Genomic DNA, 72,089 nt, shown 5'->3' on the forward strand with positions numbered 1-72,089 from the left:
CCGGGTGAGTTGGCCGTACGGTTAGAGGCACGCAGCTGTGAGCTTGCATCCTGGAGACAGTGGGTTCGAATCCCATTGTTGGCAGCTCTGAAAATGGTTTTCAGTGGTTTCCCATTTTCACACCAGTCAAATGCTGGGGCTATACCTTAATTCAGGCCACGGTAACTTCCTTCCAACTCCTAGGCTTTTTGTATCCCATCGTCGCCGTAAGACCTTTCTGTGTCGGTTTGACGTATAGCCACCAGCAAAAAAAAATCTTTTGTAATATGCCATTCATACCTGAAATTAGGGTTATAAGCCCAGAGTCTGGATGGATCTTCAAGTAGAAGCATAGGGCTCGTACAGACAATATAATACTTTCATTTAGGTAGATAACTCAGGCATATGAGCCTATGCATTGTCTAGGTATAGCCTCCTAAAATGAAGTTAAATACATTAGAAAAAAACATGTACAGAAATTAAGAGAGATTTAGAACGCTACAATTCTTGCACGTAAGAAATGTATACTTGTATATACAAATATATAAATATATGTATATATCGCTAATTGACAGATGAAGTATACTATAACATTTAAGGATATTCTGGGGCGTTATTCATCTCACCTTTAGGCAGTGTACCTTAGACAATACCCATAGTAATTAAAGCCGTAGTGTTAGTTAAGCACTGGAAATACATAAGTTGTGTGTGAATTTGTATATGATGATGCTAGATTTAGAATGTCAATAATAATAATAATAATAATAATAATAATGCTACTTGCTTTACGTCCCACTAACTACTTTTACGGTTTTCGGAGACGCCGAGGTGCCGTAATTTCGTCCCGCAGGAGTTCTTTTTACGTGCCAGTAAATCTACCGACACGAGGCTGACATATTTGAGCACCTTCAAATATCACCGGACTGAGCCAGGATCGAACCTGTCAAGTTGGGGTCAGAAGGCCAGAGTCTCAATCGTCTGAGCCACTCAGCCCGGCCTTTAGAATGTCAAACCAATAGTATTGCTTGTAAGATTTTCTTTCCATGGAATTGCTTTTTGTACTCTTTGTCGTTGTTCTCGTTGTCCAATTATGTTTCGATATATTTGTTAATAATAATACATACACACGAAAGTGTTATTAAATGACCATTAACATAGAATTCAGGTTAAGTGTTCAATTCAAATACGTTCACTCAATGTAGATAGATTTAAAGGTACCGTACGTACAAGAAATTATATGAGAGAAAATTCTGGAAACATGGCGTATCTAGAAACCATAACAAATATAGTTAGTGACGCGTAAAACCAATAACAATCACCTCCTGGTCAGTGAACAGAGCCTGGAAGAGAATGGGCTCTGTTGTCTATTTACCTCCTTTTCTCCAAGGGAACAACTCGACCTTGGTGAGGGATCTTCTGAGAACTTGAACACGTGCTTCATTCATATTCCATGTTATGAATTTCCGACCAACAATGGAGAGTGATGACCTGTAGACACTCGCTCTCAGTTCAATATGGGATATTTTCGGTATCATTAAAGCCAATAGAAAATCACCAATCAATGCAGATAGGGAGGATTTCTTTGTTATAAGTCACGAGCCAAACTAGTAATTTTATATTGGGTCAATCAATTACCGTGAAATAAGGTAGGGTGGAATTTCACAGTTGGTTTGGGGTACGCCAACAAGGCCTGGGTTCGCATTGTTCGGCGTGAAGCATACGGCCACGATGAAAGGGGCTGAATGAAATGAACGATGATAACAATTCTATTGAACACGAGAGAGCTTTGGCCCGTGGCCACTGGCTGGCCCCCTTTCTTTCCAGCGAACACTGCAAGGGAGGAAACAAATGATGTCGGATTTAGGAGCATTCCTGCTTGATGACTTACTGCGTTTGGCTGGGAACACTCAAAGTTCAATTTCTATTTTCTCTTCTGTTATATGAAACCGTAATCCTTACGAATTCGCAAAGCATATGAGTTAATATGACGAATCAGAATGAAAACAAGGAAGGGAACAGGGAAGTCATTCAGTGAATTATTTACTGTACATCAGGGCATGAAATACGATGTCAGAAACAGTACCCAAACCAAATACTGTGGTCGCCGCCAAGTATATTCCTCAAAAACTCCCAAACGTAATTTAAGTTTTAAAATATTTTCCGGCATTTTTTCAGTTTCTTCTATACGGAAAAATTTTTGTAAAATGTGTTGAAAATAAGTTATGGAAAGTTTATAGGCATAATAAATCCAATAATACAAGAGAGGATCCATCGCCCATTTTTTCCCGAACTGTTTAGTTGATCGTCAGGGGTAACTGGTTCGTATCTCTTATGTCCTGAGAGGTAGGGCACTGAATTCGCAACAGAACATCGGCAGTGAACAGTGTTAATATTAGCATTCAAAGTTCTCAAGGAAAATGCATGGTGTCCGTAGTAGTGATCAGAATCTGTATTAGGGAACGGAGTACAGACATGAGCGCATGACTGAGGACCACACGGTATCGGCGGTTTGCGTGTGCTGTGCAGCTGGCAAGCAATACAGTAGTGTGCAATGCGTGGCTCAACACATGTAGAGAAGGGGAGTGGACAAGCGGGGCACTGGGAAAGATAAATTTAAAGCATGATTTCCTGTTCGGTTTCACGTTTGCGTCCTGATTCGGTACAACACTCTACAACAATTAAATACAAATATAAACGCTCACAGGCGATACATAAAAAAAAAGAAATCGGTTAACATTAAACATACCTTCTCAATGGCCTAAGGACTCTAAAGTCGAGCTGTAAGGCCCAACGTGTTACGTCAAGAAATCTTGAAGATGTTTGGCATTAACAATGGTGTAAATTCCTGATCAACAACTGTCAAAACACAATAACTTGGACAGTTTTATCAGCCTATATACTAAGATCCTCTGTTTGAAACTTAGCACTCTCCTATGGGTGTGGGCGGTAGAATAACACACGTGGTATCCCCTGCCTGTCGTAAAAGGCTACTAACTACGGAACGTGGTTTGAAAACCACGAGGCCCTTAGCTGAGCCTTGACATTGCTTCCACTTACTTCTATCGAGCTTACCACTTTCATCAATTCTATGTCCGACTCGTTGGCTGAACGGTCAGCGTACTGGCCTTCGGTTCAGAGGGTCCCGGGTTCGATTCCCGGCCGGGTTGGGGATTTTAACCTTAATTGGTTAATTCCAATGGCACGCGGGCTGGGTGTATGTGTTGTCTTCATCATCATTTCATCCTCATCACGACGCGCAGGTCGCCTACGGGAATCAAATAGAATGATCTGCATCTGGTGAGCCGAACCCGTCCTGGGATATCCCGGCACTAAAAGCCATACGACATTTCATCAGTTCTATCTGACATTTCTTGGTCTCCTCGTGTTCTTAGGCTACGCCGACTGTATTAGGCTACGAGGCCTAGGGAGTCTTTCATTTTCACACCCTTCTTGGCCCTTGTCTATGTATGGCCGATACCTTCATTTTTCGAAGTGTTGGATCCCTTCCATTTTCCCCTCTGATTAGTGTTAATAGAGGATGGTTGCCTAGATGTACTTCCTCTTGAAACAATAACCACCACCACCAACACCAATCTAAACTTAGCCTATGTCAATATCACAGGACGAGCATGCAATGTTTACTTCAATTACATAACTTATGTTACGAGGGTATGTCATTTCAGTAATTATTTTGTAGTGAGGTAAAGTCCGGCTCCACGGCTAAATGGTTAGAATGCTAGCCTTTGGTCACAGGGGACCCGGGTTCTATTTCCGCCAGGGTCGGGAATTTTAACCATCATTGGTTAATTTCGCTGCCACCGGGGATGGGTGTATGTGTCGTCTTCATCATCATTTCATCGTCATCACGGCGCGCAGGTCGCCTACGGAAGTCAAATCAAAAGACCTGCACCTGGCGAGCCGAACATGTCTTTGTACAATCCCGGCACTGCAAACCATACGCCATTTCATTTCATTTCATTTCATTTCAAACCTTGACATGCACGAAATATACTGTACTCTGTTTACGGTCATGCTTCATAAAACAAATGCATTGTGCTTAGTCAAAACAGGATTTCAGTTTTGTGCGCCAATCAGTTCAGGATACCGTAGCATATGATAATCATAATAAAGACGCTATTTTATCCGGGTATGATGATCAGATGGTGCTCTGCGATATGCCACCATAACTAGCAAGGTTGCATGTGAGTGAGCGACACGTCAGTATACTATGGTAGCACGCCGCCCAAGGTTATCAAGCAAGAGAGCTTGGCCGATTACACGCTGCATACGCTAACAAAGAAGTTGCTCACGATTGAACTTACATCTCTTTGTCGATTTACTGGTGAACTTTTATTACAGAGAGTTACACTTCCACCTTTTTGATACTTTTTATTTGCTTTTTAGCAAATTTTTATTTTTAAACTGTACATGTTTCGTTCTCACTTGGGAACATCTTCAGCTGTTGTTAAGCTTAGGTGAATAGCTAAGTTTCTGAACACGTTATTTGCAAGTACATTGATTCTCTTAAAGACTACTAGAATACAAATTAAATTAAAATGATGTTAAAACAATGTGGGGGTTAATGGGTTAATGAAATGGGACTGGATCATTACATAGTTGGTCAGCTTAAAAACTATATCTATTCATTGGAATAGTTGTTAACCGGAAGACAAACAGGCACTTTTAATGTAACAAAGTGAAATTTTTAACAACGATTCCAATGAATAGATATAGTTTTTAAGCTGACCAACTATGTAATCATCCAGTCTCATTTCATTAACCCATTAACCCCCACATTGTTTTAACATCATTTTAATTTAGTTTGTATTCTAGTAGTCTTTAAGAGAATCAATGTACTTGCAAATAACGTGTTCAGAAACTTAGCGATTCACCTAAGCTTAACAACAGCTGAAGATATTCCCAAGTGAGAACGAAACATGTGCTGTTTACAAATACAAATTTGCTAAAAAGCAAATAAAAAGTATCAAAAAGGTGGAAGATTTTCAATTATTGTAACTCTCTGTGATTAGATTTTGATACGGAAAATGAAGATGATTACTTGCAAGCGAACTTTTATTATGAGGAAATAAAATACGCTAGAGCTTAATTTTTATTTCAGAATAATAGGTACGTACCGCACTCTAGGGGTGTATATTTGCATGACGTATTGACACACTCCTACAGGGGCTATACTGTATGTACGGTTCCTGTATACGTAAGCATACGAAAACGAAAAGAACGAGAAAAATTCCGATGGACTGTACATTCATATGGAGCTGGGAGGCGTGACAAGTACTAAGGGAAATAATGCAAGCGTATTGTTTTTGAGTTACAATATAAAAGGTGGTCGGAAACAACGCGAGACGAGTTTACTCGTGTTTGGCTGGCGGAGTGTTGCATACGGGAGGAGTGTTAACTCGTCTTCACGAGACTCGCTTCTTCGGTGACACCTGCTGAAACGTTTGAAATTAGCTGCTGGTCAAGATTACTAGAATCCAGCTGTTGAAACTTTTGTTCATTCCATGCCAGCTCTTCTTTTTTTATGATTCATTTGCTAAGATATCCAGCCTCATGTTTACATCGTTGCAGGAGCCACGTGTTGTGTAAGATGGCGCTTCCCAGACTGCACACGAGCTTAGACGCAGACGAAATTTGTAATGAATTATATGTGGATAAGTATTCGGATTTCTCTCTGTCTATGGAGTTTAAATTATGACACACATGAGAAGAGATATTACTTTGAAATATTTCAGTATATTTCGCCCGAAGCGTTAGTGCGTATTACTTGTTATAAAATTAACCACTCGGAATTTTATTTACAAACATGAGATAAATCGCATCAATTTTATTAATTAGAGATGAGGAATGAGCATTCAAAGTGGAAAGTTAAAAACGTTACGTACGTTAACTCCATCAAATCAGTAAGAGTACAGATGCAGACAACTGGACTCTGATTAGAAATTTCAAATGGCTTATGCGGTTTGCTCACAGAGTGAGACTACTGCAAGTATGTCAAACAGTGCTCGCATTATGACATCGCACGGCCCAGAAATGGCCTTGCACGCGTGCGGGCAGAAATTCTCTCCAGACGGAAGGGAGTTGAACTGAGAGTACGTTCGCTCATCCGAAAGTAAAATTTTACAGGAGAGAGAAAAAAATGCTCAGAGTAAAAATTTAATTTAAAATAGTTACTTTACATATAAGTTAAGTTAAGAACGATGGTGGAATCGTATTGGCGGAGAGAAGTTTTATTTTCGAGGAAATGAAGTTCCTTCCGGGTGCGCGATTTAAATTAAGGAACTCACGGTATTGTCTATGACAGAGCACACGCTGCTGTTGTGCTTCGGGCAAGTGAAGGGAGGGAGGGGAATAGAGGTGCATGATGGAGACAGAGATAATGCTCCTCGTATACGCACATGTTTCTTCGTTTGACTCGCACATGGCTGTCTTTGCCTCTCACAGGCAATATCCACAGTTCCGTTATTAAACCGCCGTAACTGTACACACAGTACAATAACACACCGTAATTAAAACACACGTATCAGACACTGGACTCTGATTAGAAATTTATGCGGTTTGCTCACAGAGTGAGACTACTGATCGCTTTTCCTCTCGTTTGTAGGTCGCAGTAACGTTATTTATTATTTGACATACTCGAAGATGCAACGCTGCCAACCCACGATTGTGTATTCCATTAGTCACAATATTGGAAATGAAATGAAATACTGAACGAAGAAAGCAATACGCATTTTTCTTGCAACTTGCGCTACGTCGCACCGACACAGACAGGTCTTATGGCGGCGATAGGACAGAAAGGAGCTAGGAATGGCAAGGAAGCGGCCGTGGCCTTAATTAGGTGCAGCTCCAGCATTTGCCTGGTGTAAAATGGGAAAACACGGAGAACCATCTTCAGGGCTATCGACAGCGGGGTTCGAAACCACTATCTCCCGAATACTGGATACTGGCCGCAATTAAGCGACTGCAACTATTGAGCTCAGTTGGAAGCAATACTCTCAATCGTTTAATCGCATTAGATGTTCAATATGCACCCCACTTACTTCGATGCACAGTTTACAGTGGTGCAGTAGTGACCTTTGGACTCTGTTCAGGATGTATGGTGTGTCGAGCATTACCTCTGACGCCCAATTCCCTAGCCTTCCCTTCCGTCCTCTGGCGCACAGCAACAGGCACTAGCTGGCTCTCTGACATAGCAAATACGGCAAGTTTGTCAATTTGAGTCACGCGCCCGGCAGTAGACTAAACTCATTATCTCGAAAAGAAAACCTTGCTCCGCCAATCCGATGGCACCATCGTTCTGAATATGACAGGAAGAGCATCTCCTATTTCTTTGTCGGTATATTTATGATACACCCTGTATTAAATCAAAACACTGAACACACCAATAAGAATTACACAAAGTGTTCTCTTTCTCGCTGGTCCCGTGCCTCACTGGTTGAAAGGATACGTAATCCTTTGGCCAATTTCTCCCGTGGGATTTGGTACCTTTTAGTATCAAACGTGATTTTGAACGCCTTATTTAACATGGGTCACTTTGACGATTTAATTTTTTTTCATATTATGGAGCTTCCTACCAACTTATGTTTTCCAACATCATCGTCATCTCAATTTTGATTTTGTTTGATTTGGTAACGTTTGTAAAAAAAAAAAAAAGTTTTAAAATGAAATGTTACCGTGGTCAAATATCACACATATACTTACTTGCTTCATCGTATTTATTCTTTGTACTTTCTGAATAGGATTTTGATCTTTCAACATTATTGGAACTAAAATGTAGGGAATTCTTTTAGCTGTCACGAAGAAACTTTCAGGTATTTGGTAGAAAGAAGATCAAGAGATGTGAATGGTTCAAAAAAATCTGAAATAAATCTCGGACGTCAGCAGAATAATAAGAATAAGAATACGTATTTAACTTTACTTCATTTGCTAAATATTTTGGCGCTCCGTTTGCCGAGTGGACAGGATCAGTTTATTTTACTTAAAATTACGAGACAATCTTGGCGAAGGTTTCAATTAATACAGACATAGACAGGAGACATTACGAATGAAATTGTCTACAAGAAACGATTGGTTACAATAAATAAAAAAGGAGAAAGCGAAACAAAATACGAACCTGTAGTTTGTTACTGAACAGCCGAAAGTTAAATTACAGCTTACTGCAATGTTTGGATTCATAGGACTTTCACTCACCTGTGGACAAAAGAGAATATACATTAGTCATTTTTTAGCCATGCATATATGTACTAGAGTCATTATGTTCGAGGACTGGCCGTCCAGTGTCGCTGTGGTGCACCGCAAAGGAGAGTTTGCACCACAGTACGTTGCCCTGACAGTTCTTCACCAGTCCTAGCAAGGCGCAGTGTTATGCGTACAGTATAAGCAGAACTACGGTGTCCACTGTGAAGGGTAGTTGAGTGTCAGCGGCAAAACTTGAGAATGTCGTAGTTTGAGCAACGAGCAATTCTCAAATTCTGCCAAAATGTATGAAAATCCGCTAGCTAAACGTTTGAGATAATCAAGTCGAAATCAGCTGGATCATTACGACAGAGAAAAGACGCCAAAAGAGGTCAAAAGACTATGTGATCCTTGAACTGTTAGCGCCAGTCCACGAATATATTGACTGTACTATGTACGTAGCTGTACACTGTGTTGCCTATACTGCAGGCGCCAGTGCACGAGCTTATTGACTGTAGTAGTATTTATATGGTTAATAACAATGTCGTTGACACCATGTTAATTCCACTCTTCACTTTCGGCGTGCGAGAAAGTAAGGGATACGTCACATTCACGGACGGAACATTCTCGTTGCATCTCCCAGAAACTCACAGGTAAACCAGTCGTCAAGAAAACCACACGGAAATGCCGACCGCATCTCAGAGGCCTTCTGGCAGATCTCCGATCACTATCCCTTCCCAGGAAACACCAAAAGGGGCTACCGCAAGGCTGGCACCTAAAAATATCTTAAAATAACGCATTTTGATGTCCAGAGCATGTTGACTGAACCGATAAATTACCACTTTTACTTTAATTTACACAAGAATTTTACCATTTGTGAACCCACCATGCAGATATAAGTAGATACAACTCTTATCCCCGATGAGTGCAACGCCCACCTATAGACGCGTCCGGTCCACCGGTGCTACGCCCGTCTATAGACGGTGCGCGAGAATTTTAATTCTTTTTTAGTTTCCCGGTTCACTTTCGAGTCCGAATTTTATCTGTGACATGTTCTGCCATCTATTGGGCATTATGCAGAACTAACTGATCAGAGATTATAGCTTCCGGAAGTAACTTACAGAGCCTTTTGTAGACGTCTGTGGAGTTCATCTGTGATGTAAACAAACATGGCGGAACAACAATTTATTTGCTCTTGCAGCGATGTTATTTCGGATCACAGAATTTTTCAGTTATTAACCACAGCGGAAAGTGATGATGGAGATAATCATTTTAAGGAATTGTTAAGCGATTTTGAAAGTGAGAGTGATAGAGAGAGTGCCGAAAATATTGTATGTGAGAGAGAAACAGAGCCTCCTTCCAAACGAAAGAAGAAAAACACGGTGAGTACAAAAGATATTTTATCGCCAATTTCGTGTCAGATGGATTACTTTTCTTCAGCAGAGTTTCAAGTAACTATGAAAGGCTCTCAGGGCCAAGTAATGTTTGATGACAAACGGAAAATCATTGATTTTTTAGAAACTTTTGTGCCAGTGGAGTTGGTGCAGATAGTTGAACAAATCGGCATCACAAACAACCAGTAGAAAACTTTAACTGTACCCACATTCCAGTTTTGGAAAGTATTTTAAAATATCAACTTATATAATTCTAAGAAGTTACATGTATTAGTTGCCTACAGATTTTAGGGAATAATATTATTTTGGGCTCCTTACTTTGTATAAAGACAATGTACGCATGAGCACATAAGTGTAATTTTGTTTTCTCACAAAATAATATTGAACATAAGTGTAGAATTTTCCATTTACATTTAGATTTATTAACAACCAACATTTATAATCATTTTAAGCTAATCACCCCACTGATAAGTTAAAAATTGAGGCTTCTACAATTTTTTTTTACATATGAATGACAAAACTCAGCGCTGAGGTACCAAACAGTCAACTGGTAACTCAGCACTTCAAAGGTTTTAAACTTACCTACTGAAAGTTCACTTTAGCACCCTCTTACATTGGAACATTTTATATTTTCAATGGAGTGTGGCGTTCGGGGAGGCCTGGTGCAGTTCTTGCGATTTGACATCTTTTTTTTTTTGCTAGGGGCTTTACGTCGCACCGACACAGATAGGTCTTATGGCGACGATGGGATAGGAAAAGCCTAGGAGTTGGAAGGAAGCGGCCGTGGCCTTAATTAAGGTACAGCCCCAGCATTTGCCTGGTGTGGATTTGACATCTGATTTTCAACCTACGTTTCTGTGAAAACGGGGCCCTTCCTCTGATAAATTCTAATTCTGAAGACGGCACAGACACCCAGCCCCCGATTCATAAGAATTAACCTATGAGGTTTAAATTCTCCGACCCGGCCGTGAATCAAACCGGGAACCCCTCGTACCAAAGGCCATCACAATAATCATTTATCCATGGAACCGGACATTTTAGCAAGTCATCATTGTAGTTTGAACGGATGTACTATATTTATTCAGCATAAAAGGTCAAGAACTAAACTGTAATCTTCAATATGACCTGGAGGTGCAAGCTAAAATCTTCGTATTGTCAGTCTGTGCTACTTTCCTTCTTCAGATGAAACTACCAAATTTTGTGATTATGTACTAGTTGCAGCAAATGATACTATGACTATGTGGGTCACGGACCCACTGACCCATAGCTGACTTCACCAAGGTTGATTTCTCCTCCAGTTCTGTCACGGAGTAAGATTAATGTCACGAGTTTCTGTGTCACACTACTTCTCAGTTCTCCCTAATATGCTGAGCAAACTCATCTTTGAAACCTCTTCTCGGGAAACAAATCAGAGAATGTCAAGAACTAAGAACAGGATCCCCTGGACAAGTGCCTCAGAACCTTCCCGTTAGCCCAATGTAATGTTCTTGACGGGAGTGCTTGATGTCACCGTTGATTCATGAAAGGTGCTGAGATTTTGTCGTCAATCTGTGTAGAGGGAGAATTTTAATTATTTGTTGTTATAATTAAGGAAAGAGCATGAACGTTTCTTGCAAAGTACCGCCCCGACATTTCTCTGGAGCTGAGGAGAGAAACTACTGAAAGAACACTTCTAGCTTGACTGAAAGTGAGATTCTGACTAATTCTTCAATTCAGTTGCCTTACTGTTGGTGAAGCGCCGACTTAAATTCTTAACAGAGCGACGACTCAAATTCCGGCCAATTATGCGGAACACAAGACCACGAAGACAAAGATAGTTTTGAAGTAGACATCAAATACCATTCTCCACCAGCGTATTTCGTTGAAGATCTCGTTATAGCTCCTAAATTAAGTAACACGAAGCAATCCGCTGGGCTGCTTGACTTAGATGGTAGAGTGGTGATTTTCTAAGTTGGGGAGTTCGATGAGGCCGGTGTTATTTGAAGGTACTCTAGCAGTCAACCTCATCACAGTAGATTAACCGGAACGTAAAATAATTCGCGGGGGACTGCTGCACAACATTCCACACTTTGACGTCTCCATAAACCGAAGAAATATTTCGTTGGTCGTACAAGTAAATAGCATTTATATTAGAAAGTAATTCTGGCTGTGATTATTATTTTAACGAGGTAAGGTAACAGAAGTAACAGTGCCTGTTAACATTGATCAGGTAACAAAACGAAGATATTTCCTGAATGTAAGATGAAGCGTTCGACTAAACCAAAGGGAAGAGTCATGACACTTGTGAATGCATCTAGGTTCCTCAAGAATGCCTAACAAGTAAACAGTCCCTGTTGAAACCTACTTATCCAAAACCAAAATTCTTTGGTGCCTGAAGAGAACGAGATTTGAATGAGGATGAAGAAAGATGCTGGCAGACCAATAAGGAAAGCTTCAATGAGATCACATCACAAGTTATCTGAAATTCTTCTGATATATTCTATGTACCATGAAGTACCATGAAATGGTCATCCAATACAATTTAGCTGCAAGTTTTAACAAGAAAACCCCAATATAATGAGTACAAAGTACATCAGTCAGTTTGGGCAGATGGTGTGTAGGATATCATGCGCACACAATGGACAAGCTGCATGGAACACTGTACCCATCAGCTCTTTGTCCTCTCATCCCTTAGGAAACAACGGAGAGCGATTAGCTGATCTCCGCGGACCCCTAACAATCCCTTCTGCCGCTCTGTCTTGTGCCGTTTTCATGTGTGACATATGCTACAGCGCGAACAAAACCAACTAGCACGAGGTCCTGAAACATGGCGCCGGAGCAGATTAGGCGAGGACTGGTTTATAAATGTCGAATACGCAATGAAGTGATTGTGAAGAAAAGACTTTACTTTCATCTCTAAGCGGAGAAAACGTGTATATATGTGTAAATATTGTTAGAATTAAGTCAAATGTAAAATGTAGAATGTATGAAAACAAGACGAAACCAAAGATTGAACACATAGGGTAATGTTACGGAGTATAAAATGTCGATATTTGTTAATAAGAACGGTAGCGACATCTAGATGTCAGTAGATGTAAGTAAACACCTAAGATAGAGTTCCACATCTAGTATCTACTTTTGTTATTCTATGACTTGTGTAACACGTTAAAGTATCCTTGTTCATTGTTAATGTCAATGTGATGGTGGTATGGAAATGATACGTAAAAATTAGAAGTTGTATGCAAAAAGAAGTTATTAGGAAATATGTATATGCAGTTGAGCGAATGCACATGGTCTAAAATAACGGTGATATGCTTATGTTGTATAAAGGCCAAGCCATTTTAGAAGGAGCAGCACGATAATATAATAGAGATTGTCCGCATCGTAAATAACTTCATATAACTAGTAGTGTATGCGTAATTGATTTACTAGTGGCTCTCTGTGTTGTCAAAGAACTAATATTAACCTTTTTCAGGTGTAATCTGCATGAGTCTAAAATGATGACGTCAGAAATGTATTTGGGAAGTACTAATTCACAGGAGAATATGGAGTGCTAAATCATGTACGAGCAGGTCCAGCTGAGATGATGGAGTGGTTACCGGAATGGATAACTTAAGCCAGTGATTCATATAACCCTGGCCATCCAAGTCAGTAACTGCTTTTCATTATAATGATGTCTTTTTATTGTGTGCACTTTATTTGATGCAACACACATCCGTATTTTATTTTAGTTACTAGTTTCTTTAATGTAGGTAGTAATGTATATGTAGTACATGTCCTGAAGTAGTTCGCCAAAACGTAATAGTAATTACACATCGTGCGGCGTGACATTATGTTATTTGGTATATAGGAATTCTCATATGCGTTTGGCGACTCGGCATTCGAAATGCTACGGTAACATGCGAGTGAATGAATAATTATGTTAGTGGATGACTTCGACATCGCTTATATTATGTTGTAGTGCCGTAATTACTGGGAAACACGAGCCTATGTATACATATGTAACAACATTAACATAGAATCAGCATATTTATCGCGAAGCTAACCTTGGCAATGCAGGTAAGTGATACAAATGTAGTAATGTTGTGAGTAATGACACTAGTGTGAATCAATGTGAGATAATAATAATAATGATAATGATGATGGTGTGAGTGTCAAATATATTAAATACCTGCGATGATGGTGGTCATTGTGTTGATGAATAATTCAAGTGTATCAAGTGCTTGTGATGGTAATAGTTATTATGATGATGAATAATAAAACATGGGGATGATATCGTGATATGCCACTGATGTGTGGGTTAGCTTACATAAAATTTAGTGGTTGAAATAATGAAAAGTGCTGTGCTGTGTGGATTATTTAATAAGATGGGAGGTGACAATGAAGATTTTGATGTCGCTACACAGAACGTATTATTTAATTGCGTTGTGCCAGTGTGAGGTTAGATAAAGCAAAAGGAGGTGTAACACTCGTATATAAGCAAATGCTGAAATTGTGATGCCCTAGTATAAGATGATGTTAAGGTTCTAATGCTCTTGCATGATTGAATGCTGAGATCGTAATGTTGATATGTAAGTGTAGGCTAAGATGGTAAGGCAGATAATTAGTAATTGCGATGAGATGTCGGTCACAATTGTCCTATCGATTATCGTTACGTTTCGGATGTCATATTCAAAATTTATGTCAATCATTATGGTTTTTAGTCGGTATGACGGCGACGTGTTTGAGGCGTGCATAAGGCTTACCACGCGTACAGCCTCGAGGATATATGACGTGATATTAATAAGTTAGATGTTTACTTCATGGACATGGTAGTTTAGTGGATCTAGTAGAGATGTCGTATGTGGTTTTATTAACATTTGAGTGTATATATTCTTGTCCTTATGTATATTATCTTTGATTATTTATTTTATGCATTAGCATTAAAGTAACATGATCCTCGAAGGTATGCGCGAAGATGGACGTGTAATTATTGTCGCGTTGAGGCGAACCTCATCAGGATGTATGAGTTAGTTAAGGTGGTGATGACTATTTATTTCAATTAGGTTAGCCATCACATATAAAAAGACATTATTATCAGCTGAATTTGACATGAACGAGATTCTCCTATTGAAAATCTGACATCAAATCAAAACTGAAGGAATAAGAATACCTAAAACTTGTGGAATAAAAGAAGGAACACGGTCATAATGGTAATTTTCCAGGTTTAGGCACGTTAATGAATAAATATTGATTTAGGTTCGGAATTTCAAATAGCTTTTATAAAATGAGGAGTGATCAATTTGAAATCACTGCATTATATTGAATCGGGTATAAATTAATTAAATTACGACAGCCGTTTTATGTCATTACCAATTTGTTTTTCAGTAATATTTAAAATCTGGGTTATACTTTGGTTTCGTCTTAACTAGTAGGATCATTTAAATTAATAAATATAATCCGATCCAGAATATCTCCATCTTTTCATTATAAAATGGATATACATGGTCTTACTTATGAAATTAATTCAAATTCCAAGATTATATTTGGTATAATCAATTTTAATTCAAAACAAGGTCTCGATTGTTATAAGCATATCATAAATTATGAAAATAGGTGATGCAAACACAACAGCGATTGGCTTAAAAACATTAATGTAGCAATTTGAAAATAAGCCTCCCGATAGGATTCCGAATCCAATTTTCCACCATTGATGCGATTTTTATTCACCGGAACATATTAGCTAGCTGAGGCACATACAAAGTCCTGTGATCCTATGAAATATCCCCACAACAATAAAAGAACCCGTCAAGACCCTGGGTGTAGAGTGCTCCCAATGCTAATCTATGGGGCAATGCCACGCGAAAGGGGCGGACGGCGCAGTCTGCAGTCGTCAAGCTGCTCTTTTAGCTGGCAATCCGCGGTGTCACACCATATTTCTCGACTCTGTTTTGGGACCTTCCAGTTAAAAACCTGCATCTAAACTTTTGTGCAGAATATTCTTACGCAGTTCCATTCTGTCAACGAAATTTCAGGTAAGTTGCGATGTGACATCATCGAAGCTTGTTAGATGGAATTCATTGGTCGTCGCGCCGCACTCACAAGTTTGGGTCCCTGGAGGAAAGCCAAATGTAGTAATTAGTTGCTTCTAATTAGCCCGTTAACATTAAATACTTCCACCTGTTTCGTTTGAGTCACAAAGTCTGAAGGAAGTTGCATCATTTCTCTCCTAACTTGGAAGTTATTGTTAACACTTAAATATCTTGCCCAACTAAGTTAACGTGTCTTAAAACTTCAAGCCTGCAAGTCGTGTATCGGTTTAACGATCCAAGACGGTACCTTGCAAAATAGCTGGAGGCCTCGCAGTCAGGTGTAAAGTTACTCACTAAGACGGAATCGCGCCACCTTACGTAATGCGCCGTAAGTAATCTTTGTCGCTATACTTCTTAACAGAGTTTAGACTTTCTTAAATAACTTCATCGGAAGAGCAAAAAAAAAAGAGAAGTAATAGTAGGGAAGAAAGACGCCTGGAGCAAAATCGATAAGCAATTTATTTAGCGGTTGAAGTAGCGAGATAAAGTAGTAATGAAGGAAGCCTGCTCCACGGTAGCTATATAATATACGTGTTCTGATATCGACAGCCCTATATCAGTGATCCACTTGCAGACAGAGGACCAATGGGATCTTCCATTCAAGAAAGGACCTTGCTTAAACGGGAGATATTCTCTTTAATGCAAGGAGGATGTAAAAATGGAGCTCACGTTTTTAATTTCGATCCTAGAATGAGTTTTATTGTTTCAATAGCAAACAATGTAAATATCCCAAATGAATGGATTTGGACTAACTAGTTCTTATGCGAAATAACCTACTCTAGGGAGAGTATGTTATTACTACAATACGAATATGGATTAAAGTGCACTTCATAAAATACCGTAGGCGAACGGAGTATGACTTATCAAAATGTGATAAGGAAACATATGGGTCGATGTCAAAGCAGGATGGTAAAGTAATAGTTCGTGGGTTCCAAAATTGTACCTATTAAAGCAAGGCTTTCTTCAATAATTCCACACCTATAAAAGCTAAAAAGTTAATAACTGATTTGAAAATAGGACGGTCTCAAGAATATGTCCGATATTGCAGTGTACTCAGAATGTTTCTTGAGATTTTAGTGTGGACTTCGTTACGCTGACCATGTCACACCGTCCTACAAATGATACGGGGGGCTTCGCTTGCAAGAGCTCCGCACAGTTGATACTCTTTCCCGTTTGCATAATAAACTTGAAACTTCTCAACCAGGCTATCTTCATGATCGCGCCAATCCCTTCTTCGCACAGCACAACAAAAATACCCCATCCTGCAGCATCTGAGCTTAACCTTTTCCGTACGCAAAACAAATACAGCACTTAAATCATTCACCGTTACCGGAGCCCGATAATGAAATCTCCTACCTAGGACATCAGAAGCATGCCTAGCAACTTTGCTTTTAAACAAGCCTGTGCCAAAATACTAGAAGAAATTAATGAATCAACCAGTTGTAACCCCAAAACTTGTTCTAGTACTTCCCCTTCATCATTTCCATTTCCTTTTCATAGTCCACTTCTTCTTACTTTAGCTTCTCTTCAACTCTACATTACCGAGCTCGATAGCTGCAGTGGCTTAAGTGCGGCCAGTATCCAGTAATCGGAAGATAGTGCGTTCGAGCCCCACTGTCGGGAGCCCTGAAGATGGTTTTCCGTGGTTTTCCATTTTCACACCAGGCAAATGCCGGGGCTGTACTTTAATTAAGGCCACGGCTGCTTCATTCCAATTTCTAGGCGTTTCCTACCACATCGTCGCCATAAGACATATCTGTGTCGGTGCGACGTAAATCAAATAGCCAAAAAAAAAAAAGCAACTCTACATTGAAGGTGACATTTTTTAAGTTTCTAATTTTTAGCATTACTGCCATTTGCATTTGCTGGTTAGGGGTCCACTTAGCCTGTGTGGTAAAAATTGACGAGCTATCTGACGGTGAGATAGCGGCCCCGGTCTAGAAAGTCAAGAATAACGGACGAGAGGATTCATCGTGCTGACCACACGACACCTCGTAATCTGCAGGCCTTCGGGCTTAGCAGTGGTCACTTGGCAGTCTCCGGACCTTCGGAGCTGTTGCACCATGTGCTTTGTTTTTCGCAAAGGGTCTGAAAACGGGGGTGAATTTTAAAAACGAGTGTATCTATATCTCAAACACTTGAAGACGCGAAAATTGGTATTTAGAAACTCCTTTAAGAATAAATAAACACGTTTAAAAAATCTACTAATGGGAGCGTGAACAGGTGTGACAAACAGGGCGAATCTTTAGAATGCGCATATCTAGACTATATCTCAAAAACGTAACATGTTACAGACGAGAAAATTGGTCTTTTTAATCTCCTGTACAAGCAAAGGATCCACTTAAATCGACTTGAAGGGGAAGTGTTAAAAAGATGAATTTTTGAAATGGGCATATCTACAGCACATCTCAAAAACTTCACATACTGCAGACAAGAAAATTTATATTTTAATATATTTTAAAAATAAAGTAGAACATGCTTATTTTGTTTTTTGAAAAAGTAACACTTAAAGGGGGAGGGGTAAAATGACTGAAAATTACGGTTGAATTACTTTTATTAGGATACTGGTGTCTCCAAAACTGAGGATGTTACAGACGTGAAAATTGTTATTTGGAATCTCCTTTAAAAATAAAGAAACACGTATTCATTTTGTTTTTGGAAAATTCTATTAAGTGGTGGTGAGTGGTAAATGAATTGAAACATGTGCTGAATTCTTTGTATGATGATACATATCTCAAAAACGAAGGATCTTACGGACGTGGAAACTGGTATTCGGAATCTCATTTAAAAATAAAGAAACAGGTATTTTGTATTGGAGGGAGTCAACTTAAGGGAGTTTAAAAATGAGTTGAATAATTTTTATGATGATACAAATAAGATGCTGATTTAATACAATACACCCTTAAGGGGTTTGCCTGCGGGAGTGGGGAATGATAAAAAATTATGCATTTGTATGAAACTGTTTTAATTACGAAGTTAAAATTTCAAATTATATCCTAGGTGTTAATTATCAGAAGGTTTGAAACAAATTTAACCCCCGAGAGAGTTAAATAGGGGTTAAGATCCGAAAACAAATATATTCATTTCCGTTACCATTGATCTTTTCACGGCATGTACTAGTAGACATGATATAGGCTTTTGGGCTTCCGTGTCAAGAAAATAAGGTGAAATATTTTACATTTCCAAGAGAATTTCGCTCTTCGTCTTCAGAAGAATATCTTGACTGTTCACGAGGAATACTCCATAATTTTGAAAGGAAATTCCAAATATCAGTTTTCATGTCTGCAACATCTTCAGTTTTCGATATATAAGTATCTTCATAAGTATTCAACCCATTTTCCCCATTTTTCTCCCCCACCCCTCCTAGAGGAACTTTCCGAACAAAAATGTACGTAATATACATTCTTCCGAAACCGAATTTAATTTTGTTATGAAATGTGATCTCCTACATCCAAGATGTTAATAAATATTTAAAAACATTCATCCTTTAATAATTTATTCATTCCTCCATTGCTGTTCGACGTACAAGATTAGAATTTCACAGATTGGTCGTTTTTACACCCTCATGCTAAGTAGGATAGGATTTAAAACATTCAAATTCTTCCGTATGGGGTTGAGTGAATTGTTACATTTAGCTGTAGTCACTATCCTGGTAGAGAGTGACTCATGCAAGTACCTAGGAATCCACGTAAAGACAGATCTAAGATGGGCCAATTACTAAAGCGTACAAGTCCTTACACTTCGTGGTGAGGGTGCTAAAGTGCAGGATTTCCCAGGTGAAGGCCCAGGGCTATATTTCACTCAGTAGGCCAGTCCTGGAATATGGAGGAGTCGTATGGGATCCGTATCAAACAGGACTCATTAAGGAACATGAGATGGTACGGCGAAAGGCTGCAAGATTCGTGCTTATTGATTTCAAGCCTAGAAGTAGTGTGAAAAGTATGATAGAAAAGCTTGGGTGGGAGAGATTAGGGTCTACAGGGAAACGCACACGGTTATGTGCCACGAATGAGCCAGCTTACGGAGTGTTGAACAGTTGTGTTACGTAAGCAGGACAGATCATCGGCATGAAGTAAAAGGTAGTTCACAGAAAAGTTACTATGGTAAATATTCGTTTGTTCGTTTGTAAATCGGGGAATTGAAGCCTGGGATGCATTACATTACCTCCAGCTGTCTTAGAGCCTTCTCCCAAATATTTAAGATTCTTTAAGAATAGACTCAAGCATTTTGAAAATTTTGTGTAAATTTCTATGTGATTGTGTCATATTTTAACGCAACATTGAACCCACTGTAAATAATAGTATTAGGCATTTGAATTATGTAAGGTATGTTTGAATTTGTACATCAACGTGCTGTATTTATAACGCTAAGAATGGTCCGTAATTGGACTGCTCAATCTACTTGAAGACATACTGTAAAATTTTGAAATACTTAGGGTACGTGTAAATTTGTATATGGCGATGTTGTAATGTTAAGCTAGAAATAAAGACATCCTATAGTATTGTAAGCCGTAGTGTTAAGCACTGGAAATACTTAAGTTGTGTGTGAATTCGTATATAATGATGCTGGTTTTAGAATGCTAAACTAGTATTTATTGTGAAATTTTCTTTCAAGGGAATTGCTTGTTGTACACTTGTTGTTGTCGTTTAATAATGTTTTAACTTTATTTTTATCACAATACAGTAAGTGATCATTGCAACCGGGATATTTCCCAATTGCGATGTGTTCATTAATAATAATAACTTATTTCATATGACTATCACTAGCCTTGTGCAGTCCTTGTAAGGCAGACACTTCGACGAAGATAAGTGGCATCTGCAGTATATAGGAAACTTCGTGTTATTGTGGTGAAGGATGGTGTTGTGTGTGGTATATGGGCTACAGAGATGTTGGGAACAGTACAAGAACCCAGTTCCCGAGACAAGACAATGAAATAATCAAGATTAAACTCTCCGAACCGGTCGGGAATTAAAACCGTGGCCCTCTGAAGTGAAGGGCACTACGCTGACCTTTAAGCCAATGAGCTAGACTCCAGATATAATATTTGTGGTTGATGACGTTGTTGTTGGTATCCACAGGGTTTTTATCCACACGGAAGGCGAATTACATTTTGCTAATTTAAATCAACCCTTATGAAATAATTCGTGCAGTACTCTTTTACCGTATCAACAGATCACGGTCCAAATAGCATCATTTTATATAAACAGAAAATTGGAATATAGCACCATACAGAGCCCGAACTCTGTGCTTTAGGAGGAGGCGACCCAGTAGCGCAAACTGCAGTCCTTGCGATTACTTGTGGAGACCCAAACGGGAAGCAGGCTTTATTTCAAACTTACTCGTGAAGACCCCGTAGACAGCGTTACCACGCTACGGAGAGTGAGAGAAAAGAGATCGCGAGACAGTGACAGAGAGGTTCGAATTTTGTCACGTGAAGCGGGTGGTGTCAACTAAACGTAGCCAAATATGAGCACTTCAGGCCTGGCAGCAAGCTATTACACCAAGTTATTTCCATACGAGTGCCAGTTCCATCACATGTTGAACACTAAAATATATTGATTTAATTTATAGGGAACTACTTGCACCATTGCGGGGATAAGCAAGCAACTTAATGGTCTCCTCACTCAAATTCTAACGGCCATTCACGACACGGGGCCGGTATACAAAGATAGTCTGTATAGGGAACGGGGTTGCACCCACCGTAACGGACACGGGCATATACTACAAAGGAGAGCCGAAGCTTGAGGATAGTGACTGAAAGAGCGGCGCAGAGTGCGTGTCACTCGTAACGAACCTCGAGATATTGTGCCTACAACTGTGCCTTAAACAAAGCAATTACAAAGTTTCAGATAGGAAATAGTCTAGCTCGCCCGAGCCTGTACAGTTAGTAGATGATGTCTGAACTAGACCAAGTTCGTCAATTTAGTGCGGTTCGCGGAAAGTTATCTGCCTAATAAAGATTTTGTGACCGGGTTTTCACACCGTAATAGGCTCTACTCGTGATTGAACTCACATTATAAGTAGGAGGTTTACCTCAACAATCTCGCCAAGGTCACAGCAGTGAAGAGGAATATGTGATTGCAGCATCCAGTTTTCCGGACTTGCAGCGGAGCGAGAAGGAATAGGATGGCAACAGTGATGGCGTTCCCAGGAGTCGAGTGCTAGGCTTCCAGATTCAACATCCGCAGCTCTAGGATGTATTAACTCTACAACGCAGCCCCGGATGGTGTTCTGAGGCAATGACGGAGAATATCAGATGAGTTAAACTGCAATTTAAGCATGATTTATAGTTGTAGACGCGACTCAGGCCCTTTTTTACAATAATAAAAATATATAATTATGTATGTTTCAATGCCTTAAGAATGTTTATTTTAAGTGTAGATTAATTAATTTAACTTGGAGTTGACGGCACGCGCCACCCATGTGTTTATTAGCTTTACTTAAGATTGTATGAGGATAATGATAGTTTAATAGCTTTTACGTGCTTTGTATGTAGGTTTCTTAACCGCTATTTTGGGCGCTAGGGTTGTATTGATGTCATTGTCTTCAGATAGATTTGGAGAGAAGCTCACCTCTAGAGTTTCGAACGGGGAACCCGGTATCGAACATCAGATAGTTAGGATGTGCATGTTTCTCAGCTTGGAGTGAGACCTGTGAGATATTTCCACCGTTGTAAATGAGCGAGGATCTTTTAGAATGATATGCAACAGACTGACCCGTAGTCGTGTGTGAGATTAGAACTCAGAGATGGTAGATGCGAGCCCAGAACGAGCCCAGATATGTTTATATATTACCGCCATGAAATATCAGTGGAATTAGCCTCGAGAAGGCTTAGATAATAGGCCAAGAGCGAGCCAAGATTCGAACCTGTATATTCTACATGCGAGGCTCGAGGAGCACTAATGAGTCTAGCCCATTCTGAAGAGAGGCCAGGTATGTGGGAAGTACGGGTTATTGTGAGCCCTGATGTGGCGTGTTATGTGACGCCAATTTTATGGAATACAAAGAGAGCTTATTTGTGCCACTGTCTTTGTTGATGTTATGGTGGTTGAATCTCTTTCCGTAAGCCATGTGTAGTAAGGTTTAATAAGGAATGCAGGTAGTTAGAGACTTTCTTTGTCGGTTTCCCAAGCTGCTGTTACTGATTGGGTGTGTGCACACTATCCCGTTATCTCTGACCGGGCTAAAGGGGGTCCGTTCGCATTTCAACTTATCTCCGCTGGTTACTTTCCCCACAGCTCGGCTGATCTTACCAATTATAGCCGTCAAATATCTGCAATCTGCCCAGAATACAGCTGGTGACATCCATATCCATAGAGATCTCGTGTACGAGACCAGTATCTCAGACGACGACATCAATTGGTTTTATTCATTCTTTTTTTAGCAAGGGTCTTGTTGCACTTTGTATGTTTGTTTTGTATATTTATTGTCCTCTGTTATTGTGTGCAGCATTGTATAATTGGGTTACAGTGCGAGCTGGATTTTTGGTTGTGAAGTTCCATTCCTTTTCATCTAATCCGGGCGGAACCCTCGATATTAAATTCAGTGTTCTTTTGGGGGTATATGTGTCAGTCCCAAGTCATTGTTTTATTATTTGTTTACCGACTAGACAGGATTTGTTTAACAAGATCGAGATGTGGGAGTCTATAATTATATGTCATGCGCAGAGACAATTCAGATCGAGGCTTCGTACCATCCGCATATTTTAACTCAACTCTACACTCCGTAAAATACAATGATACTACCGTATTCCTGTACATGATGTTTATAATTTGGGTTCCAGACCCGTCTTTCGAGTAACATTCTGTGGCGCCGAATTTCTCTGTAAACTTTTGTAAATTTGTCATTGATATTCTTTATTTGAGAATATATCATGCTTATCATGCGATTTTTAAACGGATTTCTTCCACCCGTTATTTCCACGACTTCTCATTTACTAAATATGTATTCTAGAACCTGTCCTATTGATTTAAATTAATTTTAGATAGACTTTGTGACCCATTTATTTCACGCGAACGCTCCACGCAGCTTCTCCGCTGAGCTGGATCAAATTTATGGGAGATGGAAAGGTACACTATGCGCTTATTCTCTTTTTTGATCACCTATATATTTATATAGATCTTAGAAAAAAATGTCAATTTTCTTTAATTACAGAATATTTTATAATTTAACAATTATTCCTTCAGTTTTGATTGACGTAAACGCTTATGTTCATCCTCCAGAATAGCTACATCTAAAGCATTCTGCAAAACATGAAATGCATTATCTAACTAAATTACAAATTAGTATAGTTTGATATTTTGCTGTGATATTTGAAGTCTTTTCTATTTCGACTTAGTCAATTTATGACTGTACCGATCTTTAATTAAGTTGTTTCTTTTTCAGGTATAATTCTGTTATACGTTGTATTTCTTCATATAGTTTCTATAGCTTCTTTATCAAAAATTACTTTCAACAGACTAATTAATGTTATATTTTGCCGTCCTAACTAACTTTGGACGGTTTTTAGAGATGTCGAGGTGCCGGAAATTTGTCCTACAGGAACTCTTTTACGTGCCAGTAAATCTTCGGACGCGATGCTGTAGCATGGGCTGAGCCAGGGTCGAACCTGCCAAGCTGGGGTGAGAAGGCCAGCGCCTCAACCGTCTGAGCCGCTCAGCCCGGCTTTCGATAGACTAAAGAACCTATATACCAGTATTTATAAATAATAGCTTGATTCATTGCTTATTCTTATTCCTCGCGAATGGTCACGTAGGAGCACGCGGAATCAATATTTTTCGGCCTTCTTTTTTGCCCAGTAGTTCTTCATCTTCAATAATTGTGCACGTCTCCGTCCCTCCAACCATTCCAATCGTGTGGATTTCATTTCTTGTTCCTCAAATCCCCGTGCTTGAATGATGTTTTGTATTTTCTTTCGATCTTGTAGATTTGGCGATCCTAATTCAGTGAGGTCTTTCTCTAATAATTTGTATCACTTTGGTCTAGCGGCCCTGCTTTATAGAAATTTGTAAATTTGATGTGAAAGTCTGTTAGGGTTCATTCGTTCCAAATGCCCTGCAAATTGGATTCGTCGCATTCGAATTGATCTGTAATTTTAGAAATGTGCTTGTATATTTCAGTATTAGATTTAGGGTAATGAGTTCCGTTTATGATTCTTGGTCTTCAGATTTCTCTCTTGATTTTTCCTCCTTTAATTTATAATTGTTCCTTTAATCCCTTTTGTTGTAGGTTGAGAATTTCCACAGCGTAGAGTGTTTCTGGTTTAACTACTGTATTGTAATGTCGTATCTTACTGTTCCATCAAAAACATTGTTTATTGTAAACGGTTCTTCTTATTTGGAAAGCAGTTTCCAACTATTGAATTCTTGAAGTTATGCATTTCCTGTCAATATAATTTTCTGCAATATATTCACCGAGGTATTTGAATTCATTGAATAAGAGAGCAAACAATTCAACTCCTATAATTAACGTCATGCAAGGTACACAGCAATGCCGCTGCGCCCACTTTTCTGTCTGGAGCATACAACACCCAATAAAATGCAAATTAATATCTAAAACGAAATCGGATTTTTGCATGAAAATTGGTACAGAGATGATAGAAGATATAATCTATGAGACGAACCTAAAAAGGTATACAGTGAAGTTGCTTGTAGTGTATTAAGCCCCTGGAGTGTTCAGAACATTGCGCCGCTTCTGTATGTTGACTGGTGATGAATTATAGGAGCTGACTGATGAAATTACTTTTTAATGATTCCGTATGTTAGAGAAGTTGGATATGACCAATAATTTAAGACTGAAAAGTAACGGTATTTCCTCAATCATACTCTACCGCTACCTGTGTGGAGTGCTATTGCTTGTGCGTCTGCAACACGTTTGTCCTCTCCATCACGTAATTATTCTATTTAAGCTCACGTTGCTTCAAATTGCACCACCAATATTCCACAGGGGTATTACATACTAGATACAGTTTCCAGATGAATACTGAAGGAAGAACTGGATAGTGCAGCTTCGGAGCAGATCTGCTCTAACGCACATTTCAGGTTGACTTACATCATTCATCATCGTGGAAATACCATTGTAATTGTCATGTTGAGCAAATAACTCTTGCAGCCAATAAGGAAGATTGATAATCACTTCCATTGGACGAGCGTCTGTCTGGAATTTCAACGCATAATGCTATTCCTATGTACCGAGTAATAATAACAAGCTGATCTACAGCTAGTCATGTATTTTAGATGATTATCCTTTGAATTATTCACTAACGACGTTACCCCTTGTCAGGCTAACTGAAATATGCATTTCCCGATGTAGCAATGTTGCAGGCTATGTCGAATATTAAAATAGGACTACTTCTTTCACCTCGCTAAAGTCATGTTCGAAGAGAATTCGTAATTCTACACTCTAGAAGAGTCAGTATTCTTACTGTCTTAGAAACAAAGTTATCTTTACTTCTTAGCGTAATTCCTTCTGAATATGGCATCAATAATGATTAGTTTATTTGACAATAATAACAATTATTTTCGTTATACTAACTGATTTTATGAATTTTGGAGACAAGTTGCCAGAAGTTGGTCCCACAGGAGTCCTCCTACATGCCAGTGACCCTACCGAGATGAAACTGGTCTGTTTTAACACCATCTAATAGTACTGTAGTGTCCAGGAATCGCACATCCATACTTGGATTTAGAAGGCCAACGCTATACCATATAAACTGCTGAAGCAGGATATGTATTTTATTTATTTGCATGTCATAGGTCGAAGTGAAGTCAGACAAAGGGATCTCGTTTATTATTAATTAAAGTCTATCAGGTTCCACCTTTTCAACACTAATACAATGTTGTTGGATGATATTTACAACATTATTTATTACAGTACATGTTTCGGTGCTCTATTATGTCACCATCATCAGCTGATTTAGAAAATGTGAAAAAAACTTGGCGATCTAAATATTAAACAAAATATTGTCATAATTAACTCATACATATACATATTTACATACAACAGAATATTTATTGGTTAAATCCTAAACATCTATTATGCTATATTAAATATCCCTAATATGTAACAGGAGAATTCTTGTAAGTCATGAATATAAAAATAAATATAAGAAGACGGCTCAATTTTCAACAATTATATTATATATAATGAATTTTATCCAATAAAAGCAGCTAATATAATGTACAAATGAAATGAACATTTTAACATCAAATAGACTGCATGCAATTTTAATTTCTCAATTTTAAGTGCGCATTCTAATTAGACTGTACGATAGCATAGAATTACAGACATTAAGGAATGTGAAGACAACTCATCAACCAGATGAGAAAAAAAAATATATATTCATGACTTACAAGAATTCTCTTGTTACATATTAGGGATATTTAATATAGCATAATAGATGTTTAGGATTTAACCAATAAATATTCTGTTGTATGTAAATATGTATATGTATGAGTTAAGTATGACAATATTTTGTTTAATATTTAGATCGCCAATTTTTTTTCACATTTTCTAAATCAGCTGATGATGGTGACATAATAGAGCACCGAAACATGTACTGTATTAAATAATGTTGTAAATATCATCCAACAACATTGTATTAGTATTGAAAAGGTGGAACCTGATAGACTTTAATTAATTGTGATCTCAGTTCAATACGGACAAATAATATGAAGTTCCTTACGTTTAATAATCTCGTTTATTGTCACGTCGCACCACAATAATGGTACTCGTATCGACGAAAACACCAATGAAATATCTGTCTCAACCAGCCAGGTAAGTCAGGAATAGCACGCCCTATCGTCGGGTCATGACGTCGTGCTACAGGATGTTCGAGCTTTTACCCACACTAAACTCTACTGGTCTAGGATTATACGAGAAGTTGTGGAAATACTATAAAATCGTAATAACATCAACAGAGACACTGGCTATCAATTAAATAATACCTGGTTTCCTGCCACTAAGGATTTACGTAGCTTGTTCTCTTCCCTGTCCTTCCACTGTTGTTATTTCGTTTAGGTGTTTTGAAAATTCGTAATCTGCTCAACACTAGGTTCACTCTACGTAATTTGCTATGGTCATACTTCCATTTCGTGTTGTGACATTTCACTTTCTGTATCTGCATAAATAGGAAAAAATGGAGTTCAAGCTAGTAAAACGTCGATCTAGAAAGGAATAACGCCGATATACCGAAATGATATATCTTTTCAACAGGCAATTACCGAAAGAACCACGTTTAGAAGGCGGTAAGAAAAGAATGACAAATGCAGATTATTCAGATCTATTATTAATGAAAAAAGGAACCTCCATTAGAAAATTTCGTCAATCTACATTACTAAGCTTAACTAGCACGAGCAAGAGAAGAAAGAAGCAGCTTTTTATTTCGAAAGCAACATATTTGTTGGCTATAGAGTTCGAAATACCAAGTAATATACGTCGCTTTACTAATTGAAGCAATAAGGAAATCCCAGAAGAGTGTAATAGCAATTACGTCACGACTCGACTCAGTGGACGGATATTTTGCACGATACTGCTTGTTCTGAGAAGCACTGACCAACTAGTTACTACGTATTCTTCGATAAGGGAACCAGAAAAACATATTTACCCAATTACCAAATTTATTATCCTCAACAGTTAGCAGTTTTGAAACCATACTAGAACTGATTATTCCAAACAGAATCATTTTTAATATTGCAAGTATTATAGAGATAAAACCCTAACCATAAGATGACGACACTAAACCCTGTATTGCAATTTTCTTTTCCGAGAGTTCAACACGTTACCATGATGGTGTGAGCAGCTGAGAGGCACGACTACTTAGGCTTGGCGGAGCTATGCTGTGACGACCCAATACGGATGAAAGTCAGCTGAGAGAGGAACACATGGACCCGTTGACCTAAACAAAACCGAGGAGCCAGGCCTACTAGTTCCGATGACGAGGGAGAACAACAGGAAGAGTCCAAATAAGCAAGTTAAGTTCTCTTTAAGTCGTATATACGTAAGTACCGTAATGTATTTTAATCTTCAGAAAGATATTAATATTTTGTGCTGTGATAATGTGTGCGCGCGTGTTGGCGTAATGAAATATGGTTATGTGGATACAGGTATTCATCTGTAATCAATGTTAATTCCATATGTAGGCGCAACTCACCAGTGAAACTCGTTCGCAATATTATCCAATGCGGTGTTTAAAAGGCAATAAGCATGTTTATTTTGTTATCAGTGAAGTGCTAAGGTGCGAGTGGTAATGTTTATATTATGTGTGATGGCTTTATTCATAATATCAGATAAAGAGATCGTATGTAGGGAATGTATATGACAAGATATGAAATAGCACCGCTTAGGATTGCGATATATTATGATTTAATACTATGACAGAAGGAAAGACGGCAAAGATGAGAAGGTTATGGTAGATATGCTATGTATTTATGGAAATGGAGTGCCTAATGAGTTTTGATACGATTGCTACACGAAATATAGAAGGTTAATGGTTGAATAGTAGTAATGGCAGGCACGTGTTAGTAGATGATGATGATGATTATTTTATTTGAAAGATTGGTCATAATAGTCTTCTGTGCGATGTTATTATGTGTTGGATATGCATTATGCGGTATACATGAAGCGTACCGTTTTCAAATGATTGTTTTATCCCATTGATATGTAGAGTAACTTAGGATACGATCTCGAAGCCATCAGTATAACCTGGTTTTGGAGTACTTAAGGTCATCTAAAGTGCCAGGAAGCTAGTTATGCTAATAAATATGCCTTCAATGAAATATATTTAAACACATTAGAGAATTCTCGCACATATTAAGTTAATTGCCGAATTTATAAGAACAAATTGGTATACCACTGGTGGATTAGTCATTCATATTTGAGTTTCTAAGTGAGGGTAGAGTCTTCTAACATAGAGATTTTTCTGCCTATGGATAAATTTGTTAAAAATTGGATGAAATACATATGGAAACGTAATAATCAGCCAGAAGCACACTTAATTTGAATCTTTAACCTAATATTTTTTCTGCCTATGGATAAATTTGTTAAAAATTGGATGAAATACATATGGAAACGTAATAATCAGCCAGAAGCACACTTAATTTGAATCTTTAACCTAATATTGAGATGCTAATTTTTCATATTAACCGTATTAGCCATACGAATGTTATGATATAAACCATTACGACATACAGCGGACTTAATGTTGCTTATTTTGAGACCAAGTAAGATGAAACATGAAGATCTGAAGGACAAAGTAAAAATGAAATTGTAATTGATAATGAGAACACCTTTTAATCTTATTGAATAACTGTTGTTTTTCTGAGTGAGGTAAATCGTTTCCCACATTTTCACTGTGTATACTGACACAGATACTAAATTTAGGACAACGTGACGTTCATTTTATTAGTCACATTTGAGCTTGTAATTAAAGCATTGGACTTTGAATTATTTTAAGGAAGCATTATAGCTACAGAGAAAGAGATTCCAAAACTTAATCAAATATTTATCTGAACAAACTTTGCGTTTTTCAATCTGATATGATGTGACACTGTATGATGTATGATAGTAAATGTAATTCTATTTTTATTCATAATCTATTAGATGCATCTAATACCTTTAACTCTAGTGAATTTATATTTTTTTCTTTATTAACATTTCTACTCATTTCAACCAATTATTTTAATTTTACTTGATATTAATTGAATTACCAACGATGCCAAAGCACTAATATGGACATTCATGGCCGGGATTTATCATTATCGGCAAGTTCTTAAGAGGAATACTTTTATTTATTTTTTACTTTCATTTCAATAACGAGGGGTAGGACCCATATGGTTGTATAATGTCAACAGGACAGTGTGGAACATCCCAATGTGATCATAGCGAATTAATTCATTTATTATTCAGAGTAATTATTTAATAAATAAAAAAAATTAACATTTTTTTAAAATGTCTATTTAGCATAAGAGCTAGATGTAAGAATATTTTAAGCTTTTTATTCTACTTGCGAACGCGATAGCGACTTATAAGAACCAATCATGGTACTACATTGGCAATATTCATTTGCGACTACTTCGGCAACACAAAGGTACTTAGAAATTCAACTGATAGCGTGTAGGAGACGTCCTTCAGCCTAGGTTGATTTGAACTTTAACCCGTCGGCACACTTTCTCAAGCGGAACTCACAACCCGAATTCTTACAGAGGCCAGACCATTTACACTTCAGAGCTAGTCAGGAAACTAATGTATCCCCACCTGGACGCGGGAGCGGTGCATTTTAGTTTGTGGCGCCCAACGTGGGGCAAATAGAGAAAGACGCCGTGGGAGCAAAGAGTTGCCAAAAACATTTTTGTTTTTGTCACCCAAATGTGGTCGCAAATAGAGAAAGACGCCGTGGGAAAGAGAAATTGGTCGCCAAAAACATTTTAATCTTTGACGCACAACTGTATCAGCAGTCAGAAGGAGGACACTCTATGAATGGTTAGTCGCCAAACTAGGTAGACCTGAACTTGGTTATAATTGGAGAAAATTTACCAGATATGATCACTAGATAGGAACGGATTGGTACTTCAATGTATGGTAATGCATGAGGAGAACATAATAGAAGGAAAAGATATTTCAGGAGCGGACTGACAAGAGATTTTCAAATATAATAAGTGATCATTGAAGGAAGATGGAGGTATCGTATAAAAATTAGGTATGTCTGGTGAATGTGATGTCATGTGACCAGATAATTTTTTTTATGGATCGAAGGGAATACAGGAGGACATTAAGCTGTGAAGACGAAAAGATGCTCATAAATAATTATCAGAAATAGAAGAGAAAGAAACGGAATTGGACGAATGAGCTAAGGAAATGTCAGAGGACGACTGATGCAGTCGAATGTCAGATTACACTAGTCAACAGCCATTTTGCAACTGGAATGTGATACATCAACTAGTATGTATTTTGGTGTGTAGAATCCGAATATACCTTTCAAAATGTTCTAGCACGTACCGTTTTTGAGTTTTTAAAGGTTTTTTATTTATTTTTGTATTCAGTATTTCCCTTTTTGCTGTTCTGTTTTGATGTCTAATTGTTTCTTATTGATTTGCAGAGGAGATCTAGAAGATCTACAAATCGTCAGTAAATGGTTGGTGTGGTAATCCAGTGGTGTGAAAGAGATCCTCAGTGAGTGTTTCCTGTAAAAGATAGTGCAAACTTTTTGTGTTTAAAACTTACACTAAGAGAAATGGCAACTAGTAAATCTCGTTGCTGTCTAAACCACCCCGACAACTTTTGTTATGTGTGTGGGAAATTCACTCCAAAAGCCCAAAGAAAACCAATCACTGATTTGGTTAAGAAGGCATATAAATTGTATTTTGATTGTCCTGTTGGTGATCAAGATAAAAATTTTGCACCTCATATTGCCTGCATAACCTGTACTACAACCTTAACCGAGTGGTTGAAAGGAAAACGCCGAGCCATGCCATTCGCTGTTCCGATGGTGTGGTGTGAGCCTAAAGACCATTATTCAGACTGTTACTTCTGTCTTACAAATATTTCGGGACATTCAAGCAAAACTAGACATAAAATAAAGTATCCAAATGTATCTTCAGTGCATTTGCCTGTGCCCCATGATGAGGGGTTGCCTGTTCCTGTCTGTAACTTGAAAGCCACGGAACCAGACACCATGTCAAGTGAATCAGAAAGTACTGAACATATAGAAGAGTACTGCCCTAAATATCATGACACTTCACCTCAGCTCTTTAATCAAGAGGAATTGAACGATTTAGTTCGCGATCTAAAACTTTCGAAACAGCAAGCTGAACTCTTGGGGTCGAGACTGCAGCAACGGAACCTTCTAGCTTCAGGGACAAAAATTTCCTGTTTCAGATCAAGAGGTGCTTCCTTCGCTCAATATTTCGATATGCAGAATTCAATGTGTGTATGTAGAGATGTCAATGGTCTGATGATGCAGCTAGGTGTACAACATAATCCACAGGAGTGGCGACTATTTATTGACTCCAGTAAAACCAGCTTGAAAGCAGTACTACTGCATAATGGCAATGCATTTCCATCGGTACCTTTGGCTTATGCAGTAGACATGAAAGAAACTTATGAAGCCATGGCTTTGCTGCTAGAGGCAATCAAATATAAGGATCATGAATGGCAGCTTTGCTGTGATTTAAAAGTTGTTGCACTTCTTACAGGTTTACAGGCTGGATTCACGAAATACTGCTGCTTTTTGTGCCTTTGGGACAGCCGTGACACCAAGAACCACTATACAGTCAAGGAGTGGCCTATAAGGAAGTCATATGTTCCTGGAAACGTAAATGTGAACAATACCCCATTGGTTGAGCCCGATAAAATCATTTTGCCTCCCCTTCATATCAAGTTGGGCCTTATTAAGAACTTTGTAAAAGCTCTGGATAAAGAAGGTGAGGCCTTCAAACACTTAAAAGAAAAGTTTCCCAAATTAAGTGAGGCAAAGCTGAAAGAGGGTATATTTGTTGGACCACAAATAAGAAAATTGCTGAAAGACCCAACTTTTGATACCAAACTCACAGATATCCAATTAGCTGCTTGGTCTTCTTTTAAAGCAATTGTGAAGGGCTTTTTGGGTAACAGGAAAGACAAAAACTATGTAATCATTGTGAATGATCTGTTGGACAACTATAAGAACATGGGGTGTAGAATGTCGCTTAAAATTCACTTTTTACATTCTCACCTTGATTTCTTCCCGGAAAATTTGGGAGCCGTAAGCGATGAGCATGGTGAACGCTTTCACCAAGACATTCTTACCATGGAACACCGTTACCAAGGCCATTGGAACCCTTCGATGATGGGTGACTACTGCTGGGGTCTTGTTAGGGAGAGTGATGAAACGGCAAACAAAAGAAGAGCTCCGTCGTCGCATTTTTCAAAAACCAAAGACGATTAAAGGTGAAAATATCTTCTGAACTAATTTGGACCTTTTATTGGCATCATGCCCATATATACATACAAAACAGTATTGATTTCAAACGTTCTGAATGTGTATTTTTGTTTGACTTAATTGTGTCAATTTTCGCTATTGCCGTTTTTTATTCTGCTGCATATCTAGGAAATGTGACGTCATAGAGAAAAACTGATTTTACCAGTGTATTCAGCACCCCAAAATTAGGTAAATCCACCCATTTACAAACCAGATGCAGAAAAAAAGTTTAAATTTGTTAACTAGTGTTATAGGAAGCCGATATAGGATATAAAGATTTTGAAATTGTAAATATGGATGGTTGGAGATGTATTTAAGAAATATTGTTAATACATTAATCATAATTTGTTAAGGAATAACTTAGATATAGGAAATAGATTATAAGAAATACGTTATTTGAATTTTTAATTATTCTCTCCAGAATTAAGAGTTGGAATCTCAATTTTTAGGTCACAGATCTCATGTTTCATAATGTAATTGGGTCAACAGCATAAGCAAAGCCTAGTCTAGGTAGTTAAGCCTATCCATTTAAGTATAATACAAGTATAGTTGTGTGAGATAAATATAAGAGTACTGTAAGAATTGAAGTATAGAGAAGTTAGGGTACAATTAGAACACTATCAGGATTAATAGAGAATTCTAAAGTAATACGTGAAAGACAAGATGACGACGTTAAGCCACTTAAGAACACAATTTGAAGATTACCAGAGAGAGCAGGAAGAGAGACAAGAAAAGTATCAGGAAGAACAAAAGAAGAAGCAAGAGGGAATTGAAGGAATGATACGATTAATGATGGAAGAAGCCAGAAAGCGCGATGAAGAATCTAAGAAAGAAAGGCAGGAAGAAGCAAGAAGGCAAGAAGAGGAGAGAAAGAAGGAGAAACAGGAATGGGAAGAGAAATACCAAAGGCTCGTGGAAGAAATGAGAAGGGAAAGGAAAGAAGATCAGCAGGAGATGATCAAGGAATTAGAAAAGAAAATGGAAAGGAGGAAGGAAGAAGAGCAGGAGTTATTTAAGAAATTCCGTAAGGAGCAGAAAGAAGAATGGCAACAGTCAACGAAGACAATGGTAGAGGAGATCGCTAGTAAACAGGAAGAGAAACAGAGACAGATGATGGAGGAGATGAAGGAAGAAATCCAGAAAATAGGATCAGATATGGATAAGATCAAGAACAACATGGATGAGTGGAAAGATGAAATTAGAGGAAATATAGAGGAGAAGAACCAGAAGATACAAGAAGAAATAAACGATATCAAGAAAGAAATGATAGGGAATAACAATTATCTCCAATCCTTGAAGGAAAATGAGATAAAGAATTTGACGGACAATATGGAAAACTAAATATAGATTCCCAGGAAAAATGGAGACAGTGCGAAGAGACGATTGGAAAATTAGGAGAGGAGATGCAGATAACAAGTACTGATTTGGAAAGGAAATATGAACAAGCTGCAGATCAGATCGGGAACAAGATAGCTGAAATGAGGGACGAGATTGAGCAGAACAAAGAAGAGCTGACTCAGAGGATGAATAAATCTGAGGAAGGACTTAGGCAGATACAGGCTCAAATACGAGAAATCCGAGAGGAAGGACAAGGAAGAGCTGTTAAAATATCCGGCGGCGAAAGACACAAAAATGTTGAATTCCACCTGAATGAAAGAGAAACCACATCTATACCGGTTACACGTTCAAACCATAGTATTGGAGAAATAAACACGAAGAATAGAAGTAACATGAAGAAAAAGAGGCCTAGCCGTGAGATTTCTGGAAGTGAACAGAAAGTAAAGAATAAAAACGGAAAGATTAAGGAGAGGAAAGAAAAGTTAAATATCACTAGAAAGTCTGTTGAAGTGAAGTTTTTAAATTTAGTTGCCCCTGGACAGGGATTTTCAAACCAATTACGCCAAAGGTTGCATGCAAATAGTGCAGGGGAAGAAGGAACCGCTATTGATCTAAACGGTATATTATACCTGGAACCTCACGGAGAGTTGACAGTGGATAACAAAATCTACGGGATTGAAGTAAGAAATGAAAGTATGAATATCATATATGATGGAGATAAAGAACATAAGGCCGAGGATGGGACTCTATCCAAAAGTGAAAGTTCCGGCAAAAAGGGAAGGAAGCATGGTGTAAAACGCTTGAAAAACAAGCCTCACTCCAAGAAAGTTCGCTCTAAAAAGTTAAAATCGTTGAGATGCCATACTCGAAAATGTGCCTTCAGGAAATTGGGAAGAAAGCCTGTCAAGGAAAGGACCATTCATAAGAATATATCGAAGAAAAGCGACTCACGACGTAAATCGTTAAAATTGAAGGGAAATAGTCAAAGTAGGGACACGACTAGAAAAAAAGCAGCCCTGAAACTGAAAAAGCAATCTGGAGTGAAATGTAAGAAGAGTTCTCGTAACGTTGAAGGTGCTAAAAAGGTTGTACACAAGAAACTAAAAGTGAAGAGCAAACGAAAACCCAACAAAAAGAGCAATAAAAGTGTTAAAACGGGTGGTAAGAGAAAAAGAAAATTTTCAGCTAAAGAGGCCGAAAGAAAAGCTCTCGAAGCGAATGGAATAATAAGTGTTACAATGGTGAAGGAGGAGGTTCCACAAATTGAACGATTAGAGGAAAAACTCGAGGAAATATTATTAGAAATAATGCTTATGAGATTCACGATTTTGAAGGAAAAAGCAAAGGAATTCACAATGCCTCAAATATTAAGTTATACTTTAAGGAGCAGGAAAGTTAAATATAATCGAGCATACCAGTTAAATGAAGACAGTTTCAATACTCATGCCTACAGAAACAGAGAATTAATTAATTATATTATCAGAGATTCTCAATGACGGGTACGGAAGGTTGACTAAGAATAGTGAAAAGTCCCATTATGATATTGGAAATACCTATAAGTGAAATAAATATATAGCAAGCTATATATTTAAATCAACGTAGGGGAAGAAAATGTGACATTTCACTTTCTGTATCTGCATAAATAGGAACAAAAATGGAGTTCAAGCTAGTAAAACGTCGATCTAGAAAGGAATAACGCCGATATACCGAAATGATATATCTTTTCAACAGGCAATTATCGAAAGAACCACGTTTAGAAGGCGGTAAGAAAAGAATGACAAATGCAGATTATTCAGATCTATTATTAATGAAAAAAGGAACCTCCATTAGAAAATTTCGTCAATCTACATTACTAAGCTTAACTAGCAGGAGCAAGAGAAGAAAGAAGCAGCTTTTTATTTCGAAAGCAACATATTTGTTGGCTATAGAGTTCGAAATACCAAGTAATATACGTCGCTTTACTAATTGAAGCAATAAGGAAACCCCAGAAGAGTGTAATAGCAATTACGTCACGACTCGACTCAGTGGACGGATATTTTGCACGATACTGCTTGTTCTGAGAAGCACTGACCAACTAGTTACTACGTATTCTTCGATAAGGGAACCAGAAAAACATATTTACCCAATTACCAAATTTATTATCCTCAACAGTTAGCAGTTTTGAAACCATACTAGAACTGATTATTCCAAACAGAATCATTTTTAATATTGCAAGTATTATAGAGATAAAACCCTAACCATAAGATGACGACACTAAACCCTGTATTGCAATTTTCTTTTCCGAGAGTTCAACACGTTACCATGATGGTGTGAGCAGCTGAGAGGCACGACTACTTAGGCTTGGCGGAGCTATGCTGTGACGACCCAATACGGATGAAAGTCAGCTGAGAGAGGAACACATGGACCCGTTGACCTAAACAAAACCGAGGAGCCAGGCCTACTAGTTCCGATGACGAGGGAGAACAACAGGAAGAGTCCAAATAAGCAAGTTAAGTTCTCTTTAAGTCGTATATACGTAAGTACCGTAATGTATTTTAATCTTCGGAAAGATATTAATATTTTGTGCTGTGATAATGTGTGCGCGCGTGTTGGCGTAATGAAATATGGTTATGTGGATACAGGTATTCATCTGTAATCAATGTTAATTCCATATGTAGGCGCAACTCACCAGTGAAACTCGTTCGCAATATTATCCAATGCGGTGTTTAAAAGGCAATAAGCATGTTTATTTTGTTATCAGTGAAGTGCTAAGGTGCGAGTGGTAATGTTTATATTATGTGTGATGGCTTTATTCATAATATCAGATAAAGAGATCGTATGTAGGGAATGTATATGACAAGATATGAAATAGCACCGCTTAGGATTGCGATATATTATGATTTAATACTATGACAGAAGGAAAGACGGCAAAGATGAGAAGGTTATGGTAGATATGCTATGTATTTATGGAAATGGAGTGCCTAATGAGTTTTGATACGATTGCTACACGAAATATAGAAGGTTAATGGTTGAATAGTAGTAATGGCAGGCACGTGTTAGTAGATGATGATGATGATTATTTTATTTGAAAGATTGGTCATAATAGTCTTCTGTGCGATGTTATTATGTGTTGGATATGCATTATGCGGTATATATGAAGCGTACCGTTTTCAAATGATTGTTTTATCCCATTGATATGTAGAGTAGCTTAGGATACGATCTCGAAGCCATCAGTATAACCTGGTTTTGGAGTACTTAAGGTCATCTAAAGTGCCAGGAAGCTAGTTATGCTAATAAATATGCCTTCAATGAAATATATTTAAACACATTAGAGAATTCTCGCACATATTAAGTTAATTGCCGAATTTATAAGAACAAATTGGTATACCACTGGTGGATTAGTCATTCATATTTGAGTTTCTAAGTGAGGGTAGAGTCTTCTAACATAGAGATTTTTCTGCCTATGGATAAATTTGTTAAAAATTGGATGAAATACATATGGAAACGTAATATTCAGCCAGAAGCACACTTAATTTGAATATTTAACCTAATATTGAGATGCTAATTTTTCATATTAACCGTATTAGCCATACGAATGTTATGATATAAACCATTACGACATACAGCGGACTTAATGTTGCTTATTTTGAGACCAAGTAAGATGAAACATGAAGATCTGAAGGACAAAGTAAAAATGAAATTGTAATTGATAATGAGAACACATTTTAATCTTATTGAATAACTGTTGTTTTTCTGAGTGAGGTAAATCGTTTCCCACATTTTCACTGTGTATACTGACACAGATACTAAATTTAGGACAACGTGACGTTCATTTTATTAGTCACATTTGAGCTTGTAATTAAAGCATTGGACTTTGAATTATTTTAAGGAAGCATTATAGCTACAGAGAAAGAGATTCCAAGACTTAATCAAATATTTATCTGAACAAACTTTGCGTTTTTCAGTCTGATATGATGTGACACTGTATGATGTATGATAGTAAATGTAATTATATTTTTATTCATAATCTATTAGATGCATCTAATACCTTTAACTCTAGTGAATTTATATTTTTTTTCTTTATTAACATTTCTACTCATTTCAACCAATTATTTTAATTTTACTTGATATTAATTGAATTACCAACGATGCCAAAGCACTAATATGGACATTCATGGCCAGGACTTTTCATTATCGGCAAGTTCTTAAGAGGAATACTTTTATTTATTTTTTACTTTCATTTCAATAACGAGGGGTAGGACCCATATGGTTGTATAATGTCAACAGGACAGTGTGGAACATCCCAATGTGATCATAGCGAATTAATTCATTTATTATTCAGAGTAATTATTTAATAAATAAAAAAATTAACATTTTTTTAAAATGTCTATTTAGCATAAGAGCTAGATGTAAGAATATTTTAAGCTTTTTATTCTACTTGCGAATGCGATAGCGACTTGTAAGAACCAATCATGGTACTACATTGGCAATATTCATTTGCGACTACTTCGGCAACACAAAGGTACTTAGAAATTCAACTGATAGCGTGTAGGAGACGTCCTTCAGCCTAGGTTGATTTGAACTTTAACCCGTCGGCACACTTTCTCAAGCGGAACTCACAACCCGAATTCTTACAGAGGCCAGACCATTTACACTTCAGAGCTAGTCAGGAAACTAATGTATCCCCACCTGGACGCGGGAGCGGTGCAGTGTGTACACCTGTTATTGTGTCTTCAGCCTCGTTGTGTACGTATTCCTTTCCGCTCTCCCCCTCCCTGTGCGACTCACAATATATTTTTCTCTTTTTCTGCTACACACATTTCCTTCCATCTTTTCCAATACTTGTCAGTCATTCGTTGCACTATATTTCATTTCATTTTCTTCTACCACATTCATATTTAATTCGGCTGATGTCCTTGCTGGTTATTTCGCAACGCACATCCCTAAGATTGAACAGAAACATTTTAATTGGAGATAAGATGGCGACTTCACATCCTGCACAGAAGGCCGCCACACAGTGAGAGTACCGCTTACAAGAGACGAATGGTAAATTAAAATTCAAAACTTCATTACTAGAGAAGTCTTCCTCATGAATGGATGCGATTTTCGTCAGATGAAATGGGCAAAGATCTCTGCGAATTTCATCGTGTTTCCTACATGTGGCAAAATCCCTAAAGGTATTTTCAATTCGGCAACAATGAATACAAATTGTAGCCTATATCCAAACTTTCAAATTGACTGAACGTTATGTATGTGCTGTGATATTGTTAAAATTAACACAATTAAAATATATTTTCCTCAAAAAATATTCCCCAAAGCTGATGAAGTACCCATGGAGTATAAAACAGTATGTAAAATGTCTTTGGTTTTCAATTAAATGGAGACTAGTAAGCGGAATGACTAAGATAATTCACTTCAAAATGGTTTTGAATATCGTAAATGCCATAAGTCTGTCGAGGTTGGCTGATTGGTCAGTGCACTAACCTTCGGTCCTGAGCGCCGCGCATAGCTGAGAGAGCCGCATCAAACCAGTCTTTGCACTGATGATCCTAACACCACCGTGATAAATTTCTCCGGCTTGGGGACTGAGTGTCTGTGATCGTAGTAATTACACTACTCTTGTCTACATACAATCACACAAGATATAGCGTTGGTATAAGAAAGGACATCCGAGAATAAATCCGAACCAAATTCCGATCGTGTGCAAGAGCGAGACAGACGCCAGGCTGCCATTCTGCGGGACATTTGCGGAATACAGTTGGAGGTTACAATCGTCCTCGAATAGCACTAATATTTGAACAATACCGTGGAGTGTAGTTCATTTCACACCATTAGGCGTATCTCTCTTCTACTCCAGTTTTCCGCTTTAATTTCTTGCCTTTACCTTTCTTCTTTATTCTTGAATAATAACACCATAAGTGATTTTCCCTTCTGCTTACCTAAGAATCCCTGCGTCTACATTTCTAGTCTGTTACCGCCTTCCTATAACCGTAACTCATACCTTCTCAATTTAGAGACGGATATTTCAGTTTTCAATACATCCACTTGATATTTATATATTTGTCCTATCCGGTATAATCCTATTCTCCATTATTTTTAACTTTCTTAACTGTACTACTTCCTTCCTTAATTACTCCGTATGTATGCGAGTGCTAATCACAAAACCTTGATAGTCTTTCCTGTAGGTAAAATTCCAAGATTTTTAAATGTAGGCTGTAACTTATTGGCCTCGGACAATATCGAAATGTGGAGTCAATTTTGATGACATTTGAAGACCTTCGTTTCAGGGCAACTGGTGGCCTAACGGTAAGTCCTATAACAGAACAGAAAGACATTCGCCGCTCAATTTTTAGAGATCTTCAACTTCTGGCCTATGGCATTTTGTCGTATCTCGATTCTTTGTAAGTTATATAGCGCTGCATTTCTCGATTATATTGAAATCTCCCCAACTCGATTGTGATTGTCATTAGGAAAAGGGGTTTCTATTTATAGTGAAAACTCTCCATTTCTATTTTGAATGACAGTTGGCAAGTGGGCCTGTCGTAGTAGGAACTCCCGATCTCGATTTTGAATGACAGTAAGAAATGTGGTCTGCCATTATCATCAAAACTTCCTCAATGCACACCTTACATCAGCAACAACAGATGGCGTCCTTCCTGTTTTGTTTCTCAGTTATAATCCAATGCAATGCAATTTAATATAATATTTCTCACTGCGTCTACAGCAATTTACGCATAAATTCGTATACTTCGAAAATACCTCAGGTACGGGTACATTTGCTAGTTTCTAATAATAATAAGAAGAAGAATTGTACCGCGAGGTACACCCGCCCCGTTCAGTTAAATCAAAAGTAGAGCAAGACGTTTGGACTTTGGTCAACAGATGTCGCTACTAAAGTGATAAAGCAATTTTTTACTCCTAGGTTTACTACACTGAGTTGATTGTCTTTAGTTTTGGATATGTTAAAGTTGTCAACACTTCTACCTCCTTCCGCCAACTTTAAACGTGGCCAATAGGAAATTTCCTGCATTTAGTTTTCAACCAATCAGCGTTTTCCTCTACACATTTAATTATCCAATAAAATGGGGGGTGGGGGTGTCGGGCATTAGTCCAGATCTATCTCGAACCTTCCTCTCGGGTATAAAAGCTGTCAATTTTTCGAGCTACCTTGTCTTCTTGATCGTCCTGTTACTGAGTGTGTGCTAATAGTGAAGGCGGGGGCGCTTCGCCCTTCATCGAGTAGTTTAACGCAATAAGGTAATGGCAGTCATGTACTAAGTAGGTGATAGCCTATGAAAGTTAACCGGAGGGGAAGATTTCCTGTCTTTAAGAATGTAATTTTAATTTCGAATCTTCCACAATGTAAACTTCTTCTTCAAATGTAAATCTCAAACTGGCCTAAAAACTTAGCCGAAATTCAGGAATAGAGAGTACGACAACATTTCGACTTCCCTATTAACTTGTTTTTGAGGTGACTATGTTTATGTAACCATTTTCTATCTGTAGCCTTGTAAATTAAATTTTCTCCATCTTGTCACCTCAGTAGAATAGGATTAGTCTCTGTAACTTCGGGCAAAAAGCCCAAATAGGGTTTTATTCTTGTGTGCACTTTTCAGGGAGAGTAAATATCTGCCTCCGCATCAATTTGATTTTTGGGCCAGTAACTTTAACCTGTGTTTTTTTTTCTTCCCAAGGCCCGGTAGAATTATTCGATACTCCTGTAAAACTTTTCTGTAAAGTGGTTAAACTGTTTAGTATTGAAGACAGTGAAATCTGTATGAACTACTAAATGTAGGTTGTGCCTCGAGAGGGCTGGAAACTGTAAATTTTATGTGAGCAAGGATGTTCGGGTTGTAATGGTATTAGGTTCGGAGCTCAGTCTCCTAGACTATTCATACAGCATGGATGCTCTTCCTATTACTGTAGATATCATCTGTGAATAAAATGGGAGGCCTGTCTCCTTAACATTTGGGTGTATGGAGCAATAGTGCTCAAATAACACTTGTAAAATTGGAGTTTCAAGCTCAGAGTATTAATTAACAAACTTTGTTGATTTTCTCATTTCTCCTGCTTTTTATTTTAAATTTCCGTATCTGAAATCTGGTTCCGTCGCTGAGCGGCTTGTTTGTTAATATTTTGGCAGTTAAAAAGAGAAAAAAGAGTAAAAAAGAAATACAACTTTAATTTTAAACCTTTTAATTAATCTTTTGACTGTAGTAGATAGACCCATTCATGCCCGCACCTTCTTTCACCTCTGATCCAGAAAACTCCGTAATAAATAATAATAATAATAATAATAATAATAATAATAATAATAATAATAATAATAATAATAATAATAATAATAATAATAATAATAATGTTACTGGTTCCACTAACTAATTTTACGATTTTTGGTGCGCCACGGTGCCGAAATTTTTTCTCGTTGGAATTCTTTTACGTGCCGGTAAATCTACTGATAGGAGGCTGGCGTATATGAGCACCTTCAAATAACACCTGACTGAGCCACGATCGAAGCTGCCAATTTGGATTCAGAAGGCCTGTGCTCTATCACATGAGCTACTCAACCCGAACTGCATTTTTATTTGCACGCACACCTTTACAGTAATATCCTTGGCAGCCTGAAATGGAAGATTTCCTCCAGTCCGTAACACACAGCATTTCAGAAATGAAGTGTATCTTGCTAAGTACAAACTGGTTCCTACAGTACATATCCACACTGATGACGTCAGTACGAGTCAGCTGCCGACGTTTCGGAACATTTTATTGTTTTTACTAACAATAGCATCGATTGTTCATAATATCCGGTAAATATGACATATACGACACATCCAAACATATTTATCGTATTAGCTACTTGAACTGGTAATTATGAATAAAATGCAGCTCTTATTTATGTCCCGATTTCAGCGTAACACAAACACGCACTAAATATTCCGTTAAAGTACAATTATACGGAGATTTATGAATATTGCACGTCATAATTCACTCCTACGATTCATGTAATTAAATTAACTGTAACTTAGGGAGTGTACAAGAAATCTTCTATTTCAGGTCGTCAAGGATATAGAACGTGCATGTAAAATGCAGTTAAGGGACATGTTTGAGAGAAATGATACAAGTTTTTTTAACGAAAGTGCCAACAATGGCAGCTGCATTGTCTCTGTATATGTGAGAGGCACTTTTTCTATGAGAAATTGAGGTACACTATGGAAATGTTATCGGCGAAGATACTTGCAATTGTGTTAAAGAACCCATTCCAGATCGCGATGAATGTTCTGTTTTAAACTTCTGACCTACTAAAGTGTGGGGAAAGGCAGTGATCGTGTGAATGTTTTTGTTAGGAAAGGTGTTTTTTTACGGCTGAAAAAGTAAAGCCGAAGTATTGTGGAGTTCCATGCAACTAAATTTCTTCCAACAGTAAAAATCATAAGAAAGACTACAAATGACATGCCGGAAAAGGCCAGAGTTTTTCTGCTGTAGGTCGTATTTTCGCATTCAATATTATCGAAATTATTACTCCAAGCAGAACTGCAGACGTAGGATATTACACGTGGTTCTGTACCTAAAATGTCTACTGTTCATAAGTAATCGTCTGCTGCAGAAAAGGGAAGAGAAGGGCGTCGTCCCCCACAGAGAATTTGCTTTCAATGCCCTTCGATGTTAGGCCCCTTAAAACAACAATCATCATCATCATCATCATCATCATTATCGAAGGCAGTATGTGATTCCATAAATGACAGTCATATTTTGTATTTATATACTTAGATCTATTAGTATAATTTTAATATTTAAGGGGGTAATTTTGTCTTTTGACAGCCGGAAATTTAGAGGGTAACTTACCGTATTAGACTTATGTTAAAGAATAGTATCGTTTAAGGCAACCTTCGCAATTGTTATTTGGAAAGGGGTCATCAAGTTCAATTGTAGCCCTGATGGCCTAGCTGTCAGCGTCCGTGACATGAGTGAAGGTGTTTGGGGTTGGTGTAATGACCCCTGGAACTTAAATTAACATTGTAAATAAAACTTTTTCTAAATCATTCGTAGCATGAATTCTTTGTTTACTTCTAATGAATATTATTGTAAAAAGTATGGAGTTCTGCTTTCTGTTCTCATAGCTGCAGCAGTGATTGTAAAAAGAACAGAAAAGTGAAAGATTTCTCAATCCGTGAGTGACAAGACGAAAGGATAGTATTGGAGTATTTCATAAAGCTTACCTTTAACCTGTGCATATATTAGTTCACATGAAAAAATACAAATATGCATAAACGGAAAGAAAGAGACACGTCCACATAAAAGTTGGGTACCCCGACTGCTGGTGCAGCGGTGCTACAGGTACACATATGAATTGCAACCAGGTATGTAGGCTGTTAGATTTAAAGGACCATTTAAATAAGGACCAATACCACAAACTTCCCGACATGTGTCCGTTTATTTTTAAAGCAGATCAACCTCCCGAAGTTTCAACAAATTTGGCCACCCCATGCCTACGACCTCCCGTTGTGAGTGAATCCTCTTCCACCACTCAGTCTACAATTGACATCTCTGAACTGGCTTGTAATCGAATCCCGGACCTTAGAGCAAAAGGCAGAGAACGTTAGGTCTATACCACGTTACTCGTAAAAACCCCTATTTATTACACAAGTAATGAGTTATAATCATCATAAAATAGCAAAGCCTTTATATTAAAGCACTGCTGAAAGTGGTATTACTATTAAAATTATAAATTCGTATCGATTGATTGATTGATTGATTGATTGATTGATTGATTGATTGATTGATTGATTGATTGATTGATTGATCGAGGTCATCGGCCCCTAATGGTACGAAATGAGACGAAATGAAATGACAACTTAAAAGTCCAAAATCCTCCACTGACGAGAATTCAAAGCATGAGGACGAAGAAAGAATGGATGGACGGATATGAATTGAAAACGATCAGTAGATCCGACCCACAGTGCCTCACATGCACAGAAGCTGGCACAAAACAATAGTATTACTGATCAAGGGACTGCTTCTATAGCACGATGCTGAATCGATTATGCTTATAGTCGAAACGGGTCCAAAACCCAGGTCATCAGCCCCTCATAATGGTATTTATTGCTAGGAAAGTAGAACCATACTATGTGTAATGTTGCGGTACTAATCAAAAGTAGCGGAGACTCGTGGTATTTCACACATTATGGTACTATTCACAGGTAGTGTAATGCGCACATGTAACACCGACCTATGGTGTTTCGCACATTGCGGCGCTATTTGCAGGCAACGCAACCTATAAAGGCAACGCAAATCTATGGCGTTCCTCACATAAGTGGACTAACCACAGGGACTCGTACTATCCCGTGGAATTCCTCGCATAGTGGGAACTGAGGATAGGTAAAGCAGAACCATGGTGTCGCTAATCCTATGGTGTCGCTCATATAGGAGTACGAATCACAGGTACTGTAGGACCCACCTCCTGATTCACACACTGTAGCTACTAATCACAAACCTATTGCGTACCGAACATAGTGGTACTACGCGCAAGTAAATACAACCCATGGTGTTCCCTGCGTGATGGTACTAGTTACAAGTAGTTTCATGGTTCTAATTGGATCATCCTTTGGTCACCCCTTTTAGTCGCCTCTTACGACAGGCGGGGATACCATGGGTGTATTCTTCGTCTGCCTTCCCCACCCAAGAGGGTGTATGTTTGGTCCGCGAGAGGTATTTTATTTCCCTCAAGTCCGCCAGCAAGCCGGTTAGGACCCCCCTATCCACCACCTGGGACGCGCCATGTGGGAGTAACACCTCTCCCCCTGCTACGCCAGCGTAGCAGGTTCGTGGTAAATTCTTATCAGCACACATTTTTAGTTCACAACCGGCTTTCAGACACTAACGTCCATCAACAGCGATTACAAATTACTTAATATGTTAATCCCTATGGATATGACCTGGAGTTAAAATGCAGTCAAAATGAAATAAACATTAGCAGGTATGTTTTAAATAATTTTTAATTTTTAACCTACTTAGCTGGACAATGTATTGGATCTTATCTGAGAGAACGGTATATGTTTACATACAATCTAGATTAATAATAATAATAATAATAATAATAATAATAATGGCTTTACGTCCCATTAACTAGTTTTACGGTTTTCGGTGACGCCGAGACGCTGAAATTTAGTCCCGCAGGTGTTCTGTTACGTGCCAGTAAATCTAACGACACGAAGCTGACGTATTTGAGCACCTTCAAATACCACCGGATTGAGGCAGGATCGAACTTGCCAATTGGGGTCAGTACTTCAGCCGTCTGAGCCACTCAGCTCGTCCATTTTAGATTAAGGGTGCACAAATTTATAAGGCTGTGGAGCATAGTCGACAATATACTAAATATGGGGCCGGCAACATGTCAATAGCTATCTACCGTTAGATCGCGAAAACATATTTAGTGCATCGTGAGATTTGAGAAAAGATAAAAGTTTACAGATACGATTAAAAAAACACGCAAGCACTAGTAGAAGTTTGTTTTTAATTCTGAATTTCATTTATTTGCCCATCAGCCGATTCTGTAACGGCTGAAGATATTATTTCCCTCGTAGGCGTATGACGTGTCCGCCGTTGTGTTGCAGTGGCTAGTGCGATTACCTGCCATCCCCAGGGACCCGGGTTCTATTCCTGGCTGAAACGTGGTCAGCTCAGCCTCGGAAGGTCAACTGAGTAGAAGGCGTTTCGATTAGATCCTCAGTCATTTTCGAAATGGTTTTCCGTGGTTTCCCATTTATCCTCCGGGTAAATGCCGGGATGGTACCAAACTTAAATTCATTGTCGTTTCCTTCCTCGTTTCTTGCCTTCTCTTCCAATATTCCCACCCTCCACAAGACCCCTGTTCAGCACAGCAGGTGAGGCCGCCCTGCCTACTAGTACCTACTAGTCCTCCTCCCGAGTTGTATCCCCCGACCAAAGTTATCGCGCTCCAGGACACTTCCCTTGAGGCGGTAGAGGTGGAATCCCTCGCCGAGTCAGGGGGGAAAAGCCAACCCGCAGGGTAAACCGATTAAATATATATACATAATGCATAAATGCGTAAGACTTGAGGCTATACTGCGTACCAATGATAAAATCTGTCCATTCTTAACAAATTTAGTTATGCGAATGAATAGTGTGAATTGATATAGCCGTATTGTGATAATCAGTTGTTTTAATCTGTGAAGGTATGATTGTTTCTGTGTCCTGATATGACGCTACTTTTACGAAACACACAGAAGTATATGAACCATTTATGTACAGTTTTTCTTCAATGGAAGAATGCCATTACACCCTGTATGAATGCCCCGTTTGCTTCAATTTACTTGTGTAAATCCTTATTTCCGAATACAAAATTTATTATCAGTAAGTAGAGAGCCATGGTAAGTGATGAAAGTTTGGAAACGAACAGTCGATTTAGTGTTACCAGCTATTCACCTGACATAGGAGCTATTGCTGAAAAGTCCTAACATGTTTCGCTCAAAGCAGAATGATCATATTTCTGCAGTTATTTGCAGTAAAATTTATTTTCATATGTAAATATTAACCGGCCCCGGGTTCGATTCGTGGCCAGGTCAGGGATTTTTATCTGGACCCGAGGGTTGGTTAGAGGTGAATACAATTGAGGACCTATCTGACGGTGTGATGACGGCCGCGGTCTAGAAAGCCAAAAATAACGGTCGAGAGAATTCGTCACACTGACCATGCGTCAGCTCATAATCTGCAGGCCTTCTTGCCTGAGCAGTGGTCGCTTGGTAGGCGAAGGTTCGTCAGGCCGCAGTGCTATACGCTTTGTTTGTGTTTTTACGTAAACATTAATTTCACTGTCAGGAGTTTTCATCAATGTTTCATTAATTGACTTGTGAAAGAAAATATTTTCATAACTCAAAAATATCCAAAGTTCCCTTCAGGCAAGCAACGCAATGTTAAAAATATCGTATGGATATGAGCTGCGAATTTCAGGTAAATAAAATATAATAAAGTATGAGAATATATTCTTTATTCCTAAAACTACAATCCTTTCCTTAATCACCGTTATCCGGTCGATTAGATTAACATTTTGCCTTTCTCTACCACTACGAGCGCTAATGTGAGTAAATGCAGATTTTTTCAAAAATCAAAAATACCTGAGGGCATTGAACCAAGGAACACATTAAAGAAATAATTACGTAAAAAAATAATTTTGGCTAGGATCTGAATGAAAAAGGTAACGAGTAAATAAATAAGTGATTTTATGCTATTTTTCCTGAAATGCATTTAGGTCGGAAGCGATTTTGGAAATTTGCTTTTTTTATTTTGATGCAGCTAACCAAGATTCCTAATTTTTCACCTTTCCGGGGCCTTTAGCCCTTCAACGTTCGACACAGTTGAGGATATTGCTTAACATTACGTTCTCCGTAGAATTTGGACCCCTACTTTGTCTACTAAACAATGTGTTCCCCACTAAAATTCTCTGCAGATCACTGAACATCTTGGTTCCAGGCCTCTGCACTGCATGACGTTGGCTTACGTAACCCGCGGGCACTTAGCCGAAAGGTTGTCTCTGAAGACCACTAACTTTACTCGCTGCATTTACTGAATGAAAGAATCCTCTGTTTGAGATAGTGCTATCTTTTGCGATGAATTCAATTTTTGTACAGAAACTGATTGTTTAAAAGCCTTGCAGAATGCAGTCAATGTCAGTTCATGTGGTGAACAGTTTACAAGTTGTGTCTGCATGTCTGTTATCCCTCCCTGGATTAGACAAGTATGCTCTCCATCATTCTAATCACTTAACTGCAGCCCATTATGTTCACGAAAACTACCAAATTTGAGAATTTGATATAACTCCCATCAGGGCATCTTAAAAGTAAATTTACCGAGCTCGATAGCTGCAGTCGCTTAAATGCGGCCAGTATCCAGTATTCGGGAGGTATTAGGTTCAAACCCCACTGTCGGCAGCCCTGAAAATAGTTTTCCGTGGTTTCCCGTTTTCACACCAAGCAAATGCTGGGGCTGTACCTTAATTAAGGCCACGGCCGCTTCCTTCCGGCTCCTAGCTCTTTCCTGTCCCATCGTCGCCAAACGACCTATCTGTGTCGGTGCGACGTAAAGCAACTAGCAAAAAAAAAGTATATTTAATCAATCATTCATCAATTATCTTCATATAGTACTGTCGCCCAGATGGCACTCCAATCGATTGTTTACCTAGAATTTTCTTAAATATTTTCAAATTTGGAAATTTATCTAGCATTTTCCTTGATAGTTTATTCCAGTCCGTTACTCTTATTTTTAAAAATGAATATTTACCACAATCTGTCCTCTTGAATTCTGATTTTACCTTCATATTGTGATCTTCTGTAATTTTAAAAGTACCACTCAAGTTTCTTCGTTTACTTATGTCATTCCCCTCCAACTCTCCACTGACAGCTCAAAACATATCGCATGGAAGAGCATCTCGTATCCTTGTTCCAAAGTCTTCCCAGCCCAAAGTTTGTAACATTTTCGTAACACTACTACTTTGTTGGAAATTGCCAAGAAAAAAAAACGTTCAAAGAAATCGACTCTTTCAAGTGGTTAATTGTTCAATATTTAGAAATCAAACTTATCGATTGACTTGCTCAAGTTCCCGAGGGGAATCTAAATGAAAAGTGTCAGCTCAGGCGAAATATCGTATAGTGTGTGTTTAATTACAACTGGTAACAGACAAAAAGAATATTATATCTAACAGAACAATATCGGAAAATGAATTGTAGCTTCAGAGTCTACATAGACTCAATGTTTTGAGAGATGAGGGAGACAACAGACGCCTACGGTGGTTGATCATAATGTTAATTTTGTCTGTAGAACAGTCCTCTTTATGGCTACCAGGAATCAAAATAAGAATCGAACTATCATAATGCCAATACAGAAAAGGTTCGAAATTAAACGTAGAGCAGTTCCTTGTATTTTTATCTTTATATTTAATTGTAAAAACTGGACTGTAAGTGTCAGAGACCAAAATCATATCGATGTCTTAGAAATGTGGTTTTGCAAATTGATGATGAATATGTTATAGACATAGAGGGAAACAAATGTGTCCAGCTACTTTGCTGAAGGGTCAGCGTACTGCTAGTGGTTTAACATCGCACTAACAGAGAAGGTTTTCGGCGATGAAAGGATGGAAAAGGCTGAAATTGGGAATTTAGCGGCTGCGGCTTTAATTAAGGCATAGTCCCAGAAAAGGATTAGATTAATTATATTAGATTAGATTTAATTAGGTTAGGCTTGGTAATACCAGGTGTACGCACAAATTTTTTTGCCGGATTGTGGTAAAGAAAACACGTTATTTTCAAGGAAAATTCATTTTTGTTTACTCAAAGTATTGGCCATCGGCTTTTACACAATTCGCCCATCATTCAGGTAAGTCAAACTGCTTATCTTTTGCGTGAAACCATGCGTCGAGCCATTTTCCAACTTCCTTGAAAGTTCTGAAATGCTGCTCTTTGAGCGCGTGCCCCATCGATGCGAAGAGGTGATAGCCCGATGGCGCCAGGTCGAGGCAGTACGGCGGATGCGGAAGGATGTCCATCCAAGCAACTTCAAGATGTCTTTCACTGGTTTTGCTGTGTGTGACGGTGCATTGTCCTGTAACAAAATCTCTTTGCCATGTCTTCTGACCCATTTCGGTCGTATTTCGATCAATGCGTGATTTAAATTAATCATTTGCTGGCGATAGCGTAGTGCATTAACGGTTTCGCCGAGCTTCAAGTGTTCATAATGCGCAATACCGCAACCAGAGCGCGCACTTTCTTTCACATCGAAATCACCACATTTAAATTGTCAAAACGATATCTCGCATGTTCTAATCGATGGAGCGTGTTCACCATTTGCATCTGCCATCAAATGATAACTTTCCGCAGCCTTTTTCTTTGGATTAAATAAGAAAAGCAATGCGTGATTATGCATTCGCCTGGTATTAAGTAAAAATTATTCCGTAATTTCACGTTGTATTGCGAAGAATACTGCTGAAATTAAGATGAAATTCCTTTATGAAAAATAAATAAAATAAAATTATCTTGGCGTGAAAATGGGAAACAACGGAGAACTATCTTATGGGTTGCCGACGATGGGACTCGAACCCACCATCACCGGAATGTAACCTCAGAGCTGCTTGACCCTAACCGCACGGCCAACTTGCTCGGTGGCCAACGAAATGGCCAGTAATTTTTCCAAAATCCGTGTACACGAGGCACAGACATCGCAAAACGAAATATACAGTAGTATGCTATAGAACCAAAAGGAAGGCAATTACAGTCTAATTTATTAGTATTTGAATGTTACTGACCGTAACACATGTGTAATGGTGAATAATCATGCGCAACAGTATCCGCTATAATCCTGTTGTTATAAACAAGAGTACCAATAACCACGGAAATTCACCTTCTATAGATAATAACGTAATCGGTGAACACAATGCTGGCTGCAGTAATTGAATTCACACCTGGAACATGTCAGAAACGCATTGTCCTCACATCCCGCTTCAGTGCAATCTACGCATGCTGCAAAACGAATTTCTAACACTTTTTAAAAATGTAGTAAGCGTGTCATTGGTAAGACAGCCAGAATTTCATTGGGTATATCTGATCATAGTGGCTTTGCTAACGGGACTTGGAGTTTACAGTGCACTGTGTCTTCTGCTATAGGCTAGAGCAATTTTGTTACTCTCATTGATCTGTCCCTGTCTTATACTTGGCTTTGACAATATGAAAGTGCCTGAGGTAGGAGCGATGCTAGTAATACCATTCTTTACGCAGCCAGTCCCTGTTATGAATATCGCTCATAGGGTCGGTTGGTGCATGCATTTCAGTGGGCTTGGCAGACTGATTTGTAATAGCAACTTCTGGCTCAGTGAGGAAACAACGGGAAACTACCTCACTCTTCATTTCCCTAGTACGCCTCTTCAGTGACACCTAGGCAATCTATGATAGCTGATAGCGGAGCTGTTGAGGATCCAACCAGACTTCGGCCTGATGACTAAACATACATACATATCTGAGCACTGGAAGGGTCAGTACTTGTGGAACGAAAACTGATTATGCAAGAGAGAATGTATTGATGAAAGACCTGCCATGAAGTTTCGTGACACATTCTGCCTGGTGTCTGATGCATTCCTCGAAACGACTTGTAAAACATTTAACACATTAATTCACAACTCCCTTTTTCTTAGGGAAGAGATGAAAATCGGAGTTATGAATCCAAGTAAGTTCACTGTTACGAAATATTAACGAAATTTATCAGAATTTTTTAAATATTTAAGCACGATAAAATTCCGTCTTATAAAATAACAGGACATTGATAAATAACAGTACCTTTTGGAATTCTGCCCGGTCCAGAAAGCCAAGAATAACCGCCGAGAGGATTCGTTGTGCTGACCACACAACACCTCGTAATCTGCAGGCCTTCGGGCTCAGCAGCGGTCGCTTGGTAGGCCAAGGCCAAACAGGGGCTGTAGTGCCATGGGGAGGGCGTTGGAATTCTGTTCAGTCTTATTCACATTTTGTTTCATTTTCTTTATCGTCAATGCTTAGGATGTAGAATGTTGAAGAATAGCAGTTTCGTAAGACAAGACAACAAGAGAGTTCCTAAGTTCTACCTTGAATGGTATCGTCGTAACCATTTAAAACCATATTGATATCCTGCGTCCCAACAGTTAGTCAGTTTACAGAAAGTTTAGACCGTAAATAAAGATACTGAATCCATACACACAAATGAATTTGAGATATTCATTGTAAAAGCGAAAATTAATTTTCCTAAGTTGAGAACAGTGGTAAAAATAGTTTAAATTATAATAATTGACGTCTTTTGCTAGGGGCTTTACGTCGCACCGACACAGATAGGTCTTATGGCGACGATGGGATAGGAAAGGCTTAGGAGTTGGAAGGAAGCGGCCGTGGCCTTAATTAAGGTACAGCCCCAGCATTTGCCTGGTGTGAAAATGGGAAACCACGGAAAACCATTTTCAGGGCTGCCGATAGTGGGATTCGAACCTACTATCTCCCGGATGCAAGCTCACAGCCGCGCGCCTCTACGCGCACGGCCAACTAATAATTGACGTCTAGGAGATGGATAAATCATGTCGGCTTCGGAAATATCATTCTTATTTGCAAATCTGTGCATGCCAGAAAAAGCCCTTGCTGCGACAGTCATGAAAGTTTATCCTGCCAACGAATGAAATTTGTGTGTTAACTCAGTCAACTTGTGAAGTTCAAAGAAAGTATCAAGAAAAGTTGCCGGGGGCAAACATCCGAAGTCATAAAACATTTGCATAATAGTGCACCCATTCGCCGTTATTTTAAATATCAGGAAATTGGAATTTTCCACCCGAAGAAACCAACAAAGGATCATATGTTTCTCATCGAAGAAAAATGAGATGACCGTGGTCATTGCTTGCAAAATTTCCTAAATATCACTTCATCGTTTTTCACAAGTGGGAATTTCATACAGATTGTGCAAAAGACGAATGAAAATTCTTTACACTTAAAGCCGAATAAAATAACTGCAGCACAATCTCTTCAAACTAGCCACCCTAGATCACCGCAACATTTCCTCGTCTATTCCATTGACTTCAGTCATGATGATCGTCTTCAATTCTTCAATTGTTCGTGGTCAATTTCCATGCACTTTAACCTTGAGATAAAGTCTGGTGATTTCCGCAGTCACAAATTATTAGAGAATACTCTGTCCGTAAACCAAACCTCCGTGGCTCAGGCGGCAGCGTGCCGGCCTCTCACCGCTTGGTTCCGTGGTTCAAATCCAGGTCACTCCATGCAAGATTTGTGCTGGACAAAGCGGAGGTGTGACAGGTTTATCTCCGGGTACTCCGGTTTTCCCTGTCTTCATTCATCTCAGCAACACTCTCCAACATCATTTCATTTCATTTCATTTCATTTCATTTGTCATTCATTAATCATTACCCAGGGGAGTGCGATAGGCTTCGGCAGTGGCACAATTCCTATCCTCGCCGCTAGAAGGGGCTTCATTCATTCCATTCCTGACCCGGTCGAATGAGTGGAAACGGGTTGGGGATTTTCATTTCACTCTGTCCGTAAAGAAGCTGCTGATAAGAAAGAGAGACTCAGGTGACCCTGCCTTACAGAAAATAAGTCTGTGTTGGCACAATGTCGTCTAGATGCTCGAGAAATTGCTGGAAAATGACCTAGTACCTTTCTGTGTTCATCGTATCCGAGAAGACACCAAACTCCCATTCTCTGAGGGTGTAGGGGTCTTTTATGATTACCGTGTAGGTTATGTGTGGCCAAAATGCGGGTACTTTGAGAATATCACGTAACCAGTTAGATGGAATCAAGCCTCATCTGTAAACCACGTAAGGTTCAGAATTCCCGGTAACTGTACAGTGAAATCCAGGAACGATGTGCAGTAACGGACTCGTTTCTCCTCACCCGGCCTCCTCCAGCTCGTAAATCTTATATATGGTCGCATATTTCTTTTACCTTGATCGCTGTTTGACGTATGAGATACATACAACCTCGAGAGACAAATACCGTAACTATTTCTTGGAGACTGAAGGAAACGAGTCGGAACATTTTTTGACAAGGCTGCCAAATCAGATGTGCGATTTTTGCCAGAATCGCTCAAAAACGACTCGCTTGTTTCCGTCTTTCCTCACTATAGCCATTATCGTAAACTCTCTTTTAATAGAATTGTAAGCATTATACCATCTCTTGAACATCCTTTGCGTGGCTACGGTGGACCAAGTAATCCAATAACTTTTCACTAAGGCTGTACTGCATTTTGAGCGAATGCACGGGGGAATAAATTAAGCCATCAACAAACATAATTGAAGAAGAAATTGACACCACACAAAGAATATCTTGCGTATTGTTGTCAAATATTGGTGGGCGAGTCCCCCAGAGCCTTTTCATGTCCAGAAATCAGTCGCTTCTTCCTATCTGCTGTTAGACGAAAATAGGGTAGTTTTGAAAACAATCTGGTTTACATAAAATGCAGTGTGCATTTAACTATACTGCTTTGATGACATAATATTTTCAAAATAAATTATTCTTTTATTACCACTGTAAAGGTTCAAATCCCGTTACAAGATGATATCTGTATTTTTTTTATTTTATCTGTATTATTATTATTATTATTATTATTATTATTATTATTATTATTATGTCCGTATTATTATGTTATCTGTGATATTGTTACTATTATTGTAATTATCCGTTTTATTCAATTCGATTTTGCAATTGCCTGTTGCTTGCAAGATTGTACTTAGATGTATGCATATATACGTATGTGTAGAATAACACTCAATACCTGTACAGTGAGAATTGTTGTATATATCAGAGATTGGAAGTGACGTTGTTATATTGCTATACCACTGGCGATTCTGCCAAGTCATCGCCACTCCATGGCTACGGCATTGTATTTATTTAGATATGCGCTCAGAGAGTCAGCCGCCCAGGGCTATTTCACCACTGGATGTAATATCTGTCGCGTAGGTGGGAGTATGTCATTGTTATTTCTGGAGATTACGTAGCTGTGTCAACCAACGTCTATAAAAGGTGGGTGCATATTGTAGCGACAGTCATTAGTTATACGGATGCAGTACAGTGAAGAAGTCTACTAGATCAAGAGGCCTTAGTTGGTCAGTGAACGAGTGTGAACGAGAGATGGCGAAGACTCAGTGAGCCATTAATTATTGGTCATTGAGAGAGTGAGACCAAAAGGTTGGTCGCTCACTCAGTTGAAGACACGGACCCAAGGGCTTACCATGAAGTCAGAGAGGGCAACCCTGGACCTGCCAAGAGGTCATACCATATTGACTTACAAAGAAGTCAGATGATATGGAGAAGAAGCAGTCACAAGGATGTATCACCACGTTAGGCGTGACATATCTACAGTAAACACCAGATCAAAGGAATACGTCGTAATTACACTAAAAGTGTTGAAGGTACAGTCAAGTGAATCAGTGAGGGAAATATTTCGTATAAATTGTTAAATGTCCGGTCAAGAAGAATTCAAATTCATGCCTAGTTTCTTTCAGTTGCAATGTCATAATTTCATATTCTCATCTGTTTTATCGCAACAAGACTCACTATTTTTTGATATATTATTTAAAGAATATATATATTGTTCTATCAAACGAATTCATAGTTTCATTTCATTGACAGTAAAATATCTTAACCTCAAAATTAATGGGGAAACCGAACGCCAATCTTCTTTTCCCAGAACTTATATGGTATGTTGTCAAAAGTAAGCTTATTACCCCACACCCTAGAGATAGTCAAGAGTCTCTTCTATTATTGCTGTACTGAGTGACAGCTGGCGCCCTTCAAATAACGTATGTGTAAGTAAGCAGGTAACAAGTAAGTGTGAGTACAAGGTCCGACGAGTGTGTATTTTATTTAATGAATATTAATTTTCATAATTTCCATTTTAAATGCAGATATTTAATATTTTTGTATATAAATGCAGTTTTATATACATATGTTGTAAATTAGTCAGACAGATAGGAAACTTACACCACCCACGTTAAAACAGGTGTTATATTTTTATTTATTTTTTGTTTTATCCGTTTACACTGCAGAGTTGGCTTTCGCCGTGGACTCAGCGAGGGATCGCAACTCTACTGCCTCAAGGGATACAACTGGGTATGAAGACCGTTATCTAACCCAGGTGGCCTTACCAGCTATGTTGAGCAAGGGCCTTCTGGGGAATGGGAAGATAGGAAGGGGTGGGCAAGGGACAGGGAAGGAAGTGGCCGTGGTCTTAAGTTAGGTACCATCCCGTCATTCGCCAGGAGGAGAAGTGAGAAACCACGAAAAACAATTTCGAGGGTGGCTGAGGAGGGAACCGAATCCCCGTCAACTCACATGACATTCTGAGAATGAGAGGACCCGTTTCAGCCGTCGTACCATTTGTTACCTTTCGTGGCAAAGCTGGGAATCGAACCCGGGATTCCGGGGAAGGCAGCTAATTACACTAACTACTACATCACAGAGGCGGACTAAATTATATGCTTTCCTGAAAGTTAATTTAACTCTTTGTTTTTGTTAATAATGATGTTCGCTTAGTTCTTATGATTTTTTATCGAATTATTATTTTATTAGAAGCACTTCATTAAACAGATTTAATGAGCTTTAGTTAAATTAGAATGCATATGCCATCCGAATATATTAATGCTAATAAATGTTGTACTTATCACCTGTAAAAAACTCTCATACATTATCTAATATGGTAGTTCAATTATTTCACAACATTGCGCATTCAAAATAATTCATTCAGTAATGATAATAAATTAGTGAGAAAATAACCGAAGTTACAACAATAGATAATTCATTAGTTTGAGGTATTTGATGGCAATTAGTACTCCTGTGCAAAACTTAAAGACGAAAGTAACTTTCTCATGCTGTGTCACTGCCAAGTAACGTAGCTCGATGAAACATGAACCATATTCGTACATAGGAAGAAATGTTGCAGTACGGTACGGTAGGAACTGGAAGGAATATGCGATGAGACGAACAGAAATGACACTTTTATACAGAGACAGTAAATTACACGTAAGTCTCATGAGGGTCCCCTGGACATCACAAAGGAAGGGGCATGGTTCTTAAAAGGGTGGGTAATGCATGCTCTGCAACTTGTTCCCATGCTGGCCACAAGATTAGTAAGGAGTTCCATTGTTTCCAACTTGTGAAACAATTTGAATTAATACCAAACTCTCAAAAGCCTTCGTGGCTTAAACGGCAGCGCGCTGACCTCTCACCGCTGGGTTCCGTGGCTCAAATCCAGTTCACTCCATGGGGGATTTCTGCTTGACAAAGCGGAGGTAGGGCAGGTTTTCTCCGGGTACTCCGGTTTTGCCTGTCATCTTTCATTCCAGCAACACACTCGAATGTTATTTTATTTCATCTGTCCGTCATTAATCATTACCGCAGAGAAGTGCGATAAGCTTTGGCAGCCAGCGCAATTCGCATCCTCGCCGCTAGATGGGGCTTCATTCATTTCATTCCTGACCGGATGAGTTGGCCGTGCGGTCAGGGCCGTGCGGCTGTGAGCTTTCATCCGGGAGATAGTTGGTTCGAATCCCACTGTCGGTAGCCCTGAAGATGGTTTTCCGTGGTTTACCATTTTCATACCAGGCGAATGCTGGGACTGCATCTTAATTAAGGCCACGGCCGCTTACTTCCAACTCCTAGGCATTTCCTGTCCCATCGTCGCCATAAGACCTATCTGTGTCGGTGCGACGTAAAGCCACTAGCGGAGGTAAAAACTGATGTTAAACTTTCGCCTCTCTTTCTTCGTTTGATACGACGTTTCGCAATGTTGGTAGATTGGTAGATGTCAACTTAGGTACCTGTAGGTTACTTTTACGTAAGTTCTATATGCAAAGAACAGTGTACTGTGGTCCGTAAAGTATTGAATGAACCAATGAAATAAAATTCGTAAGACTCGAATTGATCCACGTTGAAGTCTCTTCTATGAAACATAAATTAGAAAATGCAAAATTAAAATTTGTAAAACAGCTAGGTCATGGGTGTTCAAAACCCTCAAGTATGCTGTAAAACTTAAGAATATTTTCTTGGTTTAACATTATTCATTCCACCTCTTTAGTATAAACTTTTTCGCGGAAAGTGCATAAAGGAAACACATTTCAGATATGATATAATGAGGATACATATTTCTAGTGATCGAATTATGATGAATTTAAATTAATATAGTAAATATTTACATTAATAAATGGTATGGAGATATAGCCCATATTGATCGCACACGGAGTTTTCACGGGGGGTAGAAGAAATCTCCAGTTCTAGACCTTCAGGTCAGCAACTCAATGTTAAAAACATCCTAGGGATATGAGCTACGAGTTTTCGGTAAATAAAACATAATAAAGTATGAGAATATATTCTTTATTTATTCCTAAAAATTACAACCCTTTTCTTAATCTTCGTTATCCGGTCGATCAGATTAGCAGTTTGCCTTTTTCTACCACTATGACCGCTAATGTGAATCATTGCATTGTCTCACTTAAGCCCTTACAACGACATTCAGTGTGGAAATTTGTCAACAAATCAGAAAACTCCTTAGGGCAGGGTCTCTCAGGGTGCATGCGCTTGGTGCATGCACTATGCACGGTGCAAAAGACGACTTCGCTTTGTTGACCAGAGTGCAGACCCCCACTCCTCGATTTGGAGCAATAGCGCAGTCTCTCTCTTTCCTCACGCTTGTCTTGCTCGCTCCCCCCTGTCTCCCTCTTCCTCACTTGCTGCGTAGCGCTCCAAATCCGAGCCGAATTGAGCCGAGTTGCGCCGAGTTTAGCCGAGTAGCCCAGAGACGAAGCGTTGGTCCGAGCCGTGCCGAGCAGGAGCGATGTACAGTGCACGGAGCTCTTGCGCCTCGATTTGCACGCGTGAGATTTTGGGCGTTTGAGAGGCCCTGCCTTAGGGTATTGAAGCATGGAACACATTACAGAAATAATTATATAAATAAGTTAAATTGTTCAGGATTTGATTAAAGAAGAAAACGGTAAAGAAACAAGCGATTTTAGGCTGTTTTTTCAGGAAATAAATTTAGGCCGGAAGTAATTTTCGAAATTTGTTCTTTTAGTTTGATAGAGCTATCCAAGATTGACAATTTGAAAATTTCCAGGCCCTTTAGCAATTCAAATTTGGGCACAATTTGAGGAAACTGCTTAATTTTATGTTGTTGTAGTAAGGGGACTCCTAATTTTCCTGCTAGGAAATGTTCTCAAAATTATAAAGAATTGTGTCATAGAGAATTAATTTAAGCCACTACGCCTAAATGATGAAGTCGACTAAACAAACAAGATCACGAACCAAAAAAAAAAAAAAAAAAAACATGGCTATACAGCCCTGACAGATCTTGGCCTAATGGAACTTGAAGGCTTTTCAGTATGTCGAAAACACTAATTATAACACATACGAGGGTTGTAAATAAGGTAGTAGCAACGTAGTCCAGACACTCGCAGGAGATCGCGCATGCGTAAATATGATATGGGAGCCGTCAGGTGGTGCTATTGTCGATGTGTAGTGTGCATGTTACGGGCATCCAGTTGGGAGTGTTGTTGTTGTGTGGCGTAGAAGTGAAGCGTGTTGATTTCACCGCTCTGAAGTATGTTTTCAAAAGGTAATCAGCGTTCGTGGATTAAAAACGAAGTTGGCCGAGGTAAAAAGCATCAGGATGTTCTAGAGCATTACATGAAGCCTGTGGCGAGAATGCATTATCGTATAGGACGGTTGCACGATGGGTCAAGGCGTTTCGCGCGGGTCGGAATGAGACTGTGGATTTCCACCGCACAGGTCAGCTGTTTATTCCTCAAAATCAAATTGACATCGTGAGTGGTCTTGTTTTCCTAGACCATCGATGGACTGTCCGGGAATTATCCCTGGAGGTTGATCTCAGTCTTCAAACGGTGTGGCACGTACCGACGAAATGTCTTAACATGAGGAAAATTGCTTTTTTTTTTTTTTTTTTTTTTTTTGCTTTACGTCTCACCGACACAGATAGGTCTTATGGCGACGAAGGGAGAGGAAAGGCCTAGGAAGTGGAAGGAATCGGCCGTGGCCTTAATTAAGGTACAGCCCCGGCATTTGCCTGCTGTGAAAATGGGAAACCACGGAAAACCATCTTCAGGGCCGCCGACAGTGGGGCTCGAACCCACTATCTCCCGGTTACTGGATACTGGCCGCACTTAAGCGACTGCAGCTATCGAGCTCGGTGAGGAAAATTGCGTCGCATTGGGTTCTACATCAACTCACCGACGTACAGAAATGGTACCGTTATGCACCGGCTGGCATCCACCTGAACAGATACCACAATGAAGTAGACGCATTTCTGCAGCGTATTGTCGCTATTGGAGACGCGGGCCCGAGCCTACGAGCCTGAAATAAAGCGCCAATTGAATGAATGGCATCATCTACGTCCGCCACGTCCACAGAAATTTCGACAAGGACCCAGTAGGGCGAAGCTGTGGCATAAGACTACGATTACGAGGCTGTTGTTCTTACGCACGCTGTGCCTGAGGGTCAAACCGTCAACAGTGACTACTATTGCCGATATCTGGAGCGACATGTGTGTCCTGCTATGCGGCACAAACGTCCACGCTTATTGAGAGACGATCACTCTGTCATTTTGCATGACAACACATGTTGACATGTCGCAAACAATGTCAATTTCTTATTGCTACGGTGGCATTAGGAAGTCTTGGAACATCCTCCCTCCTCACCAGACATGAGTTTTTGTGACTTCAACCTGTTTCACCAACTAGAAGGAACCCGTCCGAGGCTGCCGATTTCCTGACGTTGCATCTCGTATTGCGCGCAGTAGGGCGTTCCGTCTGTGTCAACAGAAAACGCCTTGCTCCTCGATATTTTACAAAAGGTAATGAACTTTGAGAGTCACTACATTGTGGGAAAGTAATGCAATTGTACTTGTTAGTTCCTTAAATATTGCTTTCTATCAATATTGCCACTACTTTGCTTACAACCCTCGTATAACACTATAACATGCCAAATTACGCGCTATTTGTTTTTGCTATTTGCTTTACGTTGCACCGACACAGGTAGGTCTTGCGGCGACGATGGGATAGGAAAGAACTAGGAATTGGAAGGAAATGACCGTGGCCTTAATTAAGGTACAGCCCCAGCATTTTCCTGGTGTGAAAGTGGGAAACCATGGAACACCATCTTCAGGCCCGCCGACAGTGGGACTCGAACCCACTATCTCCCGATTACTGGATACTGACCGCACTTAAGCGACTGCAGCTATCGAGCTCGGTATATATATATATATATTGTTTTTTAGTGTGAATTTTTTTACAAGTATGCTATTGTGTTAATTAGTGTTTACCACGGACTGAAAAGCCCTGAAGTTAAAATACGGCTTAATTCATAACAGCAGCAACACCAAAAAAGGTCATGACCTACAAATTGACCACTGCTCAATTCGAATACGTGCAGATTATTAGGTGAAGCATTGTCAGTGCTAAGAATTCGAATCTCCTCGGCAGTTATTCTTGGTTTTCTAGACCGGGTTCGCCATCTCAACATCGGACAGTCATGTAAATACAACTGAGGAGCTGAGTTGACCTCGAACGAGCCCTGAGGTCCGGGTAAAGTTCCTTGACCTGGTAGGGAATCAAAGCCGGGGCCACCGGGTGAGAGGCAGGCACGCTACTCCTAGACCGCGGGGCAGGCGAAATAAGATCATACGATGAGTTAAACTCCGATGACGTTTGTTAGTCGCGAACGGAAGAAGCTTCCAGGCGATGAGAGCCGTAAAGGACTGACACCTCACTCTCACAAAAGAAGAACAATCCAGACGAATTCCAGACAGGAATACTCCAAATGAACGAAGGGAAAGGTATGGGGATGGGAAGGTCCATCGGTGAACAGAGAAGTACTCTTCCATTCAGTATAATATAGACCTGGAGGAAATAACCGTGCTTCAGTATATAAAGGTTAATGACGATGATGATGTAGTATTCAAAATAACATTCCGTCTAAAGTGTTCAGATATACTTTAGTCATTCTTAATCATGAAGTTAGTAGCGTTTTGCCCCAGTATGGCAACGGGCTCTTCAGTTGCATAGCCACACATTTTTAAGGCGTTGATGGCTGGCGCGACATTCGCACTACTACTACTACTACTACTACTACTACTACTACTACTACTACTACTACTACTACTAAATGTTTTCATTCCTCCCTTGAAGGGGGAGGCGGGCTCCCTAGACATTGACGCCGTAACGGACAAGGAGATTTGCGGAGAAGATTTGGCGGCCGTGGTCTATACTAGAATGTCCCGGCATCCGCCTTAGTGCAGGAGAATGGAAAATCACTGATAGCTGGGGGTGGGGACCAGTCCCTCTCTGTCTTCCGAATGCAGAGGCGTATAGCCACGGGGTGTGTACAGGCATTCTGCCTATCTCAAGAGAGTTCTGGAATCGTAATTTAATTTCATCGATCATGATTCATGGTCTTAAAACTGTTTAGTCTTAAATATCGACATATAGTAACTGAGATATATTTCTCTTAACAATATAAGGAGTCATTGATGTAACAAATTTCAAATTACGTGTAAGAGGTACGGAGATATGCCCTCACATTTGAAATTAATTAGTCTGAAATATTCAAATTCTACGCTTATTCAAGAAGAGTATTGCAAATATTCCTCAAAGTTACTGATTACTCTTCACGAAAAAATATCTCTGTAGTTAAGACTCAATGATTATATTATTAAACCCTGTAGCAACTGCTATATGACAGTATTGCCCTTGGCTTTAAAGGAAGCGATTTTGATGTAACGTACATGTACTCATTCCACTTCATTTTGTGAAATGAACTGGGCACTCTCCCAAACATTGGAGAACCTTCCTCCGCTCCTGACTTGAAGTTTGAGAAATTAATCTATTAACTATGAAACTGGGTTCAGATTTGTAAAATGATGAATGATCCTTGGGCTTAAATTTCTGTTAGAGAATTTTACAGCATGACCTATATTTTGTATCTACGCTCCATGTTAAAATTGAATTTACTTAAATGTATTATTCAACTTTCTATAACCATCCCACATTTTATGTCTAGACTAGTGGCGCTCTCCTTGCGAAATATTTTACATATTAAGAGAAACATTAAGTAAAATATTTCCAAAAAATGATTTCATTATAATGGACGTGATTGGTAAGTAATTTTATGACTCGATTCTCACCATCAGTTCCAGTTCGAATTCTAAAGGAAGCTGAAAGTCCTGTAGCTATGATCAGGATATCCACAGTCACGTAAAACTACAAGCGAGTTGTGTGATTGGTTGTTATTTTCCTTGCATGCTACTACAGTAAAAGACTATCGAGGGATGGGTTTAGGGATATGTTTGTTTACTTCGCAGACAAGGAGTCAGTTAGTAGTAGTCAGTCTTTCACATTTATCATACGGTGCCATATTATGCTTTTATGACTGCCCCATTATAATATATAGAATGTATCTTAATTACACCGACACACAAATCAGGGATGTTTTTTCTGTTATGTAAGGAACGATGGCGCATTTGGATTGGTGGAAAGTTAATTTGTTACTTCCGGGTGCGCGATTCAAATTCACGAACTCGGCGTATTTACTCTTCTAGAGTGCAAATATCGCTGCCAGCTGCGGTGCCTCAGGAGGAGGGAAGGGAGGGGAACTGGGATGTATGATTGACGGAAACAGAGATAATGCTCGATGTGAATGCACACATTTCTCGTTCGTTTAGCGCAGTAGCTTCCTAGCCCCAGTAGGAGTATATAGTTTGTTCTGTCGAAATTGGCTACAAAGTTTGCGGTATAAATGTGTGAGAATCCGCCTGCTGTCATTTCTTCATGGATGCAGTACTTTTGCATCCATCTCTTGGCACAGGCCAGAACAACGTGTTTTTTTCTGTTTTTATTTTTTTGCTATTGGCTTTACTTCGCACCGATACAGATATGTCTTATGGCGACGATGGGACAGGAAAGGGCTAGGACTGGGAAGGAAGCGGCCGTGGCCTTATTTAAGGTACAGCTCCAGCCTGGTGTGAAAATGGGAAACCACGGAAAACCATCTTCAGGTCTGCCGATAGTGGGATTCGAACCCACTATCTCCCAAATACTGGATACTGGCTACTGGCAGAACAAAGTGTAGCTTTCACTGAAGTCTCAATGTCATCCATGACTGTGACAATATGGAAGCTGCTGGTGTATGGGTTGTTCTGAGTAATAACTTTCGGAGCAAATCCAGTGCATCTGAGGGTTATGAAAGGTGTTGCCCATAGGGTTAGTCTTGCTACAATAGCACTGTCTTTTCCAGTGAGGAATAATATTAATAATAATAATAATGTTATTGGCTTTACGTCCCACTAACTACTTTTTACGGTTTTAGGAGACGCTAAGGTGCCGGAATTTAGTCCAGCAGGAGTTCTTTTACGTGCCAGTAAATATACCGACACGAGGCTGTCGTATTTGAGCACCTTCAAATACCACCGGATTGAGCCAGGATCGAACCTGCCAAGTTGGGGCCAAAAGGCCAGCGCCTCAACCGTCTGAGACACTCAGCCCGGCAGGTCCAGCGGGGAAAGCAATGGCAAACTACCTCACACCTCGTCTTGCCTGGTACGCCCCATTTTGGTGCTGTCATTGGTTTTTGTAGTTTTCCTATAGCTGCATAGCCTTTGGTGGTGCTATTTGAGGATCTAACCAACCTCTGGGCTGATGACCTAACAGACAGACATGGGTGAGAATGGCTCTGTTTTGGTACACCAACGACCAAATGGCTGATATGCACCTAGCCTAAGCGCAGCAAATTGTAACGAGAGGGAAGCCTCCCTGAGTTGTGGCGGTGGTGGTGGTGGTGGTGATTATTGTTTTAAGAGGAAGTACAACTAGGCAACCATCCTCTATATAACACTAATCAGAGAGATAAAATGGAAGGGGTCCGACACTTCGAAAAATGAAGGTATCAGCCAAAGGAAGACAAGGGCCACGAAGGGCGTGAAAATGAAGGACTCCCTAGCCCTCGCAAACCTAATAGCGTCGGGGTTGGAAAAGAATAAGAGTTGACCAAGGGAGGTCGGATAGGATAGATAAAAGTGAGGAGCCTGGCACAAATAAGTGGAAGCAATGCCAGGATTCAGCTGAGGGCCTCGTGGTCGCCAACCCACGCTCCAAAGTTCAGAGCCCCTGAGGCCCCTTTTAGTCGCCTCTTACGACAGGCAGGGGATACCGTGGGTGTTATTCTACCGCCCCCACCCACAGGGGTATGATTGTGGCGTCCGGCATCCTAATCGCCGCCAATCAATCACATCATTCAAACTTTTTGTCCATTGGCAGTTGACTGCGTGAAGGAGGGGGGAAGATAACACTCATGTGACAGTGGTGCGCACATTTCAGCATCGGTTCAGTGTCAATATTTTGGCCGGCATTATTGCTGTCTATCCTGCTTCGGCAGTATGTCCTTCCTCCTCGCCTGAATGGTGAGTAATGCTACTGTTTATCGATATACTCACTGTCTAGATTATTCGAAGATGTTCCTCTGGGTATTTGGCAGCGTCATAGTTGCGCTCCACCGCATTTCACTCTCTGTGTCAGGCATCACTTAAATGATCATTAAGCCTATCTAGGGAGATGGATACGCAGTGGTGGGCCCGTTGAATGGCCTCTGTGCACGGCCAATTTAACTCCCATGGACTTTACTTGTTACGTGAAGATCGAAGTAGAAGTGTTGAGTGTTGAAGATATACTTTAATCAAACCACTGGGCGTATTGTTTTTTTCGTTCAGTGTTTCATTTCTTTGAGTAAATGAACGCACGATCGCGTGCGGCAGCGATGCTTCTTTGCACATGTTAAATAATAGAGAACATTACTTAGATCAACAGACAAGACGACAAAAGATGGGGCGCATTTCTTGACTGACAAATGTGTCCTAATTACTGTGTGTGCAATTACGGCTGCGCAATAAAACACTATGGATACTGCGTGTGCGAATCGAACGAAGAAAATTGTGAATTCGCGCGGAGCATAATCCCTCTATCAGTCTATCATACACCTGACTTCCCCTCCCACCGAGCTCGATAGCTGCAGTCGCTTAAGTGCGGACAGTATCCAGTATTCGGGAGATAGTGGGTTCGAACCCCACTGTCGGCAGCCCTGAAGATGGTTTTCCGTAGTTTCCCTTTTTCACACCAGGGAAATGCTGGGGCTGTACCTCAATTAAGGCCACGGCTGCTACCTTCCCACTTCTAGCCCATTCCTGTCCCATCGTCGCCATAAGACCTATCTGTGTCTGTGCAACGTAAAGCAACCTGTAAAGAAACTTCCCCTCCCGCCGGGCTCAGACGATTGGGGGCACTGGCCATCTGACCCCGACTTGACAGGTTCGATCCTGGCTCAGTCCGGTGGTATTTGAAGGTGCTCAAATACTTCAACCTCGTGTTGGTAGATTTACTGGCATGAAAAAGTACTCTTGCGGGACAAAATTCCGGCACCTAGGCTTCTCCGAAAACCGTCGTAGTTAGTGGGACGTAAAAGCAACATTATTATTATTTTATTATTGTACCGGGCGGTACACCTCGACTCCGCTAATTTAAAATGTGCGCCTGTTGAAACTCCTCTGCTGGAGGAAGTCTGAACTTTATTGACTGTATTAATTTTCTACCGTCTCAGAAGATGTCACCACGTGGAAAATTTTGAGTTTTTGAACTGTGTCATTTTTGATGTGTTTTTGTTTCGCTTGAAGGAAGAAGTGTGAACTTTCTCTTCTAGAGGACACTACTGAAGATCTACAATAGTGCAACCTAGTGCGGAGTCAAAGAACTATTTTTTGGAGAAAATTTAATTTCAAGAGTTTGTTCTTTGTTAAATTTCTTTTTATCATTGTTTAAGTTGGCAATATTTACCCCTTTCTTCCCCTTGTGTTGAACCTAACCAATCCCGAATTTCTTAAATTAATTTCTATCCAATCAGATGTATCTTCCCCCAACTTTAATCTGTTGCGGGGTCCTATCCAATAAAGAGTTTGTGGGAGGGTGTTTTCTTTCCCCTAACGCCTAGAAACTTCCGCGAGAGTATTTAAACTGCTGATTTTTGGGTCTCTAGGCCACTTCTGTTCCATCTTTCAGTGTGTTAAGTACATAGCAGGGGGCGGGAAGCGCCTCTTTCTTCTCCAGCCGTTCAACACAAGGTAATGGCCGATTAATAACTTCTTTCTTTGCTAGCTCAGCAGTTTAACTTTCGGGGCGGGTTCTAAGCGTTCAGCCATGTAACCGTTTCCTAAAATGTAACTACTCCTTTCATATATTCTCTTTTAAAACGACATATTGGGATAGAGAGTGCTAACCCTCTCGAGCTCCCACTCACATTGTCTTGAGGTGAACTTATTTTCTCAACCTATTTTTCGTTAATGTAAAACAAATTGTTCTTTTCTTAAGTCACCTCTTTAGCATGGGATTAGCCCTTGTATTAACGGCCTAGTGCCAAGTAGGTCTTAATCAAAGTGTATTAGGAGTGCAAGTTCGCCTCCTCTCAAATTGTTATTTTAGAGGTCATTTAATTAACCTGCTTTTCTTTTAATAGACCTCAGTAGATTGGGTATTTTACCCCTGTGTTTATGTCCGTTGAGGACAACTTGAAGGTGGAGTTTGGTGTGGCCTGGGAGAGGCTTAAATTTTGAGAGCGAGTGGCTCTTTTGAAAATTCTGGGTTGTATGCCTCATGGAGGTTTTTCAGTGTAATTTGGAGCAAGGGCTCCTAGGTATGAATGGGGTTTTCTCCCCCTCTGTTAAAACTTGTGTTTGAGGTAAAACTGAGCGGATTGCCCAAGCATTGTGAAGTCAGGGCGCGAAGCCCAAATTCTGTAAATATTGTAACTAACCCCTTTTGAATTGCTACTTTGTACCTGCCATGCTTGTTATTTCTTTGTTTTCGAAAAGAAAATATAACCTTGTTAACTTTTAAATTAATTTTACATTGCACTATAATTTCGTAGCTTGAAACCCATTCACACCCGCACCTTCTTTCACCTCTACCTACCACGGAAAAGTCCGTAACAAGTGGTAGCAGAGCGTGGTTGAATGGGTCTCAATTTAGCCCCTTTTGACGGCTAAATATTGTTTGTTCCGAACTCTAACTATTTTCCCAGTTGCTGGAATTTTTTGAGTTTTTCAAAATTGGTCTGTCATCATGCCCGGCCCTCGCGATGTTCTCCTTCTTAACTATTTGCGTAAGGAGGAGTTGATCTATGAATTAACTATCAGAAATGTGCAATCTGGAGGCACGGTTGCAATAGACACTAACAAACTTAGAGAGTCCCTTGATTTGCCCATTTCTATCCCCAATTTGGGAGAGAAAGAAATTGACGACTCTCTTTCCACGATCACGGAGAATATTACTGGGCTAGCTTCTGTAGTTAGTTTTTTTGATGAAAATGATCCGTCTCCTAATCAAATTAAGCGTGTGCAAGGCAGGCTATATCATTTTTCGAATAGGGTTAAGGATCTGTTGTCTCTAAAACTGAATGATGTTCAGAGGAAGGAAGCTAGTACGCTCCTGGAAAATATTTCCGAATTATCTAGTAAGGTCACTCAATTGTTAACTGGGGAAGTTCCTCCCAAATCTGATCAACCCACCATAGTAAATGCAGGTAGTGAGGAAGCGCCTCCCAAGGGAGAAGTTAATAGAATAACCGTCGCTGCTCAAACTATCTCTGCCCCATTGGACAACGAGTCCGAACGTCGTGCATCATTGAGTAACATCCGTTCTGAATTAACTTCCTTACCATTGAAACCTTTACCTACTATGTCACCCGGGTTTAGCAGCTTGCCTCATCCATTGGCAATGTTGCTCAGAGGTATATCTAAGTTTTCCGTTAATACCACCAGTGACGTAATTTCATTTTTAAGATTTCTAGTGGAATTCCAGGATCATGCCCTTGTTTTTTCTCTTTCTCCATGTCAAATCTTGCAAATTATCTATCCGTATGCTATTGGTATTCTCTCTGATAAAATCGTAAGAGCCATTGCCGAGCAATCATCTATTGAGGATTTCCATGCCCATTTGCTAGCTAACTTCATCCCTGCTAGGGCCAGGTCCTCCCTTATTCAGAAGTACTATTATCGTGTACAGCGCTTGGATGAAAACTTGGCTGATTTCATACAGGACATTAAGTTTTATACTAGGGTGTTTGCCCTTCATTTTCCTGAAGATCAGATTGTACAGGCTATTGTAGAGGGAATTTCACCTCCCTATAGGTCATATTTGTGTTTCGCGGCGTGCCCGCAAACTTTCTCGGAACTTGAAGCATTGGCCGTCTCAGCGGAAGGAGTTAGATACGCCGATTCTTTGCGTGTCGCGAAAGAACCCCCGCCTTCCATTAGTAATACTCGGCCTCCACCTCGCCGATCAGTCACCCCCCGTAAATGTTATGCTTGCGGGTCGCCTGACCATCTGCGCAATAAGTGTCCTCTGATCAAAACTAGTAGGGCAAATAATGGAGCTGGTTCATCACAAGGCTGTTTTAAATGTGGGGCTTTCTCACATATCGCAAAGAATTGTCCCAATTCGAATAGCACCCCCTCCTGCTCAACTTCTGGTGTAACTTCCAACAACAATCAAAAGTGACTAGTGGCTGCGGCTGAGTCAACTAATTCTGCTTCCCAAGGCTCAGCCCCTGGCAAAAAGGTCGAGAATTCAGGGAACGATAAGTCTTCGAATACATCTTTTGAATGTCCCAAAGAGTGCCTTAGGATCGCGGCGGATACCCCCGCACCTGTTCCTTTTCTTAAGATTGAGTTAAATAACGAGCCTATAACAGCTCTCTTAGATTCAGGCAGTGTTTGTTCGATTATTTCGGCTGAATGGTATTCTAAATTGAAATCGGTTTGTAAACTTCCTGACTATGTCTCATCTTCTATTCAATATGTTTCGGCTAATTCATCTCCATTAGAAATTCTAGGTTCCGTACTGGTCAAAATTCGTATTTTTAAGTTTACTTGGAAAATTAAATTGTTTGTGGCTAAGCACCTGTCTTGCCCCATTATATTGGGAGCGGACTTTATTTCTCACACTGGTCTTGTGCTCGATCTTCAGAGTAAGTCGTGCACATTCAAATTTGCGTCCAATTGTAAAATTCCCTTGTTAAAGTGTAATTCTGTGTCATGTTCTTCTATTTCGCCTACCCAGGATGAGATGTTGTTAGACCTTAGACATCTACCTGAGGAGCAGGCTGATAGTATTCGTAAATTATGTCAGTCGTTTCCCGAGGTGTTCTCTGATACTCTTGGTGTTACTGACCTTATTGAATACAAAATTGAGGTCACGGATTCGATTCCTGTCCGTTTTCCACCTTATAGGCTATCTCCACCTAAAATGAAGGCTCTGAAAGAAATTATCGATCAGATGTTGAAGGATGGTATTATTAGGCCCTCTAAGTCGGCGTATTCGTCGCCTATTTTTCTAGTCCCGAAACCCCAAGGAGGCTTCAGGCCTGTCATTGATTACAGGGCTCTCAATCGGAAGGTGGTGTTGCAATCTGTGCCCCTTCCTGACCTTCATTCTTGCTTTTCATGGTTTCGTAAGGCCAAGTTCTTCACTATCTTGGACTTGAATCAGGCCTATAATCAAATTCCCCTTGCCGAAGAGTCTAAACACCTTACAGCGTTTGCCACGGACTGGAATTTATATGAATACAA

Source organism: Anabrus simplex, chromosome 5 (assembly GCF_040414725.1).
Source record: "Anabrus simplex isolate iqAnaSimp1 chromosome 5, ASM4041472v1, whole genome shotgun sequence".
NCBI classification, from domain to species: Eukaryota; Metazoa; Arthropoda; class Insecta; order Orthoptera; family Tettigoniidae; genus Anabrus; species Anabrus simplex.